This window comes from Lampetra planeri, chromosome 55 (assembly GCF_965212315.1).
Source record: "Lampetra planeri chromosome 55, kcLamPlan1.2.h2, whole genome shotgun sequence".
Classification (NCBI taxonomy): Eukaryota; Metazoa; Chordata; class Hyperoartia; order Petromyzontiformes; family Petromyzontidae; genus Lampetra; species Lampetra planeri.
The window spans coordinates 1,884,859-1,945,806 of NC_136161.1; the positions used below are offsets into that span (position 1 = coordinate 1,884,859).

Genomic DNA, 60,948 nt, shown 5'->3' on the forward strand with positions numbered 1-60,948 from the left:
AGGCCCAACGGGCGATGGATTTGTTGTGCATGACGGTGGAGCCCCCCCCCCCTCCGCCTCGAAGGACGCGGAAAAGAGGGAGGCCGGGAAGAGGGAGGCCATGGAGGCCAGCGGCGACGCGCAGGTGAAGGCGGTGACCAAGGGAGTGAAACAGCCAGACCCAGCCTCGCCTAGCCCGTCGTCGCAGGGGAGCACGGTGAGCGTCGTCAGCGGCATCGACCCAAAGGGACAGGCGGAAAGGCCGAAGAGCTGGCCTCCGATGCCCGGGAAGGGGTGTTCTCCCGAATACCTCCTTGGTTTCCTGAAATGGTCGTATGGGAGACGAAACGTCCGCGTGCGGGACAGCTTCCCCAACAGGAGGAACTTTATGAGCACAGCCCGGCGTGTGATCCAGGACCCGGGCACGTTCGGATATAGTCGCCAGGAGATCTTCCGGCTAAAGGCCTTGTTGATCAAGGTCAGAAAACAGCCACCATCCCCCCCCACCACCCCCTTCTCCCCCGAGGCGTTGAAGAGGACACCACTACCGTCGCCGCCAGCCGGGGGTGAAGAGGTGGGAGCGGAAGAGCTGCTCTGCTAGGCAAAGGGATGTGAGAGCCCGGATGACGAGCACACCGGACACTGGCTGTGAGCGGTGACGACGTGGTGTGTGATAACGATGAGTGTTTATTGCCATAAAGGCAGGTACACTGAATGCTTTGAAATGCAAAAGCACACCGGACACTGACTGTGGGGCGGTGGCGATGTGGTGCGGAATGATGTTGTGCATTTATTGTTGCCATAAAGGCAGTATACTGAATGAACCGGAAATATTCCAGCGCAATTTGCGCTGGTGAAATAAAGTTATAAAAGTCAAAAGTCTCTCTCGCTCTCCCTCTCTCGCTCTCCCTCTCTCTCTCTCTCCCTCTCGCTCTCTCCCTCTCTCTCTCTCAGCCACCGTAGGGTGCGGTCGCCAAAGCCGTTTGCTCCTGCTCCGTGTGTGCGGATGGACGCCTGGGCTCAGGTGAGAGCCTGAGCCTAGCCTGGGAGAGTGTGGACGCTTTCATAGTAGCTTTATCCCGCTGTTTTTTCGTTTATTGAGTCTTTGTGCTCAACAACTTTCTCTTCCCTCACTGTGAGTACTCCTTTTCTTTCACGTGGTGCTGTTTCTATTTGTTTTGTGTTTTCCCTCCGTCCCTACGGCACCACGCCCAGGGTGTGCTGGTCGAGCAGCCTTGGGCCTGGCGTGGTTTGCCCCTCTCCTCCTCCTCTCTCCTCCTCTTCCCCCCCTCCTCTTCTCCTCCTCTCTCCTCCTCTCTCTTTCTCAGTGTGTCTCTCTTTCCGTGCTTTCTCCCCCTGTGTCTCTCCCTCTCTGTGTGTCTCTCCCTCTGTGTTTCTCTTGGTGTTTGTCTCTGTGTGTATCTCTCCCTCTGTATCTCTCGTCGGTGTCTGTTTCCTGTGTGTCTCTTTGTCCCTCCGTGTCTCTCTGTGTGTCCCTCCCTCCCTCCCTCTGTATCTCCCTCGGCGTTTTGAACTGTGCGTGTCTCTCCCTCTCCGTATCTCTCCCTTTCTGTGTCTCTCCGTGTCCCTCTCCTTTGTGTTTCTCCCTCGGTGTGTGTCTCCCTGTCGTGCGTCTCTCTCTGTTCTTTTCTGTCTCTCCTTCTCCTCTACCCTCCCTCTGTCTCTCTCCCCTCGTTTTTATTTTTCTCTCCTTCGTGGCTGTCTTCTGGTGGCTTTCGTTTCCCCCCTCTCCGGGCTCCTGAGGGGGGCGGGGACTTTTTCGTCTCCCTCCACCTCTCTGCTTTTTTATTTTTTTTTCCCCTCGGCATTTTCTTTCGCATAACCGTTTTGCAGGTGCTTTTGTGCTGTGGCCAAAAAAATATGGCACAGCACGAGCACCTCGAAGCCCTGACAGACCAGCACGGCTTCACCTGTTTCCCTCCGCCGGAGACCACGCCCGACGACATCGCCACCGCGGTGGCCGAGCAAGTTGGCCTGGCAGCCATCCGGGTCATCCGGCGGGAGAACCGCGGCTACACGGTGTACGTGGCTGGGGTGGAAGGAGCGGCGCGCGTTGTGGAGGCCGGGATCAACGTCGGGGGAGACGTGGGGACATTCGTCCAGTGCACCCCCCTAACCACGCCGGCGGTAAAGGTGACAATCTCCGGCGCACCGCCCAACCTCAAGAGTACTGAATTCGATGGGGACTGGAGGTCTCCCGCATTGTTTGGTTACCAATGAGAACACGGAACCCGGCGATGAAACATATTATGACGGGCCAGCGGCAGGCATTCATAATATTGAAAGGCGGAAGCACCGATTTGGATGTAACCGTAAAACACACCATCGGCGGTAGGACACACAACGTGTATTTTTTAATGGTGGCGCCGCGCTGCTTCGGGTGCGGCAGCTTCGGCCACACAAGGAGGAGCTGCCCAGGCAAGGCGAAAGAGGGAGAAGCGCGGTCTGCCCAGGAAAGCACCACCACGCAGTCGGCGCCAGTACCGCAGGCGTGGGAGGCACAACAACAACAACAACAGCAGCAGCAGTCACAGCAGCAGCAGCAGCCGCAGCAGCCGCAGCAGCAGCAGCAACAGCAGCAGCTGCACCAACGGCAGCAGCAAACATCGACGCCGCCGCCACGGCAGCAACCGCAACAGCAACAAACACCGCAGCAGCAGCAACCGCAGCAGGGGCAGCAGGGGCAGCAGCAGCTGCAGCGTGAGCGGATGCCGCCGCCACCACCGCCGCCGCCGCCACCACCGCCGCCGCCGCCGCCGCAGCAGCGGCGCCAGCGGCAGCTGCAGCAGCAGCAGCCCTGCCCGCCCGGAGACATCACGAGTGGAACGCATGTGACGGACGACGACGAAGGAGGAATGGAATTCACCGTCGTCGAGACTAGGAAAAGAAGGGCCAAACGGATTGCCGCAGCGAAGGGAGGAGGAGGCGCCACTCACCCGAAGCGTGCAGTGGCTGAAGAAACCTTCGCGACAGCGGGAGAGGAGTGCGGCAGCAGCAATACCAACGGCAGCAGCTGCGATGAGCAGGGCGGTCGCAACTACGCGGCACCAGAGCGCGGCGATGAGCCCGAGACATAAACAGTGGCGGAGATGGGTGGAGAAAAGGCTGACTCGTATGGGGAGAGTGAGACCCCCCCCCTCCCGCCTGGTGAAGAACAGGCGGAGAGTGGGGAGGGTACCCAGACGGAGCCGGACAGTGTTGCAGAGCAACCCACCATAACAGAGGCCCAAGCAGCCACAGAGGAAGCTGCGGGCGACGGAGGACCGGAGTCCGACGACGATGGAACCATAAGTGAAAGGAGCTATTCCAGCGTAGCAACGGAGCGAGAGTACGATACCGATGACATTCTCCACTATCTCCGAGCCACTTTCCAGAAACGGCACACCCGGCCTGAGTTAACCTTTCCTGATTTGGAGGGCTTTAAAAAGACAGCCGGTAAGATACGGCGTGAGCCGGAGCTTTACGGTTTCAGCTCAGAAGAAGTGTACCGGATGAAAGCACTGCAAACAAGATTGAGGAAACAACTCCTGCCTTCTCAGGAGCGGCCCCCCCGTGACGGCACAGAAGGAAAATAAAGGAAACTTTGATGGCCACCGGATTAAAACTCCTAAGCCTCAATTGTAACGGGGCAAGGGATAATGAGAGGTGGCACCGTGTCTGCTCTCTCATTGAGGAGAACAAGGCGGATATAACGACGCTGCAAGAGACGCACTTTGACGCCACACTCTGCAGCCAACGGCAAGCCCTTGTGAAGGGCCTCTCCTTCTTCAGAAACGGGGAAGAAAATCGGGCAGGAGTAGCATTCTTATTCAGACAGGGATTCACCCCAGAGGGGGTAACCTTTAAACAGATTCAAAAAGCGCTTCTGATTTCGGTGGACTTCCGAGCTCAACGACACGAAATTCAGGTGCCTGAATGTCTATGCGCCAAGCAAGAGCAAGGAAAGGAAAGCCTTTTTTGTCGATGTATTACATACAGCACTTGAGACAACCAAAGCCGACGGGGTCGTTGCGGTCGCGGGAGGAGACTGGAACTGCACCCTCGACCCAGCACTCGACCGCAACGGCCCTGAACCGCACCCAGAGTCAGCCAAACCGCTTGCAAGCACGTTACAACGCCTTCAATTCACCGACACGTGGAAATCACAACACCCAATCAGGCGACAGTACACGTGGAGTCGCGAAACCACCCAGGGCAAGACAAGCCTCGCTAGGCTTGACCGTGTATACATTAATAATGAAAACGTAAACCTCCTCGGGGACTGTGAGATGAAACCATTAGGCTTCTCTGACCACCATCTCGTCACAGTGCTGCTGCAGGTGCCCAGGGAGCTACACCGCTGCCCTTACTGGCGGCTGGACGTAACCCAACTCGAAGAAGAAGACTTTAAAACGGCTTTCAGAGTATGCTGGCAGCACTGGGGGAAGACCATGGACCCCTCTGGCCCCAGCCCACAATGGTGGGAAGCTACTAAAGCACAGATCAGGGCGCTTTCCGTGCGTCAACGGGTTGTCGTCAAGCGCGATGCGCTACAATGCCTAGAATACGAACTACTGCAGCTCGAGGCGGAAACTGGGCCCAGCGGAAAAGCGCAGGACAACGAGAGCAAGTCGTCCTCGCTGCCCGAAAGATGGAGACTATTTAAGGCCATTACCGATCAACAAGCGCATGACTCATTCGTTAGGAAGAGAATGCAGCATCTCGAGCAGATGGACTTGCCCTCCAGATACTTCTTCCGCTTCAACAACAACAACAAAAGCAAAAACATCCCCAGCCTAATGACAGAAGAAGGCGAAATAACAACCGCCGAGGGGAAGATGAGAGAAACAGCCACCCGTTTTCTCTCATAACTGCTCCAGAGCGAAGCCACACAGACAGGAGAAGCCGACAAGCTTTTAGAAGGGAACCCCACTCTGAGGGAAGCAGACATAGATAAACTGGAGAACCCCATCACCCTAGAAGAGCTGCGAGCTGCGATGGCGGGACTGCCCAGGGGGAAATCCCCAGGCATTGACGGGCTCCCAGTAGAGTTCTACTCAACTTTCTGGGACATACTGGGCCCCTGCCTGCTTAAAGTGTTAGCAGCGAGTCTGCAGAAGGGGAAACTGCCGGTCAGCTGCAGGAGAGCAGTAGTGGTGCTGCTGCCCAAAAAAGGAGATCTCCGCAAAATGTAAAACTGGCGACCAGTATCCCTTCTATGTACAGACTATAAAATAATCGCCAAGGCGCTAGCAAACCGACTGAAAACTGTAGCGGGCTACATTATAAGCCACGAACAAACCTACTGTATTCCCGGTCGCACCATCCATAACAACATTGGAACGGTCCGGGACGTCATATCCTTGGCAAGAATACATAACATACACTCAGGACTGCTGCTCATGGACCAGGAGAAAGCCTTTGACAGGGTGGATCACAACTATCTGGAAAGGCTCCTGTCCTCCTACGGATTTGGATCCAACTTCATAGCGCAATTCAGACTGCTATACACCGACATATATAGTACTGTAAAAATTAATCAACGCCTGGGTCACCCCTTCCCGGTCACGAGAGGAGTGAGACAGGGATGCCCCCTCTCAGGGCTGCTGTATGCCCTGTCTCTGGAACCGCTCCTCAGGAGGCTAAACGCCACCCTGACCGGACTCACGTTCCCCGGCCCTGACGAAGCGAGCCTGAAACTGTCAGCATACGCCGATGACATCTGCGTGGTAATCAACGACAGCGAGGACGTCAACGCGCTACGCAGCGCAGTAGCGAGCTACGAAAAAGTCGCCGGTGCGAGGGTCAACTGGAAGAAATGCACGGCGCTACGCATGGGGCCACGTATCACCACGCGACCCGTACCCCTCCCTGGCGGAGTACAATGGCGAGATGACGGTTTTCTATACCTCGGAGTACTGCTAGGTGACACCCTGACAGTTGAAAAAAACTGGGTCGAACTAATCGTCAAGCTTGAAGTCAAATTAAAAGCGTGGGAACACCTCCTCGCACAGCTGTCCTTTAAAGGCAAAACACTCATCGCCAACAACCTTGCAGCCTCCGCCTTGTGGCACAGGGCGAAAGCCCTCCCCCCCCCAGAGTGGCTGATAGCCAAGGCAAACAAAGCGCTTACCTCCTTTGTCTGGGCGGGCAAGCATTGGCTGAAGCCCGGTGTACTCCACCTACCACGACACGAAGGAGGGCAAGGCCTGATAGACGTGGCCGCTGGAGTAATGTGTTTCCGGCTTCAAGCGGTGAAAACATTACTTTACAACCCAGAAGAGACACCAGGGAAGGCGCTAGCCCTCGCTCTGCTTAGGCGCGTGGGGGGACAAATGGGGTACGCAAAAGAGTTATTCCTCATGGACCTCAGCCTAGTCGACCACAGCAGTTTGCCGCCGTATTACCGGAACGTGGGTGAAGCATGGCGAAGTCTGGAGTGGGGCAGGAAAAACCCCTATTGCGGCATGACCGCTTTTCAAAAAGAACCCCTGTTCTTCAACGATCTCTTCGGGGACTTAAAACATGAAAAAACGATGGCCCTTCGATTCATCCAAGCCGGCATAAGGACAGTGAGCGACCTGTTGGAAAACCGCAACGACCACCGAAGGTGGAAGACCGCGGCCGAAATAAGCCAAGTGGCAGGTCTCCGCACAATACTGGCCGGAGAGAGAATACTACGCGCAGTACTAAAAACGGTGAAACACTTGCAGCTGCAGACACACGTACCGGAAGGCACCGACCCGGCTCACCCCCCCCCCCTCCTGCCTTCCCAGAGCTACACGCTGCCTGTGTCCAGGTCCCAGGGCGGAGCGACACAGGGAGGCTGCTCAAGCTCGAAGTTTGCGAGAACATGGCCCTAAAAACCGCCTCCAGAGCGGCGATCTATGGTGTTTGCGTGAAGACTCTACATCGCCGTGCCCTCCAGGACTTGCCGTGCACAAAATGGAAAGACTGTTTCTCTCCACTGGTAGATGTCACCCCCCAGTGGAAAGAGTTCTACAGAGCCCCAGTAGCTAAAAGGACCGGAGACCTCCAGTGGAGACTGGCCCACTGGGCGCTGCCTTCGGCAGCGTGGGTCCAAAAGATCGACCCAGAAGCGTCCGCGTCGTGCGCCTTCTGCGACCAAAGAGAGGACCTCGAGCATCAATATGCAAAGTGCCAAAGATTGACACCCCTCTTCATGATGCTGGGAAAAATCTTTGGCAAGTTGAATGTCCCTTTCTTCACAAGCAGCCTGGTGTGCGGAGTGCCTCGCAGGCTGGACCAGCGCCATGTTCTGGCAAACTTTGTCCTGGCACAGGCCAAGATGGCCATTTATCAAACGCGAAAAAAGAAGCTGCAAAACGAAACAACTGCAACCGAGAGCTGCTCAGCAGTGGCTATGACACGTGGCCTGCTGGCGGCCAGACTTAAATTGGAACACGAATACCACACCCAAGTGGGAGGTGAGCACACCGCGTTCCAAGAGAAGTGGGGAGCCGGTCAGGCTCTCTGCCTCAGTGAACACGGAGGCTTAGTACTCAAAATCTGATGGCCCCCGCCGCGATAAGCCGCGCATGCAGCGCGGAACCCAGAGGCGCGATGGGAGCCCCCCCGCCTGCGCGAACGGCCGGCGGTTTCTCGAGCACGCGCGGCGGCGCGTGATGCCCACAACGCGGCGCGCCATCGGGCGCGTAGAACACGGACGACACGGCGCGAGCCGCAATCCGCGCCGCCGGAAGGCGACAAAAACGGAGCAGCGTGGTGCGCACTGCGCTGCAAGCAGCGCGGCGCGCCGCTCGACGTGTGATACACGGAAGACACAGCGCGAGCCGCAACCTGCGCCGCCAGAAGGCGGAAAATGGAACAGCGCGGTGCGCACAGCGCTCCAGGCAGCGCAATGCAAAGGCAACCCCGACGCCTGAAGGAGGAGGCTGCGCATGCACGCACGCACGCACGCACGCGCGCATGCACGCGCGTATGCACGCGCGTATGCACGCGCGTATGCACGCGCGTATGCACGCACGCACACACGCGTGCATGCACGCACGCACACACGCGTGCATGCACGCACCCGTGACAGCTCGGCGTGTCCGACGACGCGATGTGACGCGGCGCGCGCCGTTGATCTACACCGCGTTGGACGGCGAGTGTGTGGGCGACGAGAGGCGGACCGGGCGCGAAAGGCTAATAAAGGCGCAGCATGAGCAGTGCCACAGCGGTCCAAGAGGGTGACTCGCACGCGTAAACGCACGGCACCGGCGGTATGACGCACAGCGTGGCGCTTCGGCACGATGACACGTGCGGTACCAAGGCGCGCGAGCGACGGAGGTTTGGCGACACGGTGCGCGCGAGCGATGGAAGCGCGCGTGCGGTCAAGGGTTTTTTTCTCTCGCTTTTCCCTCGTGGTTCCACTTTGTTGTCCATTGTGGCGTTCTTTTTGGTGGTTCCAGCCGAACATGATGGAAATGTGACGGTCGGCGACCAAGACACCCGAAACGCAAAACAGCTGTGGCACAATTGTTGCCACGGCAATAAAAGCGCTTTAAAAGTCAAAAGTCTCTCTCTCTCTCGCTCTCTCTCTCCCTCTCTCGCTCCCCTCTCTCTCTCTCTCTCGCTCTCTCCTCCCCGTGGCCGCATGGATTTTTCTCCAGCTCCTTCGGGGGTTTTCCCTTCACATTTAGATTCCACGACGCCACGGTGGTCGTAAATCACCGCATCTCCGTAAGAGCAAATTTTTGTTATTACGCACTCCATCACGGATGCGCATCGACCACACGTTGCAGTAAGGCTCTCTGAAACAACAACAACGTTTTGAGTCCCTCGCAGAACTGGCTCAGACTCGGGGATGGATCGCGAACGCGCTGGCAGCGTGTTCCCCCACGTGGGGGCCGGAGACCCCAACACGCACTCGCCAGAGACCCCAACACGCACTCGCCTGAGACCCCAACACGCACTCACCAGAGACCCCAACACTCGCTCGCCAGAGACCCCAACACGCACTCGCCGGAGACCCCAACACGCACTCGCCGGAGACCCCAAAACGCACTCGCCGGAGACCCCAACACGCACTCGCCGGAGACCCCAACACGCACTCGCCGGAGACCCCAACACGCACTCGCCAGAGACCCCAACACGCACTCGCCAGAGACCCCAACACGCACTCGCCAGAGACCCCAACACGCACTCGCCAGAGACCCCAACACGCACTCGCCTGAGACCCCAACACGCACTCACCAGAGACCCCAACACTCGCTCGCCAGAGACCCCAACACGCACTCGCCGGAGACCCCAACACGCACTCGCCGGAGACCCCAACACGCACTCGCCAGAGACCCCAACACGCACTCGCCAGAGACCCCAACACGCACTCGCCAGAGACCCCAACACGCACTCGCCAGAGACCCCAACACGCACTCGCCAGAGACCCCAACACGCACTCGCCAGAGACCCCAACACGCACTCGCCTGAGACCCCAACACGCACTCACCAGAGACCCCAACACTCGCTCGCCAGAGACCCCAACACGCACTCGCCGGAGACCCCAACACGCACTCGCCGGAGACCCCAACACGCACTCGCCAGAGACCCCAACACGCACTCGCCAGAGACCCCAACACGCACTCGCCAGAGACCCCAACACGCACTCGCCAGAGACCCCAACACGCACTCGCCAGAGACCCCAACACTCGCCAGAGACCCCAACACGCACTCACCAGAGACCCCAACACGCACTCGCCGGAGACCCCAACACGCGCTCGCCGGAGACCCCAACACGCACTCGCCAGAAACCCCAACACGCACTCGCCAGAGACCCCAACACGCACTCGCCGGAGACCCCAACACGCGCTCGCCGGAGACCCGCGGGGATCATAGCCGTGAAACGGGACGAGAAGCTTCACTCGCCGATGTCATTTTACTTTCATTGCGCAGGAGCATTTCGCAGGGCGTCGATCGGCATCGTCCGCACAGACACTTGAGAACGACAGAAACCTCACACGACGAGTCAGAAACCTCACGCGACGAGTCGGAAACCAGACGCGTTCGCAGCCACGTCGGAGGATGCCTCATAAATCGAGTTTCTGTGTCGTGAGAGGGTAATGAGTGAGTGAGTGGTGAGTGAGTGGTGAGTGAGTGGTGAGTGAGGGAGTGGGAAGTGAATGGGTAGTGAGTGAATTACGAAGTGAGTGAGGTAATGAGTGAGTGGCTGGTGAGTGAGTGGGTAGTGAGTACTGTGTGTGCGCGTGCAAATGTGCGTGTCAACGCGTGTGTCACCGCGTGCGTCACCGCGTGCGTCACCGCGTGCGTCACCGCGTGCGTCACCGCGTGTGTCACCGCGTGTCAGAGGTCGCAATCGGGTACCCGATACCCGTACCCTACCCGATACCCGGCTACCCGTACCCGGCTGGATACGGGTACCCGTATGCGACCCTGGTGCGGCCGGGTACGGGTAGGGTACGGGTAAGGAATCAAAACCCGTTTGCAACCTCTGCCGCGTGTGTCACCGCGTGTGTCACCGCGTGTGTCACTCGGTGTGTCACTCGGTGTGTCACCGCATGTGTCACCGCGTGTCACCCCGTGCGTCACCGCGTGTCACTCCGTGTGTCCCCCCGTGTGTCACCGCGTGTGTCACCGCGTGTGTCACTGCGTGTGTCACTCCGTGTGTCCCCGCGTGTCACTCTGTGTGTCCCCCCGTGTGTCACTCCGCGTGTCCCCGCGTGTGTCACTCTGTGTGTCACTCCGTGTGTCACTGCGTATGTCACCTCGTGTGTCACTCCGTGTGTCACTCCGTGTGTCACTCGGTGTGTCACTCGGTGTGTCACTCCGTGTGTCCCCGCGTGTGTCACACTGTGTGTCACCTCGTGTGTCACACTGTGTGTCACCTCGTGTGTCACTCCGTGTGTCACCTCGTGTGTCACTCCGTGTGTCACTCCGTGTGTCCCCGCGTGTGTCACACTGTGTGTCACCTCGTGTGTCACTCCGTGTGTCACCTCGTGTGTCACTCGGTGTGTCACCTCGTGTGTCACTCCGTGTGTCACTCCGTGTGTCACACTGTGTGTCACCTCGTGTGTCACTCCGTGTGTCCCCGCGTGTCACTCGGTGTGTCACCTCGTGTGTCACTCGGTGTGTCACCTCGTGTGTCACCTCGTGTGTCACCCCGTGTGTCACTCCGTGTGTCACTCCGTGTGTCCCAGCGTGTGTCACTCCGTGTGTCACTCCGTGTGTCACTCCGTGTGTCACCGCGTGTGTCACCGCGTGTGTCACTCTGTGTGTGTCACCGCGTGTGTCACTTCGTGTGTCACCGCGTGTGTCACTCCGTGTGTCACTGTGTGTGTCACCGCGTGTGTCACTCCGTGTGTCCCCGCGTGTGTCACTTCGTGTGTCACCGCATGTCACTCCGTGTGTCACTCTGTGTGTGTCACGGCGTGTGTCACTCCGTGTGTCACTCCGTGTGTCACCGCGTGTGTCACTCCGTGTGTCACTCCGTGTGTCACTCCGTGTGTCACCGCGTGTGTCACTCCGTGTGTCACTCTGTGTGTGTGTCACTGTGTGTCACCGCGTGTGTCACTCCGTGTGTCACTCTGTGTGTCACTCTGTGTGTCACTCCGTGTGTTACCGCGTGTGTCACCGCGTGTGTCACCGCGTGTCACTGTGTGTCACTCCGTGTGTCACTCTGTGTGTCACCCCGTGTGTCACCGCGTGTGTTACTCCGTGTGTCACCGCGTGTATCACCGCGTGTGTGCGTCACTCCACGTGAGAGCCCCTCCCAGCGTCCCCCTCCCCTCTCCGCCGCTCTCCCACCGCCCCACCCGCCGCCATCTTGGCGCGAATCTTGGCGACGTCGGTGCGTGCCGCCTCCTCCCTCTGGGCCTGGGAGTGGCGGGCAGCCTTCAGGTCCATCGTCACCCACGGCCGCTCACCACGCCGCTCACCACGCCGCTCACCACGCCGCTCACCACGCTGCTCACCACGCCGCTCACCGCCGTGCTCACGGCCGGCGGTGCGGAGAGCGGTGGGGGGGGCGGGGAGGGAGGCCCCCCGGAGCTCCGAGCCCCAACGTCGAGACCACGGACGGGGGAGCATCTCCACCACGGTCTATACGGGGACACGGGGAGAGAGACACGTGGGGAAAGAGAGACGGTGTGAGACACACGTGGGGTGAGACACGGGGAGAGACACACGTGGGGAAAGAGACGGGGTGAGACACACGTGGGGAGAGAGAGACACGGGGTGAGAGACACGGGGAGAGAGACACGGGGGTGAGAGAGAGAGACAGAGAGAGACACGGGGGGTGAGAGAGAGACAGACACAGGGGGTGAGAGAGAGAGAGACACGGGGGGTGAGAGAGAGACAGAGAGAGACACGGGGGGGTGAGGGGGGTGAGAGAGACACGGGGGGGGGGGGAGGGTGAGCAAGCGAGAGAGTGAGGAGGTTTCCGCACCGTGTTCAGGGGGACTTCCTTGCCGCTGGGCGTCTGTGGGGGGGCCGCTCCCCCTCCCGCAGAGTCCGGGAAGCAGCTGTAGCTGGGGAGAGCGTCGCGCAAGTAGCTCAGATCGTCGTCCAAACGTTGTTCCAGGCGCAGGACCTCGATCAGGTGCACGCGCGGATTGTACAGCTCCACCACCAACTCCACGCCTGCAACGACAATAACCACCGCTCCTAAACTACCACACAACCACCGCACAACCACAAAAACTACCACCAAATCACAACATCCACTACAACTACCACTTAACCACAACTACCATTCAACCAAAACAACTACCACTCAATCACAACAACTACCACTCAACCAAAACAACTACCACTCAATTACCACAACCACCTCACTGTCCCTGTGTCCCCGTATCTCTGTCCCCGTGTCCCTGCTGTGTCCACGTGTGTGTCCCACCCTGTGTCCCCATGTCTGTGTCCCCATGTTTGTGTGTCCCCGTGTTTGTGTGTCCGCGTGTCCGTGTCCCCGTGTCCGTGTCCCCGTGTTTGTGTGTCCCCGTGTCTCCGTGTCCCACCCTGTCCCCGTGTCTCTGTGTCTCCGTGTCCCACCCTGTCCCCGTGTCTCTGTGTCTCCGTGTCCCACCCTGTCCTTCGATGACGTTCCGCAGTGTGGCCGTGGCTCCCAGGCCACTCCCGGAGCGTTTGAGACAAATCCCCACGAAGCGCCGGACACGCCCGGGAGACAGAGCGTCGGACAACATCACCGCAAGCACGCTGCCTGCACGGGGACAGAGACATGGGGTCAGAGACACGGGGACAAGGGGACAGAGACACGGGGACAGAGACACGGGGACAGAGACACGGGGAGAGAGTCACAGTGTCAGAGACACGGGGTCAGATATACGGTGAGACACGGGGGAGAGAGACACGGAGAGAGAGACCCACACATACACGCACGTATTAACCGCTAAACACATCCATCACTCGTGGTGTGTGTGCATGCGTGAGTCTGTGTCTGGTTCGAATCATCTGGGCTGGCCCTGCCTACGATCCATCCCGGGTTTAATCTGCAGACTGCCTCACAGTGTGAGGAGCTGACAGACCCTTGATAGATCTGGGACACAGTCCCATCCATCATCGAGTCTATCTCTCTCAGTGTCTCACCACAATAGAAATCGGGGAGAGCCAGGAATTGTCTCCGTATCTCTCTCTGTCTCTGTGTCTCCATGTCTCTCTCTCTGTGTCTCTGTGTGTCTCTCTCTCTCTCTGTCTCCCTGTCTCTGTCTCTGTGTCTCTGTGTGTCTCTCTCTGTCTCCCTGTCTCACCAGGATAGAAGTCGGGGATAGCCAGGATGTGTCTGTGTGTCTCCGTGTCTCTCTCTGTCTCTGTGTTTCCATGTCTCTGTGGCTCTCTCTGTCTCCGTGTCTCTCTCTGTCTCTGTGTCTCTCCTTGTCTCCCTGTCTCACCGGGATAGAAGTCGGGGATAGCCAGGACGCGTCTGCGTGTCTCCATGTCTCTGCGCTGGAGGTGGAACAGCAGGGGGTTTGTGCGGCTCGGAGGACGGATGAACTCGGGGCTGACTCTCCTGGGAGACACGGGGAGAGAACGAGAGACAAACAGGGAGACAGATAGACACAGAGAGAAAGAGAGAGACAGAGAGAGCAAGAGACAAATAGGGAAAGAGACAAACAGAGAGAAAGAGACAAACAGGGAGAGAGAGACAGGGAAAGAGCAAGAGGCGAACGAGGAGACAGAGAGAGAGAGACACGGAGAGAGATGTTTAAGCTGCCGAAACTGGTCCAGAGTGCGTGTGTGAGTGTGTGTGTCATTGTGTGTGTCTGTGTGGGGAGCGGTGGTGTAGCAGTTGTCCGGCAAAACAACCCCTTACCTCCTCGTGGTGCCGGACGGGCAACGCTGTCATGGGCAGTGCTGTGGGAGGAGGGCCAATTCCCATTGGCCTTTCCCCTCATGGCTTCTGTGACCACCACAGCGGCCATAAGGGGGCTCTGGATGGGTGTGAGGGGCCGGTAACCCCTCCACCTTCAATTAATTACCGCTAAAACCACGACGGAAAATTTTAATTAATAAGCTTGTGCTGGAGGCCCCGGGGCCCTTAGTGGCCTGGTCTCAGCTAGCTGATGAAAGTTGCGAGCGAGAATATAATCATCGCTTGCGGCTGGGGTTGGCATCGTCCCCCACTCCTCCTGATGTCGAGGGGAAATGGGCGAGGTTTAGGACTGTGGCTCATGCAGCTACAATGGCTGCTTTGGGTACACGGTCCAGACCTCCCCAGAAACCCTGGCTGACGGAGGAGGTGTTCAAGCTGGCTGAGAAAAAGCGACAGGCCCACTATCATCGTCTACAGCATCCCACGTCGGAGAATGAGGAGGCTTATCGCAGCCATCGCTCGGAGGTTCGGAGAGCCATGAGGTGCTACAAGGATGGGTGGTGGTCGCGGGTTGCTGAGGAGATGGAGTCTGCCTCAGTGGCCCACGATCACAAATCGCTCTATAATTCCATAAAAAAGTAACCTGCAGCACCACACCTATTACCATCATTAGGGGAAAGAACGGTGATCCAATCTCTGACCCCCAGAAACAGGTTTGCAGATTTGCTGAGCATTTCCGTGAGGTCCTGGGGGAGGGGGAATCCCTCAGCCTGGATAACAACGTGAGATAAAGTGGGGATGACCCTGCTGAGGCAGTGGTGCCTAAAATATTGTAAGAAGTCACCCCCTGTGAGTGGCTGGCTGAGGTGCCATCTGTTGAGGAATTACTGAAGGCGATCCAGAGTCTGAGACCAGGAAAGGCACCAGGCAGAGATGATCTCCCAAGCGAAATGCTGATGGAGGGTGGCGTTTGTGCACAGACTGCCCTACATGACATCATAACAACAGTCTGGACTACTGGACGGGTTCCGCAGGACTGGAAGGATGCCCAGGTGGTCCCCCTCTTTAAGGGGGACCGCACAGACTGTAACAACTACAGGGGCATCTCACTCCTCAGTGTGCCGGGAAAGGTCCTGGCAAGGATTATTCAACATCGCCATCCTAGGCATGTTGAGGAGAGGCTTGCTGAGCCCCAATGCAGTTTCAGGAAAGGGCGGTCCTGCACAGACGCCATATTTTCTGTCCGTCTGCTACAGCAGAGGTGTAGGGAATTCCAACAAGATTTACATCTCTGCTTTATTGACCTGGTCAAGGCCTATGATACCATCAGTAGGCCTGGGCTCTGGGTAGTTCTTCGTGCTTTCGGAGTCCCTGACCCTCTGCTCACGATCATTAAGGACCTTCATGATGGTGAGCGGGCCCGGGTAAAGCTACATGGTCGGGAGTCAGAGCCATTCCCTGTTCACCTTGGGCTGCGACAGGGATGTCCTCTGACCCCAACACTGTTTACCATCATCTTTGACCATGTAGTTCGAGAAGCTTTCCATCTGGTATAGATAGTGGGAGGCTGATCGATGTCAAGGGATGGCTCCCTATTGGTCAACTATGTTACGCATGCGGATGCTCTGGTGATTGCTGCCCACTCTGAGGAATTTGAAACTTTGCTGCTGAACCTGCAGCATGCTATTAAGAGGTGGAGCCTTACGATCTAAATGGCTGGGACATGGGCTAGAAAAAGAGATGGACTGACGTGGCACAGGAGGATGTGGAGCTGAGTGGACATGCCGATGACAGCGGACTCAAGATCAGCCTCTCTGGAGGAGGGTCATGAAGGACGTTACAGGGACAGTTTGAGGCAGTCACCCTCCAGTAACAACGGAGGGTAGAGGAGGGACGCTCACAACAACGAGCGGAGCGCCGGGCAGCTAAAACACAGCAAGTGGGCACAGTAGAAGGCATAGATGGTGCATTTTCCAGTCATCGCAGTCAGTCGACCCATGGCACCTGCTGGGTCTGCCCCGTGACCTCCTGGTCATGTGAAGAGCCGTCAACACTTCAAGTGGCCTTAAAGTGCACTTGGCCTGGCACAGGCGTTGTGGTGACGTCACCGCCATTAAGTGGTTATCAACAGCTGTTGATATGTGTACCCATTTATGTGTGTGTGGGTATGTGTCTTTATGTCTGTGTGTCTCTGCCTCTGCATTTGTATCTACCTGTATATCTCTGTCTCTGTCCCCACGTCTCTGTGTGTGTATGGGGGTCTGTGTCTTTCTGTGAGTCTTGTCTCCTGGGCGTCTCTGTTCTTGGTCCCTACGTCGGTGTGTGTCCGTCCCTATGTCTGTGTGTGTGTCTCTATATCTTTGTTTGTGTGTCTCTGTCTATCTGTGTGTGTCTCACGTCTCTATGGCGTCTCTGCTCTGATCTGGGTCCCTATCTCTCTGGATATCCCCGTGTGTACCGCGGTCTCTCTACATATCTGTGTGCGTGCCTCTGTCATGTGTGCATGTCTCTGTCTGTGTGTGTCTGTGTATATATATCTGTGTGTCTGTGTGTGTCTCTGTATCTATATCTGTGTGTCTCTGTGTATATGTATGTCTATCTGTGTGTGTCTCACGTCTCCTCGGCGTCTCTGCTCTGCTCTGGGTCGACGAGCACCGGCCTGCGTGGAGCCTGGAACCCCCCTGGCTCCGCCACGGCCGCTTCAGCAGGGACACCCCCCATGGGCCCGTCCACAGGGGCCCCCCCCACGGCGGCCGCACGCACGCACCCAGACGCGGTGGTGAAGGCTCGAAGTGAGCCTGAGAGACACAGGGAGGAGACACGGTGAGCCTGAGACAGAGAGAGTCTGAGACACAGTGAGACGCAGTGAGCCTGAGAGACACAGGGATACGCAGGGAGACACAGAGTCTCAGACACAGTGAGACACAGGGAGACACAGAGAGCCTGAGACACAGAGAGTCTGAGACACAGTGAGACGCAGTGAGCCTGAGAGACACAGGGAGACACAGAGTCTGAGACACAGTGAGACACAGAGTCTGAGACACAGGGAGACGCCAAGACGCGGTGGTGAAGGCTCGCAGTGAGCCTGAGAGACACAGGGAGGAGACACGGTGAGCCTGAGGGATACAGTGAGACGCAGGGAGATACAGAGTCTCAGACACAGTGAGACGCAGGGAGACACAGAGTTTGAGACACAGGGAGACGCAGAGAGACACAGTGAGTCTGAGATACAGTGAGACACAGAGTATGAGACACAGTGAGTCTGAGACACAGTGAAACACAGTGAGACACAGTGAGACACAGTGAGACTGAGACACAGTGAGACACAGAGAGTCTGAGACACAGTGAAACACAGTGAGACACAGTGAAACACAGTGAGACACAGTGAGACACAGAGAGTCTGAGACACAGTGAAACAGTGAGACACAGAGACACAGTGAGACACAGTGAGTCTGAGACACAGTGAGACACAGTGAGACACAGAGAGTCTGAGACACAGTGAGACACAGAGTATGAGACACAGTGAGACACAGTGAGTCTGAGACACAGTGAGACACAGAGAGACACAGGGAGCCTGAGAGACACAGGGAGGAGACACGGTGAGCCTGAGGGACACAGGGATACGCAGGGAGACAGAGTCTCAGACACAGTGAAACGCAGGGAGACACAGAGTCTGAGACACAGTGAGACACAGTGAGTCTGAGACACAGTGAGACACAGAGAGACACAGAGTATGAGACACAGCGAGACACAGAGTATGAGACACAGCGAGACACAGTGAGACACAGTGAGACAGAGAGTCTGAGACACAGTGAGACACAGTGATACAGAGAGTCTGAGACACAGTGAGACAGAGAGACACAGTGACACACAGAGAGACACCGTATGAGACACAGTGAGACACAGCGAGTCTGAGACAGGGAGACACAGAGAGACACAGTGAGACACAGTGAGACACAGAGAGTCTGAGACAGGGAGAAGCAGAGACACAAATACAAAGACCCCCCCCCCCCCCGCATTGAGAAGCAGCGCCGATTAACTTCGCGAAGGCTTCTGACACGTGACGGGCGGTCCCACACAGCAGCGGCAGATACACAACAACAACAATAAATAACAAATAGCGTCGATGAGAGGTGGCAAATAAGGAGTGGGGGGTGGAGTGAGCAGCCCCCGCTCCCGGCCGCCTTTGTCTCCCCTCCCCGCCGCCACTGACCGCATCTCGCCGCGTGGAGCACGCGGGCAGCCATCGCTCCGTGCGTGACCTTTGTGCGACCCCAAGCCTCCACTTCCGTGAGAAGGGAAGAAGGGGCGGGGCTTATATGCAGGTGGGCGGGGCTTGTATGACGGTGGGCGGGGCTTATATGACGGTAGGGGGCTTGTATGACGGTGGGCGGGGCTTGTATGACGGTGGGCGGGGCTTGTATGACGGTGGGCGGGGCTTAGCGGGTACGAGGTGCCACACGGGATGAGTGAGTTGATGATGGCCGGCAGATGCACCGCCTCGATGTTGGATTCACGACGCCCGGCCGCCTTTGTCTCCCAAGTGGCGATGTTCACACACCGCACCAGTTACTCGTTTGAGGCTGAGTCGATCTAGGGGAGACCCAGGAGCGGTTAAAATAATCGTCACCGGTGGTTGCCGTGAGCGGGAATCGAACTCGTGTCGTCGGGTTCGTAGCGCGGCGCGCTAACCACTACACCACAATGCGTGACGCTTCCACGCGCGCGGGTCACGTGACAGATGTGACGTCACACCTCACTTGCCGTGCAAAAAATCTCTGCATTATTGAGCTCCCCCCCCCCAAAAAACACAAAAGTGTATTTTTATTAGTTTTGCATGGTGTACAGTCTGGAAAGTACCCACATGGCAAATGTAAAGTTTGTTGCATGTCGGAAAGTACGCTAAACATTTTGAACAGGCACACATAATCACAACTTTGCCTTTTCTATATATGGAGATGTGGAGATAGCCCTGTGAGCCATGCGGCTCTTGACTCGGGTGCAACCGCAACAAACAATAGCACGAACAAGAAACATCTGTAAGTGACTATGCACAACATAAAAATCCTGGAAAAAACAGCAAAGTCTTCCAGAAAAAGCACCGCATTTCAACGCTGTGTGCAAAAATCCCAGTGGGATGCCCCCCCCCTAAGTGCGTGACGTCATTTATGGACGGCCCCTTTACAGCAATTGATTCTCATGATTCGGAAGGGCGGGGGACGTGGATTAGTTCAGTGGTGGGCGTGGTCACCGCGAGTGGCGTGGTTAGTTTGCGTACGTCATCACGTCAACCGCGCGTTAGCGAGAGTGACGTCACCCGTCTAGCGAGTGACGTCATCGCGTCGATCGTGCCTGACCGGGGAGGACGTCATCCCACCGTACCTGCGTTTGCGAGAGTGACGTCATCGCGTATAGCAATGTGCGTCTTCACGCGAATCGTACGCGGGCAGGAGTGACGTCATAACGCCCATTGTGCGCGAGCCGCAGTGACGTCACTGCTGTCATTGAGAAGTCTCATTCAAACTTGTGGAAAGTGGTTTTATTTTTTGTTTATAAACTTCAACATTCCGCGTTTTTTTTGTTTATCGCGCAGATCTCTTGAGTTGTAATCACCGTCGGCAATGTTACTCTTGCTCGTTTGAAGTAGTAAACGGTCGTTATCGCCCCGACGTCTTAGTTGTGGTCCGAGATGTCGACTCGCCTCGTAGGCCGAGGCTTTTTTCGGTTTTCCTGGCGGCGCCGCGGGACCGAGGGGACGAGGCGCGGTCAGGCGACCACCGGTAGCGCGGGAGAAGTGAGACCGCGTCCCCCGCTCGCCTCCCCCTCGCCCCCCCCTCTCGTCCCCTCCCCTCTCGCCCCCCCCTCTCATGTCTCCCCCCCTTATTATAAACACGCTTTAATGAAATATATATTTTATTTTGAATGATAGAATATAATATTGTCACCAGTAAGACACAAGTATACCAAGTTTGCAGTCGATACCACATTGGGAAGTGGGTTAAAATTTAGTTACAAGATTTGAGGCTACGACAACAACAGAGTGAGTTAAATGAAAGCTGCAGTAGTAACAAAGTTGTAGTTGAGAGATGAAGGAGATAACACCTGGCCACCGCTGCGTGTCTCTGTGTCTCCGTGTCTCTGTGTCTCCTCCTCCTGCGCAGCGCCGCGTCATCCTGTCGGGGGTGCAGCCCAGCGGGGTGCCTCACCTGGGGAATGTGTTTGGAGCCATGGGGACCTGGAGACAGCTGATGAGACACGGGGACACACGCGGTGAGACACGCAGAGACACACGGGGTGAGACACGGGGACACACGCGGTGAGACACACGCGGTGAGACACGGGGACACACGGGGTGAGACACGGGGTGAGACACACAGGGTGAGACACGGGGACACACGGGGTGAGACACGCGGTGAGACACACGCGGTGAGACTTGGGGACACACGGGGTGAGACACAGGGACACACGGGGTGAGACACACGCGGTGAGACATGGGGACACACGGGGTGAGACACGGGGACACAGGGGGTGAGACACGGGGACACACGGGGTGAGACACACAGGGTGAGACACACGGTGAGACACACGCAGTGAGACACACAGGGTGAGATACACAGGGTGAGACACACAGAGTGAGACACACAGAGTGAGACACACAGTGAGACACACAGAGTGAGACACACAGAGTGAGATGCAGGGACACACGGGGACATACAGGGTGGGACACGGGGATACACAGCATCTCTGTGTGAGTCTGCGGGTCTCTGTGTGAGTCTATGGGTCTCTGCGTGAATGTGTGGGTCTGTGTGTGAGTCTGTGGGTCTGTGTGAGTCTGTGGGTCTCTGTGTGATTCTATGGGTATGTGTGAGTCTATGGGTCTCTTTATGATGAGTCTATGGGTCTCTGCGTGAATGTGTGGGTCTCTGCGTGCGTCTGTGGGTCTCACTGAGGCAATGCCTATCACTGTCTTCCCGTGTCTCCCCGTGTGTCACCATACCTCCCCTGTGTGTCTCTGTGTCCCCCTGTGTATCCTTCCCCGTGTCTCTCTCTCTCCATGTCTCCGTATCTCTCTCTCCCCATGTATGACCAGTGTCCCCATGTGTTTCCCTGTGTGTTCCCGTGTCTCTGTGTCTCCCCGTGTCTCCCCGTGTCTCCCCGTGTCTCCCCGTGTCTCTCTGTATGTCCCCGTGTCCCCGCGTCCGAGACTCACTGTCTCTGTTTTGCGTGTCTCCGTATCTCCTCGTATCTCATCATGTGTCTCCCCGTGTCCCCTGCGTGTCTGCGTGTCCCAGACTCGCTGTCGATGTTCTGTGTGGCCGACCTCCACGCGCTCACCGTGACCCCCGACCCCCGCTTGCTGCGGCGTCGCTGCCGCATCACGGCAGCCGCTCTGGTGGCCTGTGGGGTGGACCCAGCCCAGAGCGCCCTCTTCCTGCAATCGCAGGTCACCTGGTTACCCGGTTACCCAGTCACCCAGCCAGTCACCCACTGATCCAGTAACCCAGCCAGTCACTCAGTGACCCAGTCACCCAGCCAGTCACCCAGCCAGTCACCCAGTTAGTCACCCACTGACCCAGTCACCCAGCCAGTCACCCACTGACCCAGTCACCCAGCCAGTCACCCAGCCAGTCACCCAGCCAGTCACCCACTGACCCAGTTACCCAGCCAGTTACCCAGCCAGTCACCCACTGACCCATTCACCCAGCCAGTCACCCAGTTAGTCACCCACTGACCCAGTCACCCAGCCAGTCACCCACTGACCCAGTCACCCAGCCAGTCACCCAGCCAGTCACCCAGCCAGTCACCCACTGACCCAGTCACCCAGCCAGTTACCCAGCCAGTCACCCACTGACCCAGTCACCCAGCCAGTCACCCAGTTAGTCACCCACTGACTCAGTCACCCAGCCAGTCACCCTGTGACCCAGTCACCCAGCCAGTCACCCAGCCAGTCACCCAGCCAGTCACCCACTGACTCAGTCACCCAGCCAGTCACCCTGTGACCCAGTCACCCAGCCAGTTACCCAGCCAGTCACCCACTGACCCAGTCACCCAGCCAGTCACCCAGTTAGTCACCCATTGACTCAGTCACCCAGCCAGTCACCCACTGACCCAGTCACCCAGCCAGTTACCCAGCCAGTCACCCACTGACCCAGTCACCCTGCCAGTCACCCAGTTAGTCACCCACTGACTCAGTCACCCAGCCAGTTACCCACTGACCCAGTCACCCAGCCAGTCACCCACTGACCCAGTCACCCAGTCAGTCACCCAGTCATTAACCCACTGACACGGCCAGTCACCCACTGACCCAGCCAGTCACCCACTGACCCAGCCAGTCACCCACTGACCCAGTCACCTAGCCAGTCACCCAGCCAGTCACCCAGTTAGTCACCCAGACACCCAGCCAGTCACCCAGCCAGTCACCCAGACAGTCACCCAGACAGTCACCCAGCCAGTCACCTAGCCAGTCACCCAGCCAGTCACCCAGCCAGTCACCCAATTAGTCACCCAGACAGTCACCCAGTCACTCACTGACCCACTGACCCAGTGACCCAGCCAGATAACGCAACCAGGATCTGTAGTGAGACTGCAGGAGGAGGAATCCGATGAGCTGTGAAGCTCTTTGTCAAGTCTGGCCACGAGGTGATCAGGTCCGCAATGGATGGTTCTTCATAAACAGAACGATGATAATTATTCAGCTTGTTAGTGACCAATCGTGCCCAGAGATGGAGTTTTGGCTTAAAACCCTCCCCCTCTCCCTCCCCATCTCCCTCACTCCCCGTGTCTCCATGCCTCCGTGTGTCCCTCTCCATGTCCCCCGTGTCTCCGTCCCCCATGTCCCTGTGTCTCCGTGTCCCCGTGTCTCCGTGTCCCTGTGTCCCCGTGTCTCCGTGTCCCCGTGTCTCCCTGTCTCCGTGTCTCCCTGTCCCCGTGTCCCCGTGTCCCCGTGTCTCCGTGACCCCGTGTCTCCCTGTCTCCCTGTCCCCGTGTCCCCCTCCCCCCATGTCTCCGTGTCTCTGTGTCTCCGTGTCCCCGTGTCTCCCTCCCCCCGTGTCCCCGTGTCCCCGTGTCCCCGTGTCTCCCTGTCCCCGTGTCTCCGTGTCCCCGCTAGGTCCCGGAGCACACGGAGTTGTCGTGGATCCTCAGCTGCCTCACAACCACAGCCAGACTCAGCCACCTGCACCAGTGGAAGGTGACGACACCGCAGGGTGACCCCTCAGTGACCCCTCAGTGACCCCTCTGACCCCTCGGGGTGACCCCTCAGGGTGACCACTCAGTGACCCCTCAGTGACCCCTCAGTGACCCCTCGGGGTGACCCCTCAGTGACCCCTCAGTGACCCCTCGGGGTGACCCCTCAGGGTGACCCCTCGGGGTGACCCCTCAGTGACCTCTCAGTGACCCCTCAGGGTGACCCCTCAGTGACCCCTCGGGGTGACTTCTCAGGGTGACTTCTCAGGGTGACCCCTCAGCGTGACCCCTCACGGTGACACGGGGGTGATGAGATGTTGACTGCCTCGCCCGGTGTACCGCAGGTCGTGGGTTTAATCCCGACCCCAACGCCTGCTGCTGCTGCAGCTGCTGTTTATTTGCAATGGATGTCAGTTCGATCCCAACACTCCTGTAGACCAGGCGAGGTTGTGAACGTCACCACCACACCGTGTGATGTTCACTACCTCGCCTGGTGTACAGGTGATGCAGTCAACGTCACCACACCGTGTGATGTAATCAACGTCACCACACCACCGTGTGATGTTCACTACCTCGCCTGGTGTACAGGTGATGTAGTTAACGTCACCACCACACCGTGTGATGTTCACTACCTCGCCTGGTGTACAGGTGATGTAGTCAACATCACCACCACACCGTGTGATGTTGACTACCTCGCCTGATGTACAGGTGATGTAGTCAACGTCACCACCACACCGTGTGATGTTGACTACCTCGCCTGATGTACAGGTGATGTAGTTAACGTCACCACCACACCGTGTGATGTTCACTACCTCGCCTGGTGTACAGGTGATGTAGTCAACATCACCACCACACCGTGTGATGTTGACTACCTCGCCTGATGTACAGGTGATGTAGTCAACGTCACCACCACACCGTGTGATGTTCACTACCTCGCCTGGTGTACAGGTGATGTAGTCAACATCACCACCACACCGTGTGATGTTCACTACCTCGCCTGATGTACAGGTGATGTAGTTAACGTCACCACCACACCGTGTGATGTTCACTACCTCGCCTGGTGTACAGGTGATGTAGTCAACGTCACCACCACACCGTGTGATGTTCACTACCTCGCCTGGTGTACAGGTGATGTAGTCAACGTCACCACCACACCGTGTGATGTTCACTACCTCGCCTGGTGTACAGGTGATGTAGTCAACATCACCACCACACCGTGTGATGTTCACTACCTCGCCTGATGTACAGGTGATGTAGTCAACGTCACCACCACACCGTGTGATGTTCACTACCTCGCCTGGTGTACAGGTGATGTAGTCAACGTCACCACCACACCGTGTGATGTTGACTACCTCGCCTGGTGTACAGGTGATGTAGTCAACGTCACCACCACACCGTGTGATGTTCACTACCTCGCCTGGTGTACAGGTGATGTAGTCAACGTCACCACACCGTGTGATGTTGACTACCTCGTGTGATATAGTCAACGTCACCATACCATGTGACGTAGTGAACATCACCACACCGTGTGACGTAGTGAACATCACTACACCGTGTGATGTAGTGAACATCACCACACCGTGTGATGTAGTCAACATCACCACACCGTGTTACGTAGTCAACATCACCACACCGTGTGACGTAGTGAACATCACCACACCGTGTGATGTAGTGAACATCACCACAGCGTGTGACGTAGTCAACATCACCACACCGTGTGACGTAGTCAACATCACCACACCGTGTGACGTAGTCAACATCACCACACCGTGTGACGTAGTCAACATCACCACACCGTGTGACGTAGTCAACATCACCACACCGTGTGACGTAGTCAACATCACCACACCGTGTGACGTAGTCAACATCACCACAGCGTGTGACGTAGTCAACATCACTACACCGTGTGACGTAGTCAACATCACCACAGCGTGTGACGTAGTCAACATCACTACACCGCCGCGTGAGTCCACGAGCTCCGTGCGTCCGCCACGGCCACGGAGGGGCACGGCGGCTCTCGTGACGACAGTCCACCACCACCACCACCACCACCGCCCGGAGCTCCGCTGTGAATCTTTCATTGCTGTTTGGAGCCCTTCCCAGAGACAAAGCGTCCGCACTCAGCAACGTGATCATGGCGCCGTTACTGCGGATAACGTCACATGGCGTCCGCTCATTCACCGTCCATTCAATCCATTCACCGTCATCGGTTTTCGCTTTCACCGAATTCACGCACCGCAGATTTTCCCGTTGCTCCCTCTCGTCTATTTCGTTCGCCTCATCTCCACACTTACATTCATGTGTTTTCCCGTTTCGATTTAAAGCTTTCGTGACTGCATGTTCTTGGTTCTTTCGGTAAAGTCACGTAGAAGGGAAACAATAAAATAATAAAAATATAAAACAATAAAAATATAAAACAATAAAATAATAAAAATATAAAACAATAAAACAATAAAAATGTAAACCAATAAAATAATAAAAATATAAAACAATAAAATTATAAAAATATAAAACAATAAAATAATAAAAATATAAAACAATAAAATGAAAAAAATATTAAACAATAAAATAAAAAATATATAAAACAATAAAATTATAAAAATATTAAACAATAAAATTAAAAAAATATTAAACAATAAAATAATAAAAAATATAAAACAATGAAATAATAAAAATATAAAACAATAAAATTATAAAAATATAAAACAATGAAATAATAAAAATATTAAACAATAAAATAATAAAAACATAAAACAAGATTTTTTAAATTGTTTTATTGTTTCCATTCTACGTGACTTTACCGAAAAAAACAAGAATATTTTGTCCCGTTAATTCTGCGTCAAGCGCCTTAGTTATGAAGCGCCTTAGTGAAGTTATAAAGCGCTTGGTGACAGCGCTCTATACATCCCGTTAAGCTAAGATGGTTAAACACCCCCGGGGTAAGAATGCTTGCGTAGGCATTGACACGATAGTTGAGTTTTAGTTCCACGTTGTATTTGCTCTCTTGGTGCCGCTGGGTGACGCGGTTGTTGTTGTTGTTGTTGCCGGGACTACTTTCAGGAGAAGAGTCGGGGCCGGGCGGAGCTGGGCAGCCTGGGCCTCCTCACGTACCCCGTGCTGCAGGCGGCCGACATCCTCCTCTACAGGCAAAGAGTCCCGACGGAGAAAGAGGATCGGGATCGGTGTTTCGACTGTAGGAGGAGAAGGAGAAATCCGATTAGCTGTGGAGATCTTTGCCGCAGCTGTCCAGTGAAGGGGCATGGAGTCAGCAAATAACAACACGAAAAAAAAACAATAATGATAGGAGTAAAATAATAACTTTTTTTAAAACACGCTTTAATGAAATGTACCGTACTAGTAATGGCAGAACTCCACGACTCCAGGAAGTGGCCTTGAGGTTTGCCCACAGCGTAAGGGGCCGTGGTGATTTACATCCAACGTGAGTTGAGCGTGGACAATTAGACCCGTAAAAAAGATGGTTTAAATATTTTTTTTTATGATAGAATATAGTGTTGTCATCAGTTTGACATAAGTATACCAAGTTTGCAGTCGATACCACATTGGGAAGACGGTTGAAATTGAGTTACAAGATTTGAGGATAGGACAACAGACCGAGTGAGTTAAATAAAAGCGTGTAATGATAATGGGATTCACGCTTTCTGGCAACGAAACAGGAGTTGTGTTATATGTTCGAAAACACAAGATAGACGCACACATCGCAAGCCATCAAGTCTGCGTCAGCCGCACATTACTGGTGGGAAATAATGCAAACAAACGCGCTCTGATAATGTCGCTACAACAGGGATGCAAATTTGAGAAAAGGTTAGCAGGTCATTATAACTGGATATAAATGAAGTATAGAAGTACGAATTGCATCGGTAAATACATTCCTGCCGCTTAACTCATCACACAGAAACCCACAGACTTACTCAGAGACCTACAGACTCACCACACAGAGACCCACAGACTCACCACACAGAGACCCACAGACTCACCACCCAGAGACCCACAGACTCACCACACAGAGACCCACAGACTCACCACACAACGACCCACAGACTCACCACACAGTGACCCACAGACTCACCACACAGAGACCCACAGACTCACCACACAGAGACCCACAGACTCATCACACAGAGACTCACAGATTAACCACACAGAGACCCACAGACTCACCACACAGACTCACAGACTCACCACACAGACTCACAGACTCACCACACACAGACCCACAGACTCACCACACAGAGACCCACAGACTCACCACACAGAGACCCACAGACTCACCACACAGAGACTCACAGACTCACCACACAGAGACCCACAGATTCACCACACAGAGACTCACAGACTCACCACACAGAGACCCACAGACTCACCACACAGAGACCCACAGACTCACCACACAGAGACTCACAGACTCACCACACAGAGACCCACAGACTCACCACACAGAGACCCACAGACTCACCACACAGAGACCCACAGACTCACCACACAGAGACCCACAGACTCACCACACAGAGACCCACAGACTCACGACAGAGAGACCCACAGACTCACCACACAGAGACCCACAGACTCACCACACAGAGACCCACAGACTCACCACACAGAGACCCACAGACTCACCACACAGAGACCCACAGACTCACGACAGAGAGACCCACAGACTCACCACACAGAGACCCACAGACTCATCACACAGAGACCCACAGACTCACCACACAGAGACCCACAGACTCACCACACAGAGACCCACAGACTCACCACACAGAGACCCATAGACTCACGACAGAGAGCCGCGTAGAGGCTGTGTCACCGCTGTTCTCCCCGCGTCTCCCCCACAGGGCCACACACGTCCCTGTGGGTGAGGACCAAGCCCAGCACCTTGAGTTGACGCTCGACCTGGCCCGGGCGTTCAACCACCGCTACGGAAACTACTTCCCTCTGCCCCAAGCAGTGCTCAGTGAGAGATGCTGGGACACGGAGACACGGGGACACGGGGACACGGGGACACAGGGACACGGAGTCACATGGACACGGAGACACGGGGACACGGAGACACGGAGACACGGAGGCACACGGACACGGAGACACGGGGACACGGAGACACACGGACACGGAGACACGGAGACACACGGACACGGAGACACGGGGACACGGGGACACGGAGACACACGGACACGGAGACACGGAGACACGGGGACACGGAGACACACGGACACGGGGACACGGAGACACGGGACACGGGGACACGGAGACACGGAGACACGGGGACACGGAGACACGGAAACACGGGGACACGGAGACACGGAGACACGGAGACACGGGGACACGGGGATCTGGGGGCACGGGGATATGGAGAAACAGGGGCACAGACACACGGGAACACAGAGACACGGGGATAAAGATATGGCTACACGGCGATACGGAGATACAGGGATAGGGAGACGTGGGGACTTGGAGACATGAGAGAGACATGGGGACATGGGCTAGCCTCCCATTGTGTCTACCAGATGGATATGCCTCTGGTAGAGCCATGGGTAGTTTGTTCAACTAAGGGGTCACAATGTCTGTTTCATGGTGTAGCGGGCAGAGACATCCCTGGGGTACCTCGAGGTACGCGGGAAATAGCTCCTGGCCATCATGAAGGTTCTCAATGATCGTGAGCAGAGGGTCAGGGACCCTGAAAGCACCAAGAACAACCCAGAGCCCAGGCCTACTGATGGTATCATAGGCCTTGACCAGGTCAACAAAGCAGAGACGTAGGGCCTGTGGAAATTCCCTACAGCTCTGCTGTAGCAGACGGACAGAGGATATGGCGTCTGTGTAGGACCAACATTGCATCCCTCCACTGATGTTCATCTTAAACAGCCACCAGCACCACTCCTCCCCTCCTGTTGAAGGGGAGGCGAGCCCACAGCAGCCTGAGACTCACAGCTTCCCACACCTCACCGCCACGCTCCCACGCCCCCTTCATTATTTTGTTCAGAAGCAGACCCCCACTCCCAGTTGTTTGGCAGTTTTCTACCCCAAGTAGCGGACTGTCTACCCCTCATGAAGCCAGGACCAGTCCACCGGATCTCTTGAATACCACAGATCCTCCATCCAGCTGCACGACAGAGGAGTGGCAGCCTCTCCCCCGAAGTAGCGTTCCAGAATTCCACGTGGCCCATCGCAGTGCCTTGTGGACGTTTCTGGAGGAACCCCAAGAGCACACGGGTTCAATCTCCTGGCTCCGCCAAATGAGGTTTGGACAGGGGATGTCATGGACGCCTGTACCCCCGTGGTCTCCAGCACGAGCTTAGTTAGATACTAACGTGGTTTTGTGGTCAATTAATTGAAAGTGGAGGGACCACCAGCCCCTCGCACTCTCCCAGGGGCCCCACGGCAGCTGCCCTGAGGCGAAGGCCTTCCTCAAAAGGCCTTGCTCACAGTCACCACAGCGTTACCAACAGGCAACCACCATCACCACCACCAACACAGTCACCACCACAACCATCACCACCATCACCACCACTACCATCACCATCACCACCACCATCATCACCACCACCACCACCATCACCACCATCACCACCACCACCATCACCACCACCATCACCACCACCACCATCACCACCACCACCACCATCACCACCACCATCATCATCATCACCACCACCACCACCATCACCATCACCACCATCACCACCACCACCACCATCACCACCATCACCACCATCACCACCACCACCATCACCACCATCACCACCATCACCACCACCATCATCATCACCACCACCACCATCACCACCATCATCACCACCACCACCATCACCACCACCATCACCACCATCACCACCACTACCATCACTATCACCACCACCATCATCACCACCATCACCACCACCATCATCACCATCACCACCACCATCACCACCACCACCACCATCACCACCACCATCACCACCACCATCACCACCACCACCACAGTCACCACAGCGTTACCGACAGGCACCATCGAGGAGGTGGGGGTTGTTTTTTCCAGACGACTACCACAGACACATACCGTGTACATTCACACACACACGTGTGCATATACATTCACACACACATCTACAGAGATCCCCAATGTAGCCTTAACAAAGGGAGTGTTGTTCGTGACTACCTATGATGGCCGGCATGGCACACGAGGGGTTGGGTGGCCAGCACCACGCCCGACCGCCTTTGTCTCCCCAGCGGCGATGTTTACACAATGCACCAGGTACTCATTTGAGGCCGAGTCGACCTAGGGAAGGCCCAGGACCGGTTCAAATAATTGTCACCGGTGTTGGTGGCCGTGAGCGGGAATCGAACTCGGATAGCCGGGGTCGTAGCGCAGCGCTAACTGCTGTGCCACCACTCCCTCCCTCTCCCCCATCCACCCCACCCCTCCCCCCTCTCCCATCCACCCCCACCCCTCCCCCCTCTCCCCCCTCCCCCATCTACCCCTCCCCCCTCTCCCCCCTCCCCCATCTACCCCTCCCCCCTCTCCCCCCTCCCCCATCTACCCCTCCCCTCCCTCCGTCTTCTCTTCAGGCGACTTCCCTCGAATCCGTTCCCTGCAGGACCCCTCGTCCAAAATGAGCAAATCGCAGCTTCCAACCTCCACCACCTCCTCCACCTCCACCACCTCCTCCACCACCACCACCTCCACCTCGTCGCCGTCCCCAGCGGGGCGTCCTGGCCGCCGCGTCTCCCTGGGCTCCGTGCTGCTGTGCGACTCGGACGCGGCCGTGCGCCTCAAGCTGCGTCGCGCCGTCACCGACTCGCTGCCGGGCGTCTCCTACGAGCCGGCGCGGCGCCCCGGCGTCTCCAACCTGCTGGCGCTGCACGCCGCCGCCCTGGGCCTGCGCCACCCCGGGCTGGTGCCGGGGGGGGGCGGCGGCGCCACCGCCACGCCGCGGGGGTACAAGGAGGAGCTCGCCGAGGACCTCCTCCGCCTCGTGGTGAGGCCGCTCCGCTCGCGATTCCTCCGCCTCATGGCCGGGGAGAGCGTGCCCCCGCTGGACGGAGGTGAGCGGGTGGGTGGGCGGTGGGTAAGGGGGTGGGTGGGTGAATGAGTGGGTGAGTGAGTGGGTGAGTGAGTGAGTGAGTGGGTGAGTGAGTGGGTGGGTGAGTGAGTGAGTGGGTGGGTGGGTAAGGGAATGGGTGGGTGAATGAGTGGGTGAGTAAGTGAGCGAGTGGATTTGCTGGTGGGCACATGGGTGAGTGAGTGGTTGAATGAGTGGGTGAGTGGGTGGGTGAGTGGGTGGGTGAGTGGGTGGGTGAGCGGGTGGGTGGACAGGAGGGTGAGTCATCGGGCGTGTCACGCAGTGACAGGCACTGCATTATGAACCCGGCAAGCTGAGTTTGTTTTTTTTCCCCGGCGACGGCAAACGTCCATGGAGCATTACCCGCATTGAGCTGCCGCGTGGCGAAGTATGATCAGTCAGAGGTGGGCAGGGGGAAGACTTTAAGAACTCGCACCTTTCATCTGCCGTGGCCACAGATCTTGTACTTCACCTCGGCAGTTCAACGTGCCTGCGTGTCGCTCCGCAATCGCGGCGGCCAGGAGATGCTATCTCCCTCGCCTCGTGCACAGGAGGTCCTGGGTTTGATCCCGACCCTGACGATGAATGGTCGTGCCGATTCTTCTCCGGGTCCTCCGGTTTTTCCCTCCACATTTAGACTCGACGTGACGCGTCTTGGGTATATTTTTGCTGCTGCTGCTAAAATGTTGCGTGCGACAAGCCGCTTCGTGGAGCGACACAGCTCAGTGAAGCCTTCACCTGGTCAGTTTAGACCACACACACACACACAGAGGAATAACCCCGTTCCACTTTGGACGTTCGGTGCTGGGACGTTCCTCAAGGCGGAGGCAGCGGTGGCGGTGGCTTGACCTGGACGGGCAGCGACGGCGCCAGCGACGGCGGCAAAGAGTTTGGGTCGTGTGAGGAGGAGGAGGAGGAGGGGGAGATGGGTGAGGAGGAGGAGGAGCGTGGAGACGTGGGAGGGGACCTCTCCCAGTGGGGCTTTCTGGGACGTGTCCTGGAGGAGGGTCGGGAGCGAGCGTCCCGCGTGGCCGTCCACAACCTCCGGGAGGTGAAGCGGCTCGTGGGGCTGCCACCGTGACGGAGCCCACCAGCGACTCCCCCCCCCCCACCGGCACTTTGTGTCGATCCTTCATTAGGCAGGGACGGGATCTGAATATCGCTGGGGTCCCACTCATGCACTGACCCCACCCACTCAAACACCCAATCACCCAGTCACACACCCAATCACCCAGTCACCCAGTCACACACCCAATCACCCAGTCCCACTCATCCACCCACTCATCCACCCACCCATTCACCCACCCATTCACCCACCCACTCACCCACTTACCCACCCACTCACCAACCTACCCATCCACCCAACCAATCCACTCACCCACCCACCCATCCACTCACCCACCCACCCATCCACTCACCCACCCACCCACTGACTCACCCACCGACTCACCCACTCACCCACCCACTCACCAACCCACCCATCCACCCAACCAATCCACTCACCCAACCACCGACTCACCCACCGACTCATCCACTCACCCACTCATCCATTCACTCATCCACTCACCCACCCACTCGCCCACCCACTCACCCACACAAAGATCCCCCATGTCGCCATAACAGACTGTTGGGGCAAGTGCTGTTAGCGGCCATATCCACGGTGGTCATCGCGTCTTTACGTGACATCATCTATCACTGCTGCCCAGGGCCGGGTCTTGACATTGCTGGGGCCCCAAGCCGCGTCAGACCCAAGAGGCCCCCATCGAGGAGGCGGTGGTCTCGAGTTGACGACGACGGACGCTCCACATTGACGATGGTCAAACGCCGCGTGCCTCCAAACACATGAGCGGAGATCGTCTGGTTTCCAACGCGGCTTGGGAGCTTTTGAGTGTTTTTGTGGATGATGTTTACCCATTAAAACCCTCGTGAAAGGAAAATAACATTTTGCAAGTGACGTATCTGTTTTTACGCTCTATGGCAACCGTGGGGTGCGATTTACGACGGTCCGATCTACGACCACGGGGTGGGTTTCCAGACACGTGTTGTAACGTCGTGATAACCGGGCAATGCCTGCATATTGTTGCCATAGCGGAATTAAAATAACCGTTCTATGGAGTCTCTTTTGCTATCCCAATCACCGATTGTGATGGTGTCTTGGGCTGAGAGAATTCCCCCCCCCCCAAACCTGCAGGCCCAGTTCCTGGAAGTCGGAGATCGGATCGCCGTTCTGTCCCTTAATGATGGTGATCGGCGTGGTGGTGCAAGTAACTTTATTTTGATTGAATTAAAGAGTGATTTGCGTTATCGCAGGCTACTGAAGCAGAGTCCATCTCTCCTCAGCAACCCGCACTCACCACTCATCCTTGCAGCGCCACATGGCTCTGAAAGCCTCCGAGCGAAGGATGTTTCAAGCCTCCTCATTCTGCTATGTTATACGGGAGTGGGCCTGTCGTTTTCTGTCAACCAGCCAGAACACCACCTCCTTCAGCCAGGGCCTCCGAGGTCTGGGACCCAATGCTGCCATTGCAGCTGCATGAGCCACAGTCCTGAACCTCATCCATTACACCATCATTACCACGGGTCTCATCACAACCCATCTGCTGCATGAGCCACAGTCCTGAGCCTCATCCATTACACCATCATTACCACGGGTATCGCAGACATCTGCTGCATGAGCTTGCAGTGTTGAACCTCACTCATTTCCCATCGGCATCAGGAGGGGGAGACGATGCCAACCCCAGCTGCAAGCGATGATGACATTCCTGCTTGCAGCTTTCATCATCCAGCTGAGGCCAGGCTACTGAGTTTGAATGGGGTTCTAAATGGACACCCACTCCCGGAGTGGAAGAATGGCAGGCGCATCTTACAAATGACCAGACGATGGTCAGTGGGCAGATCAGCTCCACAGTAGATTCTGGTGCTGAGGACATGGGCCCGTATTCACTGTTGCGTCACTATATAGTCCAGCAGATGTTCTTGGTTGGACCCGGCATGCACCCATGTGTGGATGCGCTGAAGCTGGAAAAGCGTGTTGGTAGTTACAAGCCCACGGTTTGCACAGAAGTCGAACGGGCTCCTACCGTTATTACCGAACTGATATGGCCCATGCTCTCCAATCACTGACCCAGGTGTCTGCATTATGACCCACTCGGGCATTAAAGTCACCCAACAAGATGACTCCATCCCAATGGGCCACTTTATTGAGCACCTGGGACAGGTCATCGAAGGCATCAGACTCATCGGCCTCGTCTGCACCGATGTTCATCTTCGGTGGGGGCATAAACGATCACCACAATTCCTCGCCTCTTGTTGATCGGGAATCTCCCCCACAGGAGCCTGGGACTCGGTTTCCCACACCTCACCGCCACGCTCCCACACCCCTATATACACACAAAACGTATGCACACAATTCACCATGTTTTCCCCCCATTCCACTCGCATTGTCTCTTACTCATTCACCCCCAGCGTTACTGAACGATCATACACTCACCCACCAACCCAGTAACCCACCCACCCAGTCACCCACCCACCCACGCACGCACTCACCAACTCACCCACCCACCCACTCACCCACCCACTCACCCACTCACCCACCCACCCACTCACCCACTCACCCACTCACCCACCCACCCACTCACCCACTCACCCACCCACCCACCCACCCACCCACTCACCCACCCACCCACCCACCCACTCACCCACCCACCCACCCACTCACCCACCCACTCACCCACCCACTCACCCACCCACTCACCCACTCACCCACCCACCCACCCACTCACCCACTCATCCACCCACCCACTCACCCACCCACTCACGCACTCACCAACCCACCCACCCACTCACCAACCCACCCACCCACTCACCCACCCACTCACCCACCCACTCACCCACCCACCCATCCCACCCATCCACCCACCCACTCACCCACTCACTCAACACTGGCATGCTCTACTGAGTATTTTTATTGGCTATTACAAAAACCGGGCTGACACACTACAAACAGCACTGCACTAGCACAGGCCCACAAGGGGTGAAGAAGGGGACTTGGGGCTGTGTTCCCACCACCTCTGCTTGGCCTGCCCAGGGCTGGGTTCCACTTTGAGGGGGGCCCTGGGCGAGACAGCTGTGGGGGGGGGGCGATGTGAATGCAGTTCCTCCCCAATACCCCCCAAAGCCCCATTCCAATGACTGCACATCCATCACAAACCAGATTTGGTTCCCCACTTGGGCGAAATTCCACTTCTTAAAATTATTTTATCGGTTCGATTTGTCACACGGCAAACATCGCTCATTAAAAACCCAACTATCATTTCACCAGGTCAGCCTCACCGAGCGGTGCAGCAAGCAGGCGATCACGAATGATATCTCGATGAAGCAGCTTGTCACGTGAACATTGGTAGCAAAAAAAAAACCCCTAAACGCCCGTTTAGTCTAAATCTGGAGGGTATTTGACCGCAATGCATTTCCACAAGCCACTTGGAGTCCAGCTATCATTCGAGGCCGGATTGCTTCTCAGAGCTGCATGGCTCAGTGGGCCTGGTTCTAGATTTGAAGCCTGGTCAAATAGAAAGATGGAATCAAGCGGGCGACCTCCGAACTTTGGATCCCACGTGGGCCCGTTTCGTCTCGGTTAAAAACGACGAGTTCGTGTCGATCGGAAACCCTCTCCCGTAGCGTTTGGTTTTTTTTGTCCTACCCCCCCCCCCCTCTCCATCCCCCACGCAGTTACGTTACCAATTAATTTCTTCAGAACCGCCGATTGTTGTGTTTAGTTTGGTGTCCTTCCCTGGCAACTCCGATGAGCAGGGTTGGCTACGACCGGTGGTACGAAAGGAGTCCAATATACGCATACACTTGAGGATGTGAAGCTTTCGTGAATGTCGGAATCCATCGTCTTTGGTTCTTTCAGTAAAGTCACGTGGGTGGAAATAAAATAAATCGCGACGTTTCGATCGCAACACGAGCGAGCGTCATCAGGCTCGTGTTGCGATTTCTTTTATTTCTACCCACGTGACTTTACCGAAAGAACCAGAGAGTTTGCGTACACACAGAAGTGACCAAACTCGAGCTCAAACTAAATACAACTCAAAAGCTCCAATCTGGAACCCCCCTCGACCCCACCGAGCTGACACCACGCGCCCAGAGAGCCACTTCGAGACCGCTTCACAAGGCTGGAGGGACGCGGCGGTAGGCAAAGCACGCGTGGCCACTCAAAACGTCGACGATTATTCAAATCGTTTACCCAGGAAAGCCTCACCAGTGTCAGCACAGCTTTTCAGGAGGGCCTTGCCGATGCTGCTGCTGCTTAACCCCAATTGAGCAGTTTGCAGGAACTTTGATGGGATGATGTTTTGGCCACAGCGTGGGAGTTTTAGAAATGATTTTAGCAAAGGGGGGAGAAACTGCAGAGTCCGAAACCCACGCGGAACAGGGGCGCGGAGGATGTGCAGACTCCACACAGAGACAAGTCCGAGTTGGATCTCCACAACCAGGACTGCTGTGCCACCCTTATGGCCCTCTGGGAATCCCAAAGCGTCTTTCCTGGGCTCAACAACAAGAGTGGCGATCATTATTAATAAGCGTGATCATCCTAAGAGTGACGCTGTTGACAAACGCGAATGGGGAAACTCCCGACGAACGCAACTGCCCTTGAAGGCCCTGGCCCTGTCCGCATCCGAGCAACAAGTTGCATGCAACAAGGGGAGTTGTGGATGCAACGCGTGTGCCCCCCACCCACCCAGCCCGCCACCCACCCACCCACCCAGCCCGCCACCAACCCACCCACAGCCCGCCACCAACCCACCCACAGCCCGCCACCAACCCACCCACAGCCCGCCACCAACCCACCCAGCCCGCCACCAACATGACTGGCGAGGCCTTCGCTCAACGCGTGAGCAACCGGCGTGGCGGACATCCACACACACTCGGTTGCAGGCAACCAGAGTTGCGCAACCGACTGCAACCGGTTGCGGCGAAATGATCCGGTTGCATGCAACCGAGCTTCCCGGCGCCGCGCCCGGGAGGGATGTGATCAGTTCACTAATGAGTCATTAAGTTACTGGTCGAGTAATTGGGTCACGAGGTTAGGTTATGTCAATACTGAGTAATTGGGACATTAGGTGGCTGGGTCATGGGCTGGGTGATTGGGACATTAGGTGGCTGGGTCATGGGCTGGGTGATTGGGACATTAGGTGGCTGGGTCATGGGCTGGGTAATTGGGACATTAGGTGGCTGGGTCATGGGCTGGGTAATTGGGACATTAGGTGGCTGGGTCATGGGCTGGGTAATTGGGACATTAGGTGGCTGGGTTCATGGGCTGGGTAATTGGGACATTAGGTGGCTGGGTTCATGGGCTGGGTGATTGGGTCATTAGGTGACTGGGTTAATGGGCTGGGTAATTGGGACATTAGGTGGCTGGGTTAATGGGCTGGGTGATTGGGACATTAGGTGGCTGGGTCATGGGCTGGGTAATTGGGTCATTAGGTCACGAGGCAAGGTGGGGGCGGGGCGCGTTCAGGTTAAAGGTCGCGGGGTTTGGGTGGTGGGATCAGGGAATAAACTACTGCACTACTGTAAAAAAGGGGGTCAAATGTCAAGCCCAGGTCATTGTGTGTGTGATTCAGAGTGTGGGAGGGTGTGTGTGTGAGGGTCAGAGTGTGGGAGGGTGTGAGGGTGTGTGTGTAAGTGTGGGAGGGTGGGTGTGAGGGTCAAGGTGTGGGAGGGTGTGTGTGTGAGTGTGGGAGGGTGTGTGTGTGATTCTGAGTGTGAGAGAGTGTGTGAGGGGGTGTGTGTGTGGGAGGTTGTGATAAAGGGTGCTCATTGTGCATCATCGAGTCTCGGTGTCTCGGGCTCTGCCAGTCTGTGTGTCTACGTCTCAGTGTCTGACTTTATGTGAAAGTCTCTGTGTGAGTATCAGTGTGTTTGTGTATCAGTGTCTTTGTGTACGTCTGTGCGAGTATCAGAGTGTGTGTGGATATCTGTGTTTCAGTGTGTCTGTGTATGTATCAGTGTGTCTATGTGAGTATCTGTGTATATTGGTATCCGTGTGTCTTGTGTATCTGTTTGTCTGTATATGTGTATCAGTGTGTCCATGTGAGTATCAGTGTGTCTGTGTGAGTATCAGTGTGTCTGTGTATTTGTATCTGTGTATCAGTGTGTCTGTGTGAGTATCTGTGTGTTAATATGTCTGCGTATTTGTATCTGTGATCAGTGTGTCTGTGTGTTAGTATGTCTGTGTATCTGTGTATTTTTATCAGTGTGTCTGTGTATCAGTGTGTTTGTGTATCAGTCTGTCTGTGTATCAGTGTGTCTGTGTATCAGTCTGTCTGTGTATCAGTGTGTCTGTGTATCAGTGTGTCTGTGTATCTGTGTATCAGTGTGTCTGTGTATCTGTGTGTCTGTGTATCAGTGTGTCTGTGTATCAGTGTGTATCAGTGTGTCTGTGTATCAGTGTGTCTGTGTGTGTCTGTGTTCAGTCTCAGAATCGAGCTCTTTTAGCTTCAAACTCCGTTGAATCGGCTCTGGGTCCAAAGCCTGGGTTCACTCCCATCTAACGACATACACACACGGGGAGAGGAGAGACAGCGTGCGAGAGACACGGGGAGAGAGACACAGGGAGAGAGAGACACGGGGAGAAAGACACGGTGGGAGAGACACGGAGGGAGAGACACGAGGAGAGAGACACGGGGAGAGACACGGGGAGAGAGACATGAGGGGCGAAGAGACACGGGGAGAGAGACACGGGGAGAGAGACACTTGGTTAGCAGAGTCACCCAGGTTGCTCCAAGACAATTCCTATGGGTGACGCTACAATGCTGGTTGCCATGGAGATGGACACGAGTTTCAATAATGCTGGTTACTATGACGATGATTACTACTGGACATCTGTGAAACTACTGGACATGTGTGAACAAGAGCTTCATAGCTCATCGGATTACTCCAGTAGAAATATTCTGACTATGCTGTTTGCCCACGGAGCTATGGAGCTTGTGTCACATGGGGCGCCATGGTGGCGACACGTTCACCATCTCGCCTGGTGTACAGGAGACTGTGGGCTCAATCCCGGCCCCGACATATTTGGAGTTTGCGTCTCTCTCTGTCTCCCCGTGGTGGTCGCGTGGACTTTTCTCCGGGTCCTCCGGTTTTTCCCTCCACATTTAGAATCAACGTCACGGCATTTAGAGACTTTTGCCGCTGCTATGAATGTGGCCAGGAGGTAGCTTCTGAACAAGAGTTACAAAGCAACTCAGTTGGTCCTTACCTGGTAGAGTAAAAAAATAGTTCAGACTTCTTGGTTCTTTCGGTAAAGTCACGTAGAAGGTAAATAATAAAATAAAACATTATAAAATAATTCTCACGACGTTTCGGCCAAAACGCAAGCAGCCGTCCTCATGTGAAGAACAGACCTGTTCGGAAAGACAGCGTCTGAATTCATTCATTCAGACGCTGTCTTTCCGACAGACCTGTTCTCCACCTGAGGACGGCTGCTTGCGTTGTGGCCGAAACGTCGTGAGAATTATTTTATTGTTTATTTTTATTATTTTATTATTTACCTTCTATGTGACTTTACCGAAAGAACCAAGAAGATGAATCCCTGCAGTCACGAAAGCTTGAAATAGAAATAGTTCAAAATTTTAAATTGCTAAGGAGCCTCACCTGGGGAACCTGGGGGTTGGCGAACTGCCCGAAGTTGATGTTGAAGCCTGGCTGGTTGCCGTGGTTACCGGGCAGCCCCCCTCCTCCTCCTCCTCCCCCTCCCACAAAGCCCTCTGTCACAGCAGCAGCAGGAAGAAGATCAGCGGCATTACAAGCTTCCGCTACACAAACCTTACGGCAGGACCCCGGGATCCCGAATAAACGGAAGTCAAAATCGTAATTAGTTGATTTATTGTTGCCGACTCCGTCCCACCGCGCACAGAAACGCCGCGACCCGCCGGGCGCGGATCGCTCGGCTGTCATCGTCGTGTCCAAGCGCGGCGGCAAGGACTAATGCTGCACAAGAAACTAAACTTTGAAACTTTTTTTACTCTTAGGTTTTTCGGTAAAGTCACGTAGGTAAAAATAATAATAAATGAAAAAAAATCAATTAAATCACGACGTTTCGGAGGCAACACAAGCTTCCTTCATCAGGTGTAAAGAGGCAATAACTGTAGTGGGAGTTATTTGTGACGGGGCATTATTATTATATAGGGTAAGAGGAGGGGGAGGAGCCAAGTGGGACGGGTGAAGGATGGGGGGGGGGTTTGGGGTGTGGGTGGAGCCAGGAAAGTGAAGGAATGAAGGAACTAAAAGACCGCGTCACGGATGGTGGAGGGGGGACGCAGAGCGGGGGAGAGTAGCGGTTGAGGTTTAACATGTCATTAACATGTCATTAACATGTCATTAACATGTCATTAACATGGTTAATCACATCTTTCCAATGATCGCTCAATTTAAATCCATCTTCTCGGTTGAGGTTATGTCTGTGTTTGTACATCTTCAAATGTAGAATTTTAAACTTTTGTCGGCGCGTCGCGTAGAGCTGGTCGAGAGGGACAGGTCGCCATGGCGTTCGCCTTCGACGGACGTCAAATGACGTCGCAACGCAGCTCATGCGAGAGCCCCGGGGGGGGGGGGGGGCTTATGGGACCCCCCCCCCCGGGGTTCCGCCACGAGGTTCACATCGTGAACAAAGATCCCCCCCCCCCCCCGCCAGAGGACGCAACCGGGTACCCGATACCCGTACCCTACCCGATACCCGGCTACCCGTACCCGGCTGGGTACGGGTAGCCGTTTGCGACCCTGGTGCGGCCGTTTGCGACCCGGGTGCGCCGGGTACGGGTACGGGTAGGCCGTGAGTCACTGGTGAGTAACCGTTTGTCACTCATTTCGGGTAGGGTACGGGTAGGGAACGGGTACCCGTACCCGGCCGGGTATAGGTACGGGTACCCATTTGCGACCCTGGTGTGGCCGGGTACGGGTAAAGAATCAAAACCCGTTTGCGACCTCTGCCCCCCGCCCCCCGTACAGCCTGAGCACAGGCTGGTGAGTGCTGTTGGTAGCCAGTAGCAGCACCGCACCGGGCACTCGTTTGAGGCCGAGTCGACCTAGAGGCGGCCCAGGATGGATTTGGATCACCGCATTCAGTGGTGTTGGCAGTGGCCGTGAGCGGAACTCCAACTCTGGTCGCTGGTTTCAGGGGTGGCAGTACGGGACTCAAGTCGGGTGATTATTTCGTACTCTATTCATCAAGGCCGTGATTATAATATCATTATAATATAATAATAATATAATGTAATTATAATATAATTATATTATTTATTGGGGTGGACACCCCCCCCCCCCCCAATATTCAAATATGCTCAAAATGTCCCCCCCAATATATTGCTATAGAATCAATTTCTGTTTATATGATTGTGGTTATGGTTGTACTTTATAAATCCCTAATCTCTGCCATTACATACAATGAAACAAGAAAAGGTAAAAAAAGAAAAAACAGAGCAATGTAATACATTGCACTATTAGACATTATTGTTGTAAAAATAAATAAAAGTCCATCCGATGTGTTAGTGAATTTTTGTAATATTTTAGGCAGGAAATTAGTTTTCAAATTTAGATTTGTTTTCTGGGGGGGACCCCCAGACCCCCTGGAAGATCTGGGTCCCCCCCAATGTTGACTCCACGGCTACGGCCTCGCTATTCATACCAACTCAGGTGACCGGTTCATTCGAGGCTATTAACGAATTGATACCCGGGTTGTGTGAAGATTAGCTTCTAATGATCTGGAAATGCCTCCGGTACAGCCACAGAAAGCTTCTCGAACTATGTGGTCCAAAAAGATGTTAAATAATGTAACTGCCAGAGAACATTCATGTCGCATTCCAAGGTGAGCAGGGAATGGGTCTGACTCCTGGCCACGTGGCTTTACCTGGGCCTGCCCACTATCATGAAGGTCCTTATTGATCGTGAGCAGAGGGTCAGGGACTCGGAAAGCACGAAGAACAACCCAGAGCCTGAACCTACTGATGGTATCATAGGCCTTGACCAAGTCAATAAAGCAGAGATGTAGGACTTGTTGGAATTCCCTACACCTCTGCTGTAGCAGACGGACAGAAAATATGGCGTCTGCACAGGACCGCCCCAGTCTAAAACCACATTGGGTCTCCGCAAGCCTCTCCTCAGCGTGCCTGGCAAGGCGATGTTGAATAATCCTTGCCAGGGGCATTTCCGGCACACGGAGGAGTGAGATGCCCCTGTAGTTGTTAAAGTCTGTGCGGTCCCCCTTCTTTAAAAGGGGGAGACCAACAGGGCATCCTTCCAATCCTGCGGAACCCGTCCAGTGGTCCAGACGGTTGTATTGATGATAATTGGTTTTTTACCCTTCTATCTGGCAACAAAACTGACACCTTTTTACAAGGAGTCATGTTTGCATAGACCACAATACCTGCAGTCATAATGCAAACAAAAAACACAACTCTGATAATGTGCACTGTCCTTGAAGTTGATTGGTCCACACCTGAGACAGCTTTCCTTAGAGCCTAGTCTCACATGGGTTGGACCAGATGACGCCAAAAGGCGTACAACTCAAAGACAATGCAACATCAGAGTATGAGAGCTCGGGGTAAGCATTTACACCATTGGAACCTCATTTGCCAGTAAAAATATGATAATTGTTTTTTTACCCTTCTATCTGGCAACAAAACTGACACCTTTTTACAGGGCAGTCTGCGCACAGACGCCACCCTCCCTCAGCTGTCCACTCGAGGGGTCATCTTTGCCAGGCGCTTGTTCTGGTCTTAGACTCTGGGGATCACTCCTCGTACTTCCTCAACAGACGGTGGCGTGGCACCATCAGCCAGCCACCCACAAGCAGCGGCTACCTCCACTATGTGAGGGCACAGCAGCAACGACAGGGTCAGCCCCACCTTGCCCGAGGATGTTATCCGAGCTGACGAGTTTCCCCTACCCCAAGACCTCATAGAAATGCTCAGAAATTCTGCGAATCTGTTCCTGGAGGTCGGAGATCGAATCAACGTTCTTTGTAGAAGTTGCTCTTTTGATGCAATGAATTCATTGTGAGTGAGCTGTCCCCGTGTCTCTCGCTTTCTCTCCATGTCCCGTGTCTCTCTCCGTGTCTCTCCCTGTCTCTCTCTCCCCGATTCTCTCTGTCCATGTGCCCATGTCCTCGTGTCTTAGTGTGACCCCGTGTCTCACCCTGTCTTCCTTGATTCATTCCAGGAACTTGTTCCCTTGGCTGCTGGACCTGAGACATCAACAACATCAACATTACACCATCATCAACATCATCGTCATCCACATCATCGTCATCAACATTACACAGACCCGTGTCTCGCTCAGTGTTCTGTCTTCCCGTGTGTCTCTCTCTATCCGTGTTCTCCGTCTCTCCCCGTGTCTCTCTCCCCCTGTCTCTCTCCCCCTGTCTCTCTCCCCGTGTCTCTCTCCCCGTGTCTCTCTCCCCGTGTCTCTCTCCCCGTGTCTCTCTCCCCGTGTCTCTCTCCCCGTGTCTCTCTCCCCGTGTCTCTCTCCCCGTGTCTCTCTCCCCGTGTCTCTCTCCCCGTGTCTCTCTCCCCGTGTCGCTCTCCCCGTGTCTCTCTCCCCGTGTCTCTCTCCCCGTGTCTCTGTCTCCCCCGTCTGTCTCTGTCTCCCCCGTCTGTCTCTCTCCCCGTGTCTCTCTCCCCGTGTCTCTCTCCCCGTGTCTCTCTCCCCGTGTCTCTCTCCCCGTGTCTCTCTCCCCGTGTCTCTCTCCCCTTGTCTCTCTCCCCGTGTCTCTGTCTCCCCCGTCTGTCTGTCTCCCCCGTCTGTCTGTCTCCCCCGTCTGTCTCTCTCCCCGTGTCTCTCTCCCCGTGTCTCTCTCTCCCCGTGTCTCTCTCTGTCTCTCACCCCGTGTCTCTCTCTCCCCGTGTCTCTCTCCCCGTGTCTCTCTCCCCGTGTCTCTCTCCCCGTGTCTCTCTCCCCGTGTCTCTCTCTCCCCGTGTCTCTCTCTCCCCGTGTCTCTCTCTCCCCGTGTCTCTCTCTCCCCATGTCTCTCTCTCCCCGTGTCTCTCTCCCCGTGTCTCTGTCTCTCACCCCGTGCTCTGCGAACTTGGCTCTGAATCGCTCTTCCTGTTCCTTCTGCTTCTTCAGCAGTTCCTCCTCACGGCGTTTACGCTCCTCCTCGTACCTAGAGAGACACAGAGAGATACAGCGAGACATGGGGAGAGAGATGAAGAGAGAAAGACACGGGGAGAGACACATGGGGAGAGAGACACGGGGAGAGACACGGGGAGAGACAGACGGAGAAAGACACGGGGAGAGAGACAGAGACACACACAGGCACGGGGGGAGAGAGAGACGTGGGGAGAGAGCGGAAGAGAGAGACGGAGAGATGGCGAGAAACAGGGACATGATCAGGGGTTGTAGCATCAATGTGAGACTCGGGGTGAGATTTACACATTCATGTGCGTGTCCCTGTTCCCCCGTGTCTCCATGTCTGTTTGCCTGCCTGTGTTCCCGTGCCTCTCTTCCCATATCTCCGTGTCTCCCTATCTCCGTGTCCCCGTGTCTCCCTGTCTCTCTGTGTTCCCGTGCCTCTCTTCCCATGTCCCCGTGTCTCCGTTTCCCCTGTGTCTGTGTCTTGAAGTCCCCATGTCTGTCTCTCTCTGTGTCTCCGTGTCTCTCCTTGTCTCTTTCCCCCGTCTCAGTGTCTCTGTCTCTCTCCGTGTGTCCCTGTGTGTTCCCGTGTGTCCCCCGGTGTCCCCTGGTGTCCCCTGGTGTCCCCTGGTGTCCCCGTGTGTATCCGTGTGTTCCCGTGTGTATCCGTGTGTCCCCGTGTGTCCCCGTGTGTCCCCGTGTCCGTCTCACCTCATCTCCATCATCTTGCGTTTCTGTGCCTCAGAGTTTCTCATTTCCTCAAATCGTCTCAGCTCCTCCTCACGGCGCATCAAGTCTACCGGCATCATCACAAACATCATCACAAACATCATCACAAACATCATCACAAACATCATCGTCGTCGTCGTAGTCATCGTCATAAACCTTTTCATCATCATCGCAATCGTCGCCGTCGTCGTCATCGTTGTTGGGGGGTATTGGGAAGGAACTGCATTCACATCGGCCCCTCCCCCCCACAGCTGTCATCGCCCTGGGCCCCCCTCAAAGTGGAACCCAGCCCTGGGCAGGCCAAGCAGAGGTGGTGGGAACGCAGCCACAAGTCTCCTTCTTCACCCCTTGTGGGCCTGTGCTAGTGCAGTGCTGTTTGTAGTGTCAGCCAATAAAACTACTCGGTAGAGCAAGCGCCAGTGTTGCCGTACAAATAGTGGGGGAAGGCCCTTTGCTATTGAAGCCCCCAGGGTCTGGAATGCTGTCGCCAATAAACTGCAACTTGGATCACTACCTGTGAGATCTTCACTCAAAACTGCTCTAGAGGAGTTGTACACCCCTAGCTGCCACTGCAATTCAGTGGCCTGAAATCAAATGTATCGCTCCGGATGACCGCTGCAAAGTATGATCTTGAGTTTTGATTAGTGTGCTGATCATTAAAGGTGCATTGAAAAATGTTGATACTGCTACTGATGCTCCTGCTGTTATGGAGCGACTCATGCAGCCAGCTATGTCTGCAAAGTTTGGTCGTACATGTTATGTGTATATCGTTTATTGTTACATTTGAATCACAGTTCCTATGATCACTGTTACATTGCTTTTATAGCTTTATTTTGGTGATTTAGAAAAGTTTTGGTTTAGCCATGTTTGTGTGTTGTAGTACAGAGTTAGCCTGATAACTTTAATCTAAATTGTCTTATGGTTGTTATTGTTTGACTTGCATCCCACTGGGATTTTTGCACACAGCGTTGATATGCGGTGCTTTCTCTGGAAGACTTTGCTGTTTTTTCCTGGATTTTTCTGTTTGCGTGTAGTCACTTTAAGATGTTTCTTGTTCATATTTTTGTTTGTTGCGGTTGCACCCGATTCAAGAGCCGAATGGCTCACAGGGCTATACCTAATACATGAAACTGAAATGAAAACTGAGTGAGAGCAGGTCAGTGGTTTGGTGGGTGGGTGAGTGAGCGGGTGAATGACAGTGGTTGAGTGAGCGGGTGAATGACTGGGGGAGTGAGTGGTTGGATGGATGAGTGGTTGGGTGAGTCGGTGAGTGAGTGGGTGAGTGACTGGGTGAGTGAGTGACTGGGTGAGTGAGTGGGTGAGTGACTGGCTGAGTGACTGGATGAGTAAGTGGGTGGGTGAGTAGGTGAGTGAGCGGGTGAGTGACTGGGTGAGTGAGTGGGTGAGTGAGTGAGTGGGTGAATGAGTGGGTGAGTGACTGGGTGAGTGACTGGATGAGTAAGTAGGTGGGTGAGTGGGTGAGTAGGTGAGTGAGCGGGTGAGTGACTGGGTGAGTGAGTGGGTGAGTGAGTGGGTTAGTGAGTGGGTGAGTGGGTGAATGAGTGGGTGAGTGACTGGGTGAGTGACTGGATGAGTAAGTGGGTGGGTGAGTGGGTGAGTAGGTGAGTGAGTGGGTGGGTAAGTAAGTGAGTGGTTGGGTGAATGAGTGGGTGAGTGACTGGGTGAGTAAGTTGGTGAGTGGGTGAGTAGGTGACTAAGTAGGTGAGTGAGTGAGTGGTTGTGTGCTTTAAGCAAACTCAGTGAGCCTTACCCGGTAAAATATCTACATATGTATATTTCCAATTTATGTTTATTAGATATGTAATTACACAGAGAAGACACTAAACATGTAATGCTACGTGTGTTTGAGTGTCAGTCTCTGCGGCTTGGGCTCACCCTGCCTCATCAGCATGGCCTGGTGCTCCACGTGGGCGCCCTCCACGTCGAGCTCCAGCCGCTCGGCCGCCTCGCGCACGTTCAGCTCCACCGTCTCCTTCTGCTGCCGCTCCATCTGCTCCAGCGCCTTCCAGCGCATCGCGTACTCGTACTCAAACGTGCCGGGCTGGGCAAAGCGTGGGGCACACTCCCTCTCCCTGTGGATAGACAGACACACAGAGACACACAGGGACACGCACACAGACACACAGAGAGACACACAGAGACACACACAGAGACACACACACAGAGACACACACACAGATTACTCGTACTCAAACGTGCCGGGCTGGGCAAAGCGTGGGGCACACTCCCTCTCCCTGTAGAGACAGATAAATAGAGACACACAGAGACACACACAGTGACACACACAGAGACACACACAGACACACACACAGAGAAACATAGACACACACACAGAGTACTCCGACTCAAACGTGCCGGGCTTAGCGAAGCGCTACAAACCCAGCAAACTGAGTTTGATTCTCACTCGCGGCCCACACCAGTGACGATTATCTGAATGGGACCTGGCCTTCCGCTAGGTCTACTCAGTCTCAAATGAGTACCTGGTGCAGTGTGCAGTCAACTTCACCAATGGGGAGACAAAGGTGGTCGGGCGTGTGTGATGGTGGCCACGCACCCCCCTCATGTGCCAGTGCCGGCCTTGATGAGGTGATGCTTGCTACTAACAGCAGTCTGTTACAGGCTATTCCCATGTCCCCGTGTCTCTTCATGTCTCTGTGTCCCCATGTCTTTGGTCTCCGTGTCTCCGTGTCCATCTCTCCCCCGTGTCTCTATATCCCTGTTTCCCCACGTCTCACTTGGAATACTGGGGGTGCTTCTGGAGGTGTTTGTCGAGGATTCCATCTTCATCCAGATGCTCCAGGGGCTCCACAAGCACCGGGCGCAGAGACCTAACAACAACACCATGAGCAACATCATCATCATCAGTAGCATCATCATCAGCACATGGTAATGCTATGGTGGCTGTGGTGGTGGTTGTTGTTGTGGTGGTGGTTGGTGGACGCTAACATTGTGGTGGTGGCTGTGGTGGTGGTTGCCAGACGCTAACAGTGGTGGTGGCTGCGGTGGTGGTTGCCAGACGCTAACACTGTGGTGGTGGTGGCTGTGGTGGTGGTGGTTGCCAGACGCTAACACTGCGGCGGTGGTGGTGGTTGCTGAACGCTAACACTGTGGTGGTGGTGGCTGCGGTGGTGGTGGTGGTTGCCGGTCAGCAACGCTGCTGTGGATGTGAGCAATGCCATGGGAGGAAGCCCGACACTCATTGACTGTCCCCCTCGTGGTGTTCGTAGCCGCCAGTGCTCAGCGGGGGGCTCTGGAGGGGCGGAGGCAGAAGACTGAATCCCTGCCCTCGCGGTTCCTCCAGAAATGGCAAAGCAAACCCACTGCGCGTGGCCACGCGGAATGTTTGAACTGCTCCTGCTGTAACGAGGCTGCCATTCCTCTACCGGGAGCTCGAGTGGTACTGCCTGGACCTGTACGAATGTACGGAGAACTCCTTTCGCACCGTGAGTAGCCAACCGTGCCAATCAGACGTGTGGGGGAAGGAGAACAAACTAAACCAGGCTGGGTTCAACCAGGGCGGATTGTGTGAGGAGCTCACAAATTCTTGAAAGATCTGGACACATTTCCGTCTGTCAGCTCCTCCGGCAGGCAAGGCTGCGTTGGCTGGGTCATGTAGCCCACATGCCCGGCCACCGCATGTCCAAACAGCTTCTGTTTGGCTGGATAAGGGGGGCTAAATGGGCACGACACGGGCTGGAAAAAAGATGGACTGATGCGGTACGGGAGGACGTGGAGCTGAGTGGACTTGCCGAAGACCGGTACCAGCGGTGTCAAGATCGGCTTCTGTGGAGGAGGTTCGTGAAGGACGCTGCTGGAAAGTTGGAGGCAGTCGCCCTCCAACATCAACGGAGGGCGGAGGAGCGACGCTCACAACAACGAGCGGAGTGCCGGGCGGCTAAAACACAGCGAGTTGGCACAGTAGGGGGCATAGGTGGTGCATCTACCGGTGACCTCAGTCAGTGAACCCACGGCACCTGCTGGGTCTGTCCCGTGACCACCTGTCAGCAAGCCTTCGAGACTTTACTTGGCCTTAAAGTGCACCTAGCCTGGCACAGGCGCCTTGGTGATGTCACCGTCACTTAGTGGCGAATGGCGGTTGTTGTTGTTGTTGTGTGTGTGGAACGGTGATGTAGCCGTTAGCGGGTGGCGCTATTAACCCGGCTACCCGGGTTCAATTCCCGCTCACGGCCAACACCAGATGACGATCATCTGAACCGGTCCTGGGACTCTCCTAGGTCGACTCAGCCTCAATTTCTAACCTCGCGCGAAGTGTAAAAACATTTCCACGAGAGACAATGGCGGCCGGGCATGGTGCTGCCACCCACCCCCTCGTGTGTTGTTGCTGCGGCCTTTACCGGTGCTACTCGCCAACAGCACTTGCCCCAACAGTCTATGAAGGCAGTAGCGGAGGATCTTTGTGGGTGTGTCTCCGTTTGTCTCCATGTGCCTGTGTGGGTGTGTGTCTCCGTAGGTGTATGTTTCCGTGGGCGTGTGTCTGCGTGGGTGTGTGTCTCCGTGGGTGTGTGTCTCCGTGGGTGTGTGTCTCCGTGGGTGTGTGTCTGCATGTGTGCGTGTCTCCGTGGGTGCGTGTCTCCGTGGGTGTGTGTCTGCGTGGGTGTGTCCGTGTGCGTGTCTCCGTGGGTGTGTGTCTCCGTGGGTGTGTGTCTCCGTGGGAGTGTGTCTCTGAGAGTGTGTGTCTGCGTGTGCGTGTGTCTCCGTGGGTGTGTGTCTGGGGAGCGGTGGTGTAGCGGTTAGCGCGCTGCGCTACGAACCTGGCAACCCGGGTTCGATTCCCGCTCACGGCCAGCACCAGTGACGATTATCTGAACCGGTCCTGGGCCTCTCTTAGGTCGACTCAGCCTCAAATGAGTACCTGGTGCGATGTGTAAACATCGCTACTGGGAGACAAAGGCGGCCGGGCGTGGTGTTGGCCACCCAACCCCTCGTGTGCCGTGCTGGTCTTTCATAGGTGCTCGCTAACAGCACTTGCCCCTACAGTCTGTGAAGGCTATACGGGAGATCTTTGTCTTTGTGTCTGAGAGTATTTGTATTAATCTTGCTGACTGGTCAGTGCGTGGCGGCGAGCGGTGGGGGGTGAGCGGTGAGCGGTGTGGGGTGAGCGGTGGGGGGTGGCGTACGAGGTGAGTAGATAGTTGCTCTCCCTGCAGCGGTCGAGAGCTTTCTTGGCGCTCTGCTTGGAGGCGAACTCCACGATGCCTCTCCCCGTGGAGCGACCACGGTCGTCGACGATCACGATGGCTCGCTCCAGCTGGCCAAATACAGAGAAGGCCTCCTGCTCCCCGAGAGACCCACAGACATGGGGAGAGACACAGAGACACGGGGGGGGGGGGGGGGGGGGGGGAGAGAGACACAGTGACACGGGGGGGGGGGGGGGAGAGAGACAGAGACACGGGGGAGGGGAGAGACACAGAGACACGGGGAGGGGGGGGAGAGAGACAGAGAGAGAGACACGGGGAGACACAGAGACACGGGGAGGGCGGGAGAGAGACACGGGGAGCCAGAGACACGGGGACAGACACAGGGAGACAAGTGATTGAGTGATTCAGCTCATGTGTGTGTGTGTGGAGACGGCGGTGTTCTGGGTTCGTGCGCTGTGCCCACGAACCCAGAAACCCGAGTTTGATTTCTGCTCGTGATGAACCGGTCCTGGGCCTCTCCTAGGTCGACTCAGCCTCAAATGACTACCTTTGTGCGGTGTGTAGTAAACATCTCCACTGTGGAGACAAAGGCGGCCGGGCGTGGTGCTGGCCACTCACCCCTCGTGTGCCGTGCCGGCCTTCATAGGTGCTGCCACTCGCTAACAGCGCTTGCCCCAAGTCGGTTTAGGCTACTCGTGGGATCTTTGTCTTTGGGTGAGTGAGCGAGCGAGTGATTGAGTGGTGACTGGGTGGGTGTGGTGAGCGAGCGAGTGGGTGGGTGGGTAGTGAGTGGATGTGTGGTGGTGAATGGGCAAGTGGGTAGTGAGTAACTAGGCCAGTGAGTGGGTGGGTATTGAGTGGATGCGTGGTGGTGAATGGATGAGTGGGTGGGGGAGTGAGTGGGTGAGTGGTGAGCGTGTGGTGAGTGTGTGGGCATGTGAGCGGCGAGCGTGTGGTGAGCAGATGTGCGAGTGAGTGGTGAGCCAGTGGTGAGCGAGTGGTGAGCGAGTGGTGAGCGAGTGGTGAGCAGATGTGCGAGTGAGTATATGTGCGGTGAGTGAGTGGTGAGCGAGTGGTGAGTGGTGAGCGATGAGCGAGTGGTGAGCCGTCCTCACCTCGAGCAGCTCGTTGGTGACCTGTGGGGAGAGGTTGCGCACTCGGAGGGCGCCGCTGTGCGTCGCGAACCTCACACGAAGCTCGCGGCTCCGCACGATCGTCCCGTCCAACTCAGCCTTGGCCATCTCGGCCAGCATCCTCGTACGCTGAGACACGGGGAGAGACACGGGGAGGGAGACACGGGGAGGGAGACACGGGGAGGGAGACACGGGGAGGGAGACACGGGGAGGGAGACACGGGGAGGGAGACACGGGGAGAGAGACACGGGGAGAGAGACACGGGGAGAGAGACACGGGGAGAGAGACACGGGGAGAGAGACACGGGGAGAGAGACACGGGGAGAGAGACACGGGGAGAGAGACACGGGGAGAGAGACACGGGGAGAGAGACACGGGGAGAGAGACACGGGGAGAGAGACACGGGGAGAGAGACACGGGGAGAGAGACACGGGGAGAGAGACACGGGGAGAGAGACACGGGGAGAGAGACACGGGGAGAGAGACACGGGGAGAGAGACACGGGGAGAGAGACACGGGGAGAGAGACACGGGGAGAGAGACACGGGGAGAGAGACACGGGGAGAGAGACACGGGGAGAGAGACACGGGGAGAGAGACACGGGGAGAGAGACACGGGGAGAGAGACACGGGGAGAGAGACACGGGGAGAGAGACACGGGGAGAGAGACACGGGGAGAGAGACACGGGGAGAGAGACACGGGGAGAGAGACACGGGGAGGGAGACACGGGGAGGGAGACACGGGGAGGGAGACACGGGGAGGGAGACACGGGGAGAGAGACACGGGGAGAGAGACACGGGGAGAGAGACACGGGGAGAGAGACACGGGGAGAGAGACACGGGGAGAGAGACACGGGGAGAGAGACACGGGGAGAGAGACACGGGGAGAGAGACACGGGGAGAGAGACACGGGGAGAGAGACACGGGGAGAGAGACACGGGGAGAGAAACACGGGGAGAGAGACACGGGGAGAGAGACACGGGGAGAGAGACACGGGGAGAGAGACACGGGGAGAGAGACACGGGGAGGGAGACACGGGGAGGGAGACACGGGGAGAGAGACACGGGGAGAGAGACACGGGGAGTGAGACACGGGGAGAGAGACACGGGGAGAGAGACACGGGGAGAGAGACACGGGGAGAGAAAGCAATGGGGAGAATGAGACACGGGGAGAATGAGACACGGGGAGAGAGACGAGAAACAAGGGGGCAGAGAGACACGGGGAGAGACGCGGGGACATGGGGAGAGAAACACGGGGAGAGACGCAGAGAGAGAAAGCAATGGGGAAAATGAGACACGGGCAGAATGAGACACGGGGAGAGACAGAAACACGGGGAGAGACAGAGACACGGGGAGAATGAGACACGGGGAGAATGAGACACGGGGAGAGACAGAGACACGGGGAGAGACAGAGACACGGGGAGAATGAGACACGGGGAGAGACAGAGACACGTCACAAATGTCAGACCCCCCCCCCCAGGTGCGTGACGTCATTAATGGACGGCTCCCAAGTAGTGGCACATCTTCCTCACACCAATCTCTGATGTCGTTGTCAAACCACTCTGGGCGGGGTCTTCCTCTCTTTACGGCTACTTTCATTTTTCCCAAACAACAAACTTTTAATTCTCCTGTTGTCATCCATTCTCCGTGTGTCCAACGAGTGCCAGTTTGTTATCATGGGACCTTTTGCCCAGTAGCGAAGTATGAAAAATAAGAAAAGGTTTTACCCTTTCTGGCATTAAAACAGATTTTCTTGGTTCTTTTGGTAAAGTCACGTAGAAGGGAAATAATAAAAATATAAAATAATAAAATTCTCACGACGTTTCGACTGCAACACAAGCAATCATCATCAGGTGTGAAATTCACAGCAATAAAATTTGCTGTAGATATAAATAAAATTATCACGTTTCTTGCTGTGGATTTCACACCTGATGATTGCTTGTGTTGCAGTCAAAACGTCGTGAGAATTTTATTGTTTTATTATTTTATTGCTTCCCTTCTACTTTACCGAAAGAACCAAGAATATGAATCCCTGCAGTTACGAAAGCTTTAAATAAAAACTTAAACAGATGTTAACAAACAGATGACCCTTTTCACAGTACTTGTGAACATGCTCTGATAATCGCTGCTCATCCTGAGCTATGAATGCTGATCCGTGCGTCGCCTTTGGACTCGTCGCCTTTTGCCGATCTCTGCTGTCACACCGCTAGCGAGACGAGGCCATAAGGAAGGCCGGGGGGGTAACGATTTTATTATTTTATATTATTACCACAGCGTGTTTATTTGCATGTTCTGTGTGTGGTTACTTCAGCACTTAATGCCTTGCCGAAGGTAATCTATTTGGTGTTTGAGCATCTTAACACAACTCCAGTTTCAATGCCAGAAAGGGGTAAAAGTGACAATGTCCTTCCCAGCACCACCTGCACCACCATCACCTTGTCTTCCTCTACGTAGGATCCGCTGCATTGGGGACACCCAAGGTGGCCTTCCGCAGTGTAGGCTGTACTGTATCGTACTTGGGATCATGGGGAGTGGTGGTGGAGCGGTTAGCACGTTGCGCTGTAAACCCAGAAACCCGAGTTCGATTCCCACTTAACGGCACCAACACCAGTGACGATTATCTGAACCGGTCCTGGGCCTCCCCTAGGTCCACTCAGCCTCAAATAAGTACCTGGTGCGGTGTGTAGTGAAAATCACCACCTCGTGTGCCTGTGCCGGCCTTCATAGCTGCTACTCGCGAACAGCACTTGCCCCAACAGTCTGTTACAGGCTATACGGGGGATCTTTGTAGATGTAGTGCAGACTGTACCGTAGGCTGCCAGTACTCGGCTAGATTAACCCGATGGCTTATGTCGTGTGTACTGTAGACTGTAGCACTGTGTGGTGTAGACTGTAGTCGTACTGTAGACTGCCAGTTAGGAGTAGTACCAGGCGAATGAATCCGAAGCCCTTGCCCTTGCTGACGAAGGCCTCGGCCGCGTCTCCATAGCGCCGGAAGAGCGCCAGGAAGTCGGCCTCCCCGGTGTCGCTGGGCAAGTTGCCCACGAAGAGTCGGCAGCGCTGGGAGAACTCGCGCTCCGCCGCACGCAGACCCGGCGGCCCCGACGGCCCCGGGCCGCGCTGAGACGAGGAGCCTCCTCCTCCGCCACCTCCAGCGACACAGAGACAGAGACACAGAGACACGGAGACAAAGATCACCCCCTCACCCTGGTAGAGCCTTACCACCTCCAGCAACTCCCACGGCCGGCATTCGCCACTCAGTGGCGGTGACATCACCATGGCGCTTGTGCCAGGCTATGTGCACTTTAAGGCCACGTGAAGTGTCCAGGTCACGGGACAGAACCCACCACCACCTCCTCGAACTCCACCACCACCTCCTCCACCACCACCACCACCACCACCACCTCCTCCACCACCACCACCACCTCCTCCACCACCACCACCACCTCCAGCACCACCTCCACCAGCACCACCTCCTCCACCACCACGACCATCTCCCCTGACAAAGGTCGCACTCATTGCACACCAAGTGCTTTGCCACAACTGAACTACAATACCTCGCTGACCTCGCCATAAACCATCATCACGCGAACTCCCCCGGTCATCTTCGCAGCGGCTTTTGGTGAGCCATCAAACAAAGATGGCCACCACATCGCGCGGCCGTCTGGAACACGCTTCCTTCCGATACGAGGAAGCCACTGGAGCTATGCACTTTTAATTAATCTAGAATGACGAACTTATTTCTTTAGAACCACGTTTTGTGTTGAGCTTGTTGTCCTTCCCCCACACCTCCGATGAGCACGGTGAGCTACGTACGGTGCGAAAGAAGGTCACCATACATCAAACTCAACCATCATCTCCACCAACAACAACAACCGCCATTCGCCACTAAGTGGCGGTGACGTCACCACGACGCTTGTGCCAGGCCATGTGCACCTTGAGGCCACGTGAAGTGTCGAACGCCCGCTGGCAGGAGGTCTCGGGGCAGACCTTGCAGGTGCCATGGGTTGGCTGACTGAGATGACCGGTCGATCAACCAGCTGTGCCCCCTGCTGTGCCAACTCGCTGCATTTTATCCGCCCGGCGCTCCGCTCGTTGTTGTGGGCATCGCTCCTCTTCCCCCCGTTGTTGCTGGAGGGCGACTGCCTTCAGCTGCCCAGTAGCAGCAGCAGCGTCCTTCACGAGCCTCACCACCATCACCCCAACTAAACTCACCACCACCACCACCACTCACCTCTACTACCACCACCCCCATCAGACTCACCACCACCCTCACCAGACTCACCACCACCCCTATCAGACTCACCACCACCCCTATCAGACTCACCACCACCCCTATCAGACTCACCACCACCCCTATCAGACTCACCACCACCCCTATCAGACTCACCATCACCCCTATCAGACTCACCACCACCCCTATCAGACTCACCACCACCCCTATCAGACTCACCACCACCCCTATCAGACTCACCACCACCCCTATCAGACTCACCACCACCCCTATCAGACTCACCACCACCCCTATCAGACTCACCACCACCCCTATCAGACTCAGACTCACCATCACCTCCACCACCCTCACCACCACCCCTATCACCAGACTCACCATCACCCCCACCACCACCACCACCGACTCAACCACCCCCTCCAGACTCATCTCCACTACCACCACCAGACTCACCACCAGACTCAACACCATCCCCCCAACCAAACTCACCACCACCTCCACTCACCACCATCACCCCAACCAAACTCACCACCACCCCAACCAAACTCACCACCACCATCCCTATCAAACTCACAACCACCAACCCACCACCACCCCCACCATCCCTATCAGACTCACCACCACCATCAGACTCACCACCCCTATCAGACTCACCACCACCATCAGACTCACCACCGCCACCGCCGCCGCCAGAGCCCTGGAACGTGGAGTAAGACGAGGAGGAGGAGAAGTTGCCGCCGCCGCCGCTGCTGAGGTCGTTGCCGTCCGTGTCGTAATTTCTGGAGGACCCCGACGCCTCGTAGAAGCCTCCCCCACCACCTCCTCCACCACCACCACCTCCTCCGCTGCCTCCACGGCGCTTGCGATTCCTGTTGTTGGCGAACATGGCGAGGCCGGGAGACTCGCGACTCGAGCGAGAATCAGAGACGGGGGGTGAGGTGGAGGGAGAGGGAATGAGGTAGAGGGGAGATGAGGTGGAGAGGGAATGAGGTGGAGAGGATGAATGAGAGGGTGGGAATGAGTGAGAGGGTGGGAATGAGGTACAAAAACGAGGGATTGAGACGAGAGAGGGAATGGGATTTGGAGTGTGAATGAGAGAATGAACGAGAGAGTGAATGAGAGAATGAGTGAGAGAGTGAATGAATGAGAGAGTGAATGAATGAGAGATTGAAGAGGGAGCGAGGAGCGACTGTTGAAGGATTCGCGGTCTCGAGGCCGCAATGGCGGAGCGCAGAGAAAGAGAGCGCGCGCGACGTCTTCCGGAAGATAGGGCGGCGTTCAGAAACCCTTCTACTTGTTTCGGTAGAAGTCTTCTTCCTCCGGTAGAGGGGCGGTTTTATCTTCCAGTAGAGAGGGCGGCGTTCAGAAACCCTCTACCGGTCTCGGTAGAGATCTTCCTCCTCCGGTAGAGGGGCGGGTTTATCTTCCAGTAGAGAGGGCGGCGTTCAGAAACCCCTTATTCCACCACCGGTTTAGGTCTTCCGGAAGCCATAGGAGACCTCTGGGGGTTGTTAATGAACTTTTCTACCGGCACCGGTAGACGCTCTCTTCCGGAAGACCACGCGCGCGTTCAGAAAGTCTTCTTCTAGAAATGGAAGATGCCTTTCTCCACCGGTAGATGAAATGTTTCTTCATCTTCCGGAAGATGTGGTGTTGTTCAGAAACCCGTCTTCCGCCACCGGTAGAAGTGTTTCCAAAAGCAGTAGCGCACTTCTGCCTCTTCTGGAAGAGTTGGGGTTGTTCATTAACTCGTCCACCGGCCCCGGTAGCAAATCTTCGTTGTTTTATTTTATATTTATATCCTATGTGAGAATTATATTATTTTGTTTAATTTGTATTATTTTATTATTTCCCTTCTACGTGACTTTACCGAAAGAACCAAGAAGATGAACCCCACGTGACTTTACAGAAAGAACCAAAGAGTATGGATTCCTGCAGTCACGAAAGCTTCAAATCTGTATGCTGTAAATGGTTTTAAATAATCTATTTAAATAGTTTTCTTCTAACGGAAGATTTTCTCTTTCCGGAAGATTTGGTGGCGTTCGGAAACTCGTCTTCCTGCACCGGTAGAGAGTTTGTGTTTTTTATTATTGTAATCAACTCGTCTACCGGCTTCGGTAGAGATCATCTTCCTCTTCCGGAAGTGACACGTGCGCGTTCAGGGAGATGTTCTTCTAGATTTGAAGCTTTCGTGACTGCAAGGAATCATCTTCTTAGGTTTTTTCGGTAAAGTCACGTAGAAAGTAAAATAAAATAAAAAACAAAAATCACGACGTTTCGGAGGCAACACAAGTCTCCGTCATCAGGTGGGACCGTCACAGTCAGATTAGCTGTATCAAGTGAGGCAATGATTCAAGATGTAATCCCTTAAAAGCGAGTTGAGGGGGGAGGGAGAGGGAGGGGGGAGCTCATCAGACTATGGTAGCCAATGAAAGGAACGTATCGGGAGGGAGGGGGGGCGAGGCCAAAAGGGTGGGCGATGGACGTGGAAGCGCTTGTGCGCCAGCGGCCAATTACTGCACCCGCCAACACAATGGAGCGATTGTGCGCAAGCGACCAGCCACTGCACCCGCCAACACAATGGGCAGAGAGGAGGAGGGGAGGTCTAATACACATGATAGACAAAAGAACGAAAATGATGATGGGTACAAACTTAGGGGGAGCTCATCAGACTATGGTAGCCAATGAATGGAACGTATCGGGAGGGAGGGGGGGGGCGGGGGGGGGGGGCGAGGCCAAAAGGGTGGGGGACGGACGTGGAAGCGCTTGTGCGCAAGCGGCCAATTACTGCACACGCCAACACAATGGAGAGAGAGGGGGAGGGGGGGGTCTGATACACATGATAGACAAAATAACGAAAATGTCCATGTTTATACCAATGCTGGCTGAACAATGAAGAGAGTACTGTTAAAATAACTGGGGATGTTATTTTGATGTTATTTTAACAGTACCGTCCCCCACCCTTTTGGCCTCGCCCCCCCCCCCCGCCCCCCCCTCCCTCCCGATACGTTCCATTCATTGGCTACCATAGTCTGATGAGCTCCCCCTAAGTTTGTACCCATCATCATTTTCGTTCTTTTGTCTATCATGTGTATTAGACCTCCCCTCCTCCTCTCTGCCCATTGTGTTGGCGGGTGCAGTGGCTGGTCGCTTGCGCACAATCGCTCCATTGTGTTGGCGGGTGCAGTAATTGGCCGCTGGCGCACAAGCGCTTCCACGTCCATCGCCCACCCTTTTGGCCTCGCCCCCCCTCCCTCCCGATACGTTCCTTTCATTGGCTACCATAGTCTGATGAGCTCCCCCCTCCCTCTCCCTCCCCCCTCAACTCGCTTTTAAGGGATTACATCTTGAATCATTGCCTCACTTGATACAGCTAATCTGACTGTGACGGTCCCACCTGATGACGGAGACTTGTGTTGCCTCCGAAACGTCGTGATTTTTGTTTTTTATTTTATTTTACTTTCTACGTGACTTTACCGAAAAAACCTAAGAAGAAGATGTTCTTCTCGGAAAGGAAGATGTCTTCCGCCACCGGCGGATAATCTTCCAGAAGAAGTAGCGTAGTTCAGAAACCCGTCTTCCGGCAGCGGTAGACGTCTTCCGGAAGATGCGCGGGTGTCTTTTTGTTTGTCTCCTTTAACGGTCGCGAGATTTGAAAGGGAGCCAATCAGCGGCGAGCGCGGGCCGCACGTGACGACGAACAATGGGCTCGCCGCCATACTTCACCGCCGGGGTCAAGGCATGCGGCTAGGAGCGGTGGCGCAGCGGTTAGCGCCACGCTTAGCTTAGAACCCGGCGACCCGAGTTCGATTAAAGCGGATTTGGGCCTCCTCTAGGTCGACTCAGCCTCAAAGGAATCCCACTAGGGAGACAAAGGCGGCCTGGCGTGGTGGTGCTCACCCAGCCCCTCGTGTGCCACAGTGCCGGCCTTCATAGGTGCTCGCTAACAGCACTTGCCCCTACAGTCTGTTCAGGCTACACGGGGGAGCTTAATCTTTGGGGCCGTCCATAAATGACGTCACGCACCTAGTGGGGGGGGGGGGGGGTCAGACATTTGTGACGATGTGTGACGAGGGGGGGGGGTGAGAAATGTGACGTCACATCAAAATGCGCAACTTTAAATAAATATAGACAACACGTTCTACCTAATTAAATAGACTTTGTAATAAATATTTTCTCCTGCAACATCAGAGTGCAGCGCCACATTAAATCCGCACTACAATGACAATAGTTTAAAGCGATTTGAAGCATTTGGGGGGGGGGGCAGAGCTTTGTGACGTCATATTTGAGGGGGGGTCAGACATTTTTGTGACGCCGTGTGACAAGGGGGGGGGGGTAAAAAAATCAATAGTTTAAAGCGCTTTGAAGCTTTAAAACTATTGTCATATACTGAAGTGGGCATTGTTGGTGGGCAGCAATTGTTTCTTGCTGTGGTTGTCCCACCTGATGACGGACGCTTGTGTTGTGTCCGAAACGTCGTGATTTTATTTATTTTGTTTATTTTCTACCCACGTGACTTTACCGAAAGAACCAAAGAGTATGGATCCCCGCAGTCACGAAAGCTTCAAATCTTAACAATTAGTCATTACATTTTGACTTCAAACTTTGGTGACTGCAGGAATTCACATTCTGTGGTTCTTTTGGTAAAGTCAAGTAGATAGAAGAAAAAATAATCAAATAAAGTGAATAAAAAATAATAATACAAACATCACGACGTTTCGATCACTTGTGTTGCGATCGACATGTCGTGATATTTTTGTAATTTTTCATTCACTTTACTTTATTTTTTATTATTTTGTTGTTATTTTTCAACGGGTTTACTTAACTTGACTCCTCTGTTTGTCTGGGTCAAATCTTGTCATTAAAATTTCGTCCACTTCCCGTTGTCCAATTAATTCCACATTTTGCACACGGACTCAGATCCGGTGACAATGCATGCCTGTGTAGTGGTGATACGCGCTGGGGTAAGGATCGTGTGCCAGCGCGTAGTGATTGGCTGTGTGAGTTGGTGACGCGCGC

The 60,948-nt window shown here is 55.3% G+C and overlaps 3 protein-coding genes across 5 annotated transcripts; 1 reads left to right on the forward strand and 2 right to left on the reverse strand.

The window, feature by feature from the left end:
• Nucleotides 1-9,858: 9,858 nt before the first annotated feature.
• On the reverse strand, nt 9,859-18,597 carry MRPL19 (mitochondrial ribosomal protein L19). The gene is made up of 6 exons (XM_078617805.1): nt 18,498-18,597; nt 16,899-17,082; nt 13,863-13,981; nt 13,040-13,174; nt 12,404-12,597; nt 9,859-12,057 (listed from the first exon to the last, which is right to left on the reverse strand). The coding sequence occupies exons 1-6, from the start codon at nt 18,529-18,531 to the stop codon at nt 11,707-11,709; spliced, it is 1,017 nt and encodes a 338-aa protein (XP_078473931.1). The 5' UTR covers nt 18,532-18,597; the 3' UTR covers nt 9,859-11,706.
• A 1,111-nt stretch (nt 18,598-19,708) lies between these two features.
• On the forward strand, nt 19,709-33,842 carry LOC144735449 (tryptophan--tRNA ligase, mitochondrial-like). Of its 3 annotated transcripts, none has more exons than XM_078617852.1 (8): nt 19,709-20,078; nt 20,446-20,578; nt 21,577-21,728; nt 23,394-23,474; nt 26,531-26,616; nt 28,324-28,442; nt 31,037-31,513; nt 32,352-33,842. In XM_078617852.1, exons 1-8 carry the CDS (start codon nt 19,974-19,976, stop codon nt 32,609-32,611), a joined length of 1,413 nt encoding a protein of 470 aa, XP_078473978.1. In that variant the 5' UTR covers nt 19,709-19,973; the 3' UTR covers nt 32,612-33,842. The 3 variants fall into 3 exon arrangements, with proteins under 3 accessions (XP_078473978.1, XP_078473979.1, XP_078473980.1); XM_078617853.1 differs by having other exon boundaries at nt 19,715-20,078; nt 20,446-20,554; XM_078617854.1 differs by lacking the exons at nt 19,709-20,078; nt 20,446-20,578 and adding an exon at nt 20,586-20,600.
• Nucleotides 33,843-38,971: 5,129 nt separating this feature from the next.
• LOC144735579 (non-POU domain-containing octamer-binding protein-like) lies at nt 38,972-57,231 on the reverse strand. The gene is made up of 11 exons (XM_078618012.1): nt 56,602-57,231; nt 54,627-54,847; nt 51,686-51,832; nt 50,550-50,704; nt 48,147-48,239; nt 47,287-47,483; nt 45,373-45,457; nt 44,599-44,692; nt 43,726-43,774; nt 40,189-40,301; nt 38,972-39,082 (listed from the first exon to the last, which is right to left on the reverse strand). Exons 1-11 carry the CDS (start codon nt 56,813-56,815, stop codon nt 39,011-39,013), a joined length of 1,440 nt encoding a protein of 479 aa, XP_078474138.1. The 5' UTR covers nt 56,816-57,231; the 3' UTR covers nt 38,972-39,010.
• Between the last annotated feature and the right edge of the window lie 3,717 nt (nt 57,232-60,948).

Excerpts from the sequence above, each read along its gene's own strand:
- LOC144735449 (XM_078617852.1), top strand. The coding sequence starts at position 19,974 with ATGTCGACTCGCCTCGTAGGCCGAGGCTTTTTTCGGTTTTCCTGGCGG. Across the intron at positions 20,579-21,576 it reads GACACGCAGAGACACACGGG|ACTCGCTGTCGATGTTCTGT; the intron begins GTGAGACACGGG and ends TGCGTGTCCCAG. Across the intron at positions 23,475-26,530 it reads GCCACCTGCACCAGTGGAAG|GAGAAGAGTCGGGGCCGGGC; the intron begins GTGACGACACCG and ends GACTACTTTCAG.
- LOC144735579 (XM_078618012.1), bottom strand. The coding sequence starts at position 56,815 with ATGTTCGCCAACAACAGGAATCGCAAGCGCCGTGGAGGCAGCGGAGGA. Across the intron at positions 43,775-44,598 it reads CCAAGTTCGCAGAGCACGGG|GTCCAGCAGCCAAGGGAACA; the intron begins GTGAGAGACAGA and ends TTGATGTCTCAG. Across the intron at positions 39,083-40,188 it reads CCAACCCCCAGGTTCCCCAG|ATGGGAGTGAACCCAGGCTT; the intron begins GTGAGGCTCCTT and ends GTATGTCGTTAG.
- MRPL19 (XM_078617805.1), bottom strand. The coding sequence starts at position 18,531 with ATGGCTGCCCGCGTGCTCCACGCGGCGAGATGCG. Across the intron at positions 13,982-16,898 it reads AGCAGAGACGCCGAGGAGAC|GAGAGTCAGCCCCGAGTTCA; the intron begins GTGAGACACACA and ends CGTGTCTCCCAG. Across the intron at positions 13,175-13,862 it reads TATCCCCGACTTCTATCCCG|GCAGCGTGCTTGCGGTGATG; the intron begins GTGAGACAGGGA and ends GTCCCCGTGCAG.